The following is a 72,089-nucleotide window of genomic DNA, read 5'->3' as shown; positions in this document are numbered from 1 at the left end:
CCATAACAAATTATAGGAATAGGAATATCTAACATTATTATTATTATTATTATTATTATTATTCTTCTTCTTCTTCTTCTTCTTCTTCTTCTTCTTCTTCTTCTTCTTCTTCTTCTTCTTCTTCTTCTTCTTCTTCTTCTTCTTCTTCTTATTGTTATTATATTATTATTATTATTATTATTATTATTATTATTATTATTATTATTATTATTATTATTATTATTATTATTATTATTATTATTATTATCATTATCATTATTATTATTATTATTATTATTATTGTTATCATTATTATTATTATTATTATTATTATTATTATTATTATTATTATTATTATTATTATTATTATTATCATTATTATTATTATTATTATTATTATTATTATTATTATTATTATTATTGTTATCATTATTATTATTATTATTATTATCATCATCATCATCATCATCATCATCATCATCATCATCATCATCATCATCATCATCATCATCATCATTATTATTATTATTATTATTATTATCAGTAGTAGTAGTAGTAGTAGTAGTAGTAGTAGTAGTAGTAGTAGTAGTAGTAGTAGTAGTAGTAGTGTAGTAGTAGTTAGTAAGTAGTAGTAGTAGTAGTAGTAGTAGTAGTAGTAGTAGTAGTAGTAATAGTAGTAGTAGTAGTAGTAGTAGTAGTAGTAGTAGTAGTAGTAGTAGTAGTAGTAGTAGTAGTAGTATTATTATTATTATCCTTATCATCATTATCATCATTATCATCATCATCACTAATTATCATTATCATTAATTCAAACTACTCACACTGACACAGCATACTGAAAACCCATAGTAACACTGATCCATAAGACAACTAAGTGGCCAGTTTCTCTCTTTGTTGTTTATATAAATATTGTTATAGATTAGACAGATAACCATCTGTTATCATTTACTTCTATGACAACCATCTGTTATCAATAACTTCTATCCTCTTAATACCTCTTGTAATGTAATGGAAATTACTCCCTCTGACGAACCAAAACAAAACCAGGGCAAAATTATGTTTATTGTAACGCAGTGGCCTACATAACGTTTTGGTTTCATGTGCGGCTATATGCTTTTGTGGTATAGCAGTCGACTTCGGATCAAAAGTTACTAGGTTCGAGTCCCGATCTGAGCGGCGCTTAGTAGAATCCTAGGCAAAGGATCCTTTCTGGCATACTCTTAAGGTACTCAGGTGAAAAATGAGTATCTGGTCGTTAACATCGTTGTCTCTATCGGAGAAACAAATTGTAATATCGCCTAATAGGCGTGAGTCGTGTTGTTGTTGGCCACGGACCGTTTATAAAACGGTTTAAACTATACGCTATATAAAGGTTTAAGTTTCTCTCGTACAAAAAGATATTTTCATATTAATAGACATCAGCTGTTTCCAACTGTAATACCCTTTCAGAGTATAAATATATTAAATACAAAAATCACATGTTACGATTCGTTTACAAATGCATGATCTGGTTGAAGTGATACTAGGCAGCTAGAAGCTGAGGACTGTAAAGAGTAATAAACAAGAATGAATATAACAGCTTCAAAAGAGAACAAAATACCAAACACGGAACGTTTCGGGCTCAAAACTAGCGCCGCGCTGAAGACCGGTCTGGACCGCGGTCCGACGGTCTTTTAGCTGTGAACCGAAGACCGGTCCCAGAGGGGAAGACCGGCGCCGGTCCTCACTTCTTATCACCTTTCAACTAGTGCGGGGCGGTCCTTGCAAGGACCACGGTCCTACGGTCTCGCGCCATAGCCTACTACTTCCCCAGCGATTCGTTGCTTCGGTTGCCTATCTTCCACCAATCACCACCCATCCCACTTAATTAATCGCACCCACCCCCCTTTGCCATACACTAAACGACACAGACGACCATACAGGCAGACGACCACCAACCTCCACTCCGCAAACCGCCCTTTCGTGTGTGAGATGGGGGGAACAGGAGGCGCACGCCTTGGACGATTCCATTATACGGGGTAAATTTCAAAATTTACTACACCATAATGATCGCAATGACAATGATCTATGGTGAAGGCATGACCCCTCTTCTCTAATGGGTTATTGTTTGAAATGTATGTGACTACAAAAGATGTGTGTGTTTGTGTGTGTGTGTGTGTGTGTGTGTGTGTGTCGAACCTAGCAAGTAGCAAATCCGATTTTTTGTTTTCTTTTGTCCATCTCTTGTCACCACTCCTTTCTATCGCAGTGTTGTCATTTAAAATAATACAATAATATTAAAATTTCGTTTGGTGTTTTTACTAATCAAATAATATGAGTTTCATTAGTTTCTTCCTTCCAAAAAACCCAGTTATAACGTCTGAATTTTAAAAAAGTCCAATAGAATATTTGGGGACCCCGATAGCTCAGTTGATAGAGCACTCTCTTTATACGCAAAGGGCCAGAGATCGATCCCGGGTGCAGTCGATTTTTTTCTGAATCCCTGTCTACTCAGCAATGAATGGGTAGCTGAGTTTGTTAGATCTGGTGAAAAGTCACCATCGACCCCTCTTATCACCTCATCCACCCCCTCTTATTATAACTTCACGTCTCTCTCTTACTCTTCAATGCTCGCTGCCCTCTAATGTGTGTGTGTGTGCGGGGGGGGGGGAGGGGGGGGGGTAGGAGTTGCGTGTGTGTATCAACGCCACGAACAACCCGATCAACGCCTTGGGCGATGCCATTATCTCCGTTAATGGGGATAAATTTCAAATTTTATTAAATTATCGAAGTAACAATGAAGTACGGTGAGCAAATAAAGAAGGCATCACCCCTCTTCTCTAATTAGGTTACAATTTGAAATGAGTGTGACTACTCCGTGTGTTTTACTCCTGTAGGCCACGGTTTTCATCGTGTAGCGGTCTTTAACGGTTCAAGAATGAACGATCCCACGCTCTCAAAGGTCAAACCGGTTCGAATTTCCAACAGTCTCTCAGGAATGTTCAAAGTCGAAAAGGACCGGTCCTAGGACCGGTCCTTGCGGTCTTCATTTCCCAAGGACCGTAGGACCGTGGTCCTTAAGCTTGCCAAGGACCGCCCCGCACTACTCAAAACCCTTCATCAGCCAAAAACAAAAAAGCAATAAAGACATAACTACACCACTAAATTCCAGATTGACGACAGACATATTTTGGCTTTCCAAGATTTTTCTACAGAGAAGACCAAAATTATCTCCGTCGTCTATCTGGAATTTTGTGATGTATTTATGTCTTTATTGTTTTTTTGTTGTTTTTTTTTTGTTGTTGGCTGAATAAGGGTTTTGATCCCAAAACGTTCCGTGTTTGGTACTTTGTTCTTTTCTGAAGTTGTTATATGATCTGATTTATTGTATATACTGAAAATATGAAGGTGAGTTCAAAAGTAATCGGACAAATGTCCCACTGACTTCATTTCTTTTTCATGTGATGTCATATTTGGTTCAATTTCACTTATACTGTTCTCTTTAAACCAAAAGTTTAACATTTTAATTCTGTCAAATTTTGACCAAGTTGTGGCAGTTCAAAATGGCTGTCCGGGCGAATGTTCGTCAGCGACAGGAAGCTGTCATGGAATTTCTTGTTTTCGAAGAAGATACCTCGAGTAATATTTTTAAACACCTTGAGAAAGTTTATAAAACTCATAAATTTGGTAGAGGGAGTTTTTAGGTGGTTTAAACGTGTATCTCGTCATTTAGAAGAACAAAAAAGTAGGAAAGATTCAATGAAGTATGACCTTGGTTTACCAGTCGTGGCCTTTGTAAACTAAAGGCCTGAAACTGACCCAACATTACGTCACAAACGAAGACGGCGATCACAATACGAAAGTAAAAAATATAACAATTACCGTGATCTTCGTCTTTTTTATTACATGTTTTTGGTTAGTATCAGGCTTTTAGGTTAACGAAGACTACGATCCAGCCCTTTTCAGTATAAGGAAACACTTGATCGAGGAAAGGGGGGATAGGTGGGGGTGGGGGGGGGGGGTGGGCTATCTGCTTTAGCTCTACAATGGGGGTCCCGATTGCTCAGTTGGTAGAGCACTCGCTTCACAAGCAAAGGGACCAAGATCGATCCCGGGTACAGCCCAAATTTTTTTCTAACCCCCCCCCCCCACCTCCCGTCCACCCAGCAGTGAATGGGTAGATGGATTGTTAGATCTGGCAGTAGTACTTTACGAAAGACTAGCGTCCTATTCAAAGGGTAGCTAGCAATTGCCATTGTCCGTTCTCGCTATAGTAACCGGGATAAACTCCGATGCGATAGGCCTTGTGGCTCGGATTCACTACTCTTTGGATCTAACTTATATCTTTTACTTAATTTCATAGATTCATACACCCAAGACCGTACTACTCAATGCATATTAATTATGATCCGTTTGCTGACTGTGTTTGTTGTAAAAATATGAGGTTTAAAAACCAGAAGAGAAAAAGATCTGAAGTCATCACCGTTGTCCCTTGATGTGCTTGTATAATCATTTTTAAAAGAAAAATAAATCAGGCTCCAATCTGTAATAAGTAACACTATACAAATCTGAAAGTTTATGAATTGTAATGACATTTTTATTGTTACTCCATTATTTGATACATTTTAAAATATAAATCTTTGTGCCCTCTTTGTTCCGACAGGGAGGAGGGAGGGAGGAGGGAGGAGGGAGGGAGGGAGGTGAGGCTCGTCTTAGGCATATCACAGTACAAAGAAGAAGATGTAAATGGTTCAAAGCCCCAAAAAATAGCTAGCACAAAATCGTGTGACCACATTTTGTACTCAGTAATCACCTTATTCAGCAGACACAACAACATCCAAAAAAAAACATTGACATTAACTTTAAATAACATATTAAAATACCAGACGAGTCAGGAAAAATCATTATATATTTTGAACGCTTCAGTAGCAACATGCCGGCTCAAATATTATTAAACAACAGATTTATAGATCCAGACACTGCACTATGGAGTCGGCGTAGAGAATTACTCTACCAGAAATAAGGCCAGTTTTTTTAGCAAATGCTAAAATCAATATTTAAATCTATATATAATAACAATAAAAAAATATTATAATTAAATACATATATATATAACCAACACGAAAATCTATATTACGTATACTCCTATTATATATTACTGTTATATATACTTAATTATACTGAAACATTTTTGTTTATATATATATATATATTTTTGTTTGTTATGGGCCAACTCCATATAGGATACATTGTTGCAACAAAATGCAATGTTATCTGTCTCAACCGGAAGTTCATCACCTCTTATTTATGAATTATATTCGTAATCGCTTTTGTTACTGTCATCTGAGCGTGGAATATTGGTTCCCCGTGAATCACGCATTGGAAACATTTTTCTCTCTAATCTGAGGATGTTACGATGAAATGAATCGGGATTTTTGAATAACGTTTTCTGATTTTTAGAATGTCAGAACCAACGAGTATCAATATTAAAACTGGTTTTGTTATCTACCTAAGAATTAAAATGAGTTTTAGAAGAACGCATACCTCATTAATTTGAGGATCAGAATGAAGTCAAACCTCAGATGTTAGATGGAGCTCAAGCTCTTTAAACAATCAAAGATCTAAGCGCATTACGTAAAGATTCACAAGAGATTTGCTTTTCCATACAGTTTAGAACAACAATTTAAAGAGAGAAATATGTAAAATCGCCTTTTTCACTGGCATTATGATAATGAGATACGAAACTCTAAAATTTCTTTTATTTTTGTGTGTGGATATTTGGTATTTTGTAATTCTATCATATATATTTATATATATATATATATATATAATTATATTATCATATATTATTATTATTATTATTATTATTATTATTCTTCTATTATTATTATTATTATTATTATTATTATTATTATTATTATTATTATTATTATTATTATTATTATTATTATTATTATTATTATTATTATTATTATTATGCCTTTTGCGCCACGACATCATAAGATATCGTCGCCTTGGCATTCCACGAAGGAATATAGATAATTCTTCAAACAAGATGTCTGATGTCAACAGGATTCCCCTATGTTGTCCAAGTGAACAAATTAGGGGTAAATAATCTTGCTCAAGGAAAAAAACGAAAGTGCCTGAAGCGGGGCTCGAACCCGGATCATCCGGATCACAGTGCAATGCCTTTACCACTCGGCCACTTCCCGTATATGTGTGTGTGTGTGTGTGTGTGTGCGTGCGTGTGTTTTTTTTTTAGATCTAATTTTTAATGCCTGTCATTAATAATGCTTTTATTTCCATTTCGCATAGCTATAATATACCTAAGATAGAATCTCATCTTTGGTCGCTAAGTCCGCCTCGAAGACTTCTTTAATCTTTTTCCCCTTTGTCTCGGGGAGTTTGATTACCAAAAGACAACACATCAAACTTAACGCGCCCATTGTTCCGTAGCTTATGTACAGGCTATGCGAGTCTTTTGGTATCAATATCGGAGCCATGGCAGCACCGAGCCATCCCATTAAACTCCCATAACCCAGGGCATTGCCTCGCACAACTGTGGGATATATCTCAGTAGTCAAAACTAAATGACAGCCAATAGTTCCGGAGATGGCTGCTTTGCCCAGAATGTCAAGACACAACGTTCCAGTGTTTCTTATATCTGCTGGGGCCCAAATCTCAAGTCCGGTTGCTACAAAGAGAGACAATGCAGATACTGACAGATAAAGCATAATCGCTTTTCTTCTACCGATAACGTTTGGAAGAAACATACTGAATAATGAAAACGGTGTGTCCGCAATAAACAACAGAATCAGATTAAGATATAAACTACCATACATAGCTTTTACACTGTAAACAAAACTATATATCAATAACAATAAAGAAAACCAGATAAATCCCACAATACACGAATTCACCCGATAACCTCCCCTGAACAAGTCGAGAATTGTGTAGACTTTGTGACCTTTCACCTCGTTTTGTGAATGATCATTGTTAGACATCCAACTTTGACCAAAATCGTCTAATAATAATATCGTAACTTTATTAATCCTTGTTATCTTCTCTATCGTCCTATCAAATGCTTTTACTTTATTTTTCACTTCTAACCATCTTAAACTTTCCGGCACCCATAAAGCAAATATACAAGCCACCAAGAAGATTAAACCATTTATTAAGTTTAATGTTTTCCACTCCTTGCTAAGCATTGCTGAGAGACCTAAAAGTACTCCTCCAGTGGTCCAAACAGGAATGGCCATAACACGAGCCCGCCATGTTGTACTCAGAAATTCTGAAGAATACGTATTCATGTAATTATATGTACACGCCATCATTAACCCTAAAAAGAACCTTATAATACAGTAAACCTGCCAATAAGAAGAATATATTGCAATGATATTCAATACACCCCCAAGCGCAGTAGGAATATACAGAATATTTTTTCTTCCAAAAGTATCGCCCAGCTGTCCTGCCACTAAAGAACCTACGATAACCCCAGCCATTTGTAAGGAAATAATAAGGGTTAAGACCCAGTTCTTATCACATAGTAATCCCCACTCTGTTACAGTTGTCGATGCTTTGGTGTCAAATTCTATAATTTTACAATTATCAATTAATTTACACGAGCCTTCACTGTAAGAGTTTGATGTTTCATAGTAATTAGAACTATTCATTTTGTAAATGTCTTGTGTTGTATTTCCTTCCATCAGGCTCTTTGTGCCATTATTATCCAAACATCTCCATCCAGGGTTGTAGTTTCCAAAGGCCATGAACACCTTTGTATAAGCTGTACCGATTTCTGGTAGTATTTTAACAAAGATGACCACAAGTGCCTGGAATAGACCACAACCTGCTTCTTGAATCACGTGATCTGCCTTGCCTATAGGATAATAAATATAAATAAAATAAATGCGAATGAGATAAATCCCTTTCCACATTAGGCTTATTAATTATAAAATATTAGCCAAATGCCATGAGCTGGCGGTACATAAGAAAACCCCATTACAATATTTAAAAAAAGAAAATGGCAAACACAGATGATAACGGTAACACGTTTATATATAAAATTCCTCCTCGCCATTGTCAGAGAATCAATGTGTTTAATTATCAATTGATTAGAGATCCTATTGCAAACAAACTTGCTACGCTGCAACCAACATGGTGAATATCTATCTTCCTCTTCTTCAAATGAACAGAGAAACAGTCAGACTGAGCATTACTGCCAATGTAAAAATCCACTGGAGAATATTGTATTTTTAATTCTTTATATCATATTTTCCCTAATTCATTCCGTTGTGTCTTACAAATAATCAGAAGCTCAATTTACTGAGCCACATTTGTCAGGATTTGCATTGTCTGTCGTTCTCTAGAAGAACACGTATTTAACATTTTGGCCGCAAAGCTCATCCTTTAAATATTGATGTATTAAAATGACCACCATCTTACCAGAAACTCTCTAACCTTGAACTTGATGACCCCCATCTTGACAAAAACTCTGAAACCAAAGACTTCGCAAGTCCCAGATTTGAAAGTTTTTGATAAGATGATATCCCTTGACCTTTTATTATAAGGTCCCCATATTTACCAAGCCTTGAAACAAGCATATATTTTCGGGAAAATAAATATAGACATTGGATAGATACATATTGAACAATTTGATGGCCGAAGAGCCCAGTATCGCAATGCTTGCAATAATAGTATACTGTTAGGTAACCCTGCTCTTATCGATATACTCACCCGCCATTTTTTCCTGGAGATCTGAAAAAGGGTAAAAACCGTCTCGAATTTAAAAAAACCTATCCAGACAATCCTAGTTTACAGTAACAGAAAAATATTTTGAGGTGGAATAGACAATGGCATGATGACACGAATTATACAAGCGTCAAGCGCTATTCCATGAGTTGATGAATCCTGTAATGATGTACTCTTCAACTTGTGCATGTCCTCAACTTAAACGATCAATGATATAACTTTATGTTATGTAATTGTTATGCTGGATGTAATTTCATTTAACATGGTGTCTTTATTGATGAAGTTTCAATGTAAAATGAATGAGAATCTGCAATATCCCATTTCACATCTGTGTTGTTCTTAAATACTCAATCATTAATAGTTGGGTGATTAGAAAACCAAAACCATTTACGACCACAAAACTAAACTATGATTAATCAACCATTATCTTTTTAAAGCTTTTAACTTGAATTGCATACATGAATATAATCCTAAGCCATGCACATAAACATGACAGAAAATGGGGGATATCTTGCCTTTTTGATCCCTTCAACATTTTAATGTAGAAATTTGTTATAGGAGTTCCTAACAATCAACGATATTTCTAATACACTAGCACCAGTATTACTTTATTCCATTTTAGTGGATTGTGAATGCTAACTTTACTGGCTTTGTACATTCAAAAGATACTGTCTATCATATTATGTATATGACTACCTTGACTATATAATGGGTAGATCGCTCTATATTAATCTATTACTCATTTATCTCTCTGGCTGCACCTATGTCATTACTTGGAAAAATATTAACGATTATTTCGCTTTACCCAAACCCTTTTTCATATTCTAGTTTCATAATGTACACCATTTCTAAGTAAACATTTTCAAACATTTCAGTTATACTACTACTACTTCTACTACTACTACTACTACTACTACTACTTCTACTACTACTACTACTACTACTACTACTACTACTACTACTACTACTACTACTACTACTACTACTACTACTACTACTACTACTACTACTACTACTACTACTACTACTACTTCTACTCTACTACTACTACTACTACTACTACTACTACTACTACTACTACTACTACTACTACTACTACTACTACTACTAACTACGACTACTACTACTACTACTAATACTACTACACACTACTACTACTACTACTACTACTACTACTACTACTACTACTACTACTACTACTACTACTACTACTACTACATCTACTGCTGCTGCTACTACTACTACTACTAGTACTACTACTACTACTAGTACTACTACTACTACTACTAGTACTACTACTACTACTACTACTACTACTACTACTACTAATACTACTACTACTACTACTACTACTACTACTACTACTACTACTACTACTACTACTACTACTACTACTACTACTACTGCTGCTGCTACTACTACTACTACTACTACTACTACTACTACTACTACTACTACTACTACTACTACTACTACTACTACTATTACTAATACTGCTCTGCTGCTGCTGCTACTACTACTACTACTACTACTACTACTACTACTACTACTACTACTACTACTACTACTCCTACCACTACTACTACTACTACTACTACTACTACTACTACTACTACTACTACTACTACTGTGCGGCTATGTGGTCTTGTGGTATGACACTCTCTTTCAAATCGGAAGGTCCTGGACTCCAGCCTCGCGCTCGGCGCATAGGTGAGTCCTTGGAAAAGGCTCTTTACTCACATTCTCTCACCGTATGTGTGTAAAATGAGAACCTGGCCGTTAGCAGCGTTGTCTGAGTCCAAAAATTGTAATATCGCCTAACAGGAGGCATGTTCCGTCCTACATGTTAAATGTTGCTGTTGACCAGGGACCCCTTGTAAAGCGCTTTGAGTACATTTAGTGGATATTGCTCTATATAAAGCTCAATTATTATATATTATTATATTACTACTATTATTACTATTATTATATACTACTACTACTACGACTACTACTACTACTACTACTACTACTACTACTACTACTACTACTACTACTACTACTACTACTACTACTACTACTACTACTACTACTACTACCACTTATACTACTACTACTACTACTACTACTACTGCTATTACTTCTGATATGAGAAGCAAGTTTTCTAATGTGTGTTTATGTGTGTATGTGTGTGTGTGTTGTTGTTGTGTGTATGTGAATAATTATATCTCAGCCAAGGCAATTTATAATTTAATCACTTAGAGTCCAGTGTCTCGGAGTTTAAGCGCCATATAGTTTTCAGAAAAGACGCGACATCAAACCCTCTACTCTTTTGTTCCCCCAATCCTTGGAATTATGTATGTAACTAATCCTTCGGAGTACTTATAATAAATACGAAACGGGGGCGCCGTCCATAATGTCCAAGGGCAAATGGAGAGAAAGGAGTTTATGTCAAAGTGTTGCTGTAAATCTCCCCCCCCCCCCCCCGAGCAGCCCACTTCCTCACAATTGTCACTGTCTTCTAAACTTCGATCATGCCTTTAAAATAATAATAATACATTGTATTCGTAGTTGAGCGCTCTACCATATCAGGAGAAAGTGCTCGGAACGCTTTACGGGGACATCAAGTATTCAATTTGGAAAATAACTAAGTCTTAAGATGCTTTTAAAAATTTCTTCCCGTGAACAATGACGTAATTCTGTTGGAAGTTTGTTCCTGAAGGTTGAGATGTTCCGATCCTAGAAAAAGATCGTCCGCCGCATGACACGTAAGTGTTCTATCTTTGAGTAACCAGCAATTTTGAGGGGCTTAGTTGCACGGTAGATTATCTTTTCACAAAAGTCAAGCAATGTTAAGCATGGTCAGTAGCTAGATGGGTCAACGTGATCTTGAAGTATTCTGGTCCCGAAGTTGTGTACTTGGAAAAGGCACTTTACACAAAGCATCCCAATCGACTCTGGTATGAATGAGTACTTGTCTATAGATAGTGACAAGTAATGTAAGAGTGTTGATGTATTTCATCACGCAAGGGAGGCTATTCGTCTTCAGGGTCTTAATCAAGGTAAGAGTGGAATATTCCAGAAGTCAGACGCAGTGCAGCGCCGCAAATTGAGTTGGGGTCAGGTGACTTGCTCAAGGCCACATAACGCAGCGGGTTTTTGAACTTGATATCTTTCGGATTCGAAGCAAAGACTATACCGCTGAGTCACGCTCCTCCTAACAGACGAACGGTATTATAAAATAAAATGTAAATGGCACGATACCTTACTGCGTGCTAGGAGAAGAAATGAAACACTAAAAAGCGCATTGGGTATGGAGAATCCGAAAAATGTACTACAGTCCACTCCGGAAAATTGCAACTCGGTTAATCGCAACATTTCCCAAAAACGGAATTAATTCTATATAAAAGTCCCTAGTTAATTGCAACAAACTTCGGTTAATCGCAACATATTTTCGCCCTCAAAAAGTGACAAATTCATGAAATCAAGAAAACAACATATTATTAAAATTATCATGGATGAAAACGTGACAGGTTGAAGAATCGAGAGTGAGCGGGATTTAATGTTACAATAGTGTGTCACCACTCTATTACAGACAAAATAGGGCGACCCTTTGCAGTATGGGTTTGTAATGTCATCTGTGGCCATTAAATAGGAGGCGGTGGGGCTGGCAGTCTAGACAACCGGTAAATAATGCCAGTTATAAAGAGAGACGTGTGCGATATCCTTTGTTTTGGGATTGACACAACTGTAACTTGTGACTAACTAGTTTGGTGAGAGCTTACTATCTCTCATCACGGCTAATCTCTTTGACTACTATAAATGTTGAGAACAAAAGGGCTAAAGTTAATCAAATCTGAGTAAGATGTGGACTTGCATCAAAGCTGATTTTGCTTTGCAAAATCTATACAGGGTTGCCATATAGTTTTTATTTCAATCAAATTGATTTGTGGTGGACTGAGATCAACGATTACAGCAAGTGGTTGGAGTATACCATATAATTTGTGTAAAATGTTGCAATAGTAGACAGGAAACTCGACTTCGGTTAATTGTAATATTTTTGCTGATTCCAGGGTGTTGCGATTATCCGGAGAGGACTGTATATAAATGTCTACACGTTCTTGTTTTGTTTGAGTTACTGATTAACCCTCTCCTTACCACCTACAGCAAAATCGTCACATTTGTTACGACAAAATATACCTTTTATTATTATTCAGATTTGAATGCTCTTTGTTTAATTACTAAGAACATACGTTGTTATGTAGAGAGATTATTTGAGTTTAAAAAATCAATTTTTCTGCTGGGTAAACCTGCCATTTAGGGAAAATACTAAAAATGGTCGGTAAGGAAAGAGTTAAACGTGCATTTCATTACTTTTTTATGTCTGATGTTATTTCGATACGCGTGCATCGACTTGTAGTTTGAGAATTTGATATGCTGTATATTTGAAATCCCGTTTTTTTTGTCACATGAAATAATTTTATTTTGAATGCAACGAACAGATGCAAAACCAGCTGCATGAAGTAAGTTATTATTCATTTGATCTCAAAAATTAATATTTGAATAATTTGATATAACATGATAATAGGGGAGACCTTCCGCACGTTCTTCGAGGTAGCTTCATTCTACATTGTAATTTTCACCGTGGATATTTTGTCAGACGTTTCTTTATTGAATTTGTAAATTTTTAGTAGCATTTTAAAGCTATTGTCGTGGAAGTATTGGGAGGCGGTGCAGAACAGTCTTAGGGGTTTATTTCTTTATTCGGGTTATTGAAAGGTAATAGGCTTTTTTCTTCATTAAGGGTTAGTTAAAGGAATACTAGGGTTATTTCCTTTACCTCGAGGAACATGCGGAAGGTCTCCTGGTAATAGAATATTGAAGTGATTCGATGTATTAAGTGATAATAAAAAAACAGCCGAGGTCTGTAACAAAAGATATTTAGTTAAAGTCATTATATAACTGTGGTCATTAAATTATGGAATAAACCAGACAACTACTCCAATAGTGAAAATGTCGTAATTAAAATTTGGCCAGAAAACTCGTCCTTCAAATATCGATCGATTTAAATGACCCTCATACCGGCATAAACTCTCAAACCTTGGGACCGAGGATAATATCTGCCGTCGATGTGTTTTTATTTTAGTAATGTATTTATGTTTTTCATTGCTTTAGTTGTTTGCTGAAGAGGCGATTTGAACCCGAAACGTTCCTTTATTTTTTTTTTCTTTTTTAATCCTGTTATATATACTCATTTTTGTTTAGAAATTTGATTTCGCGAAGTCCCAGGTTTGAGAGTTTTTGTAAAGATGAGTGTCATTTAAATCGATCGATATTTGAAGGACGAGTGAGTTTTCTGGCCAAATTTTTTAAAATGGGTTTTTCCAGATTACGACAGGAATGTGGTTAGATATCAGGATATCATTAGGCCTTAATCATCTGTATTTAGTAACACAAGATGCGTGAGGAGAACAATAATTCTTGAACCGCTACGTTTTTTGGTTTTAATTCTTTATTATTATTTTTTACAAATTATAAAATAACGACTTGTGATAATATTATTGTTGCTTTTACGTTATAGTATAATCGTTTTGTTTTTTTTAATAATAGGGTAGACAAGTCGTGACGTCACACCTTCCTCTCTTCCGGTTTAAAACTCACTGGAAGAGTGTTTCCACTCCTCCGTATGACTACCGATGAATAGGTTACATTAAATTGTATCATACAGGGACATAACGATTTTATTAAATGAATACATAGGAAAATTCACAGGATTGTCGGTTGTAAAAGAGCGAATATGGATTATCTTTATTAACTGCCGGTATTTATGTAGACTAAAATTAACTCTTTCCTTACCCATCATTTTCAGCATTTTCCTAAAATAGCCGGATAATACAGCAGAAAAATGGATATTTTAAACTCAATCAAGCTCTCTACAAAACAACTTTATGTTCTTATTGATTAGACAAAGATCATTATTCAAAGTTTTTGATATACAAATTCAATCTTAAAAAGAAAAAAAACGTAAATTATGTCGTAACAAAAGTGACGATTTTGCCTTAGGTGGTAAGGAGAGGGTTAAGACGGTATCACTTTGAAACTAAAAGATCAGTTGCACTTTCCAGTCCGCTGGAAGATTGCTTACATACTTCCAATGAGATTAGAACCAGTAATTTGACATCACCCTACTTTTCCCTATTCCATTCATCTAATATTTTTCAATTGAAGGCTGGTTTTCCAAAACTCGTTAAGTCGATTTTTCTACTTTTTAAAAATATTTGCCATCCTTGAGATACATTGAAATGTAAACTTTATTTTAAGCATCGAATGACACAAGAATTTCCTTAAATTTGTGTGAATTTGAAGTTTAAATATTATGATAAAATAATAGACCGAGTGAGAAATTTTAGGGGAAATAATCCTCAATATCTCAAAATGAGAAAAAAACGGAGTTAGCGAGTTTTGAAAAACTACTCTTCAATTATACCTCATCCCCCACCCCCTCTTTTCCCACCATTTCCATTCCTTTCCAGCGATTCGAATTGTTGAGGTATCTGACAAGCCCTAACGTGTGCGGCAAATCAAAATGATGGGATATTCAGGTAAATCATAATCCTTATCAATATAAAGAGAAAATTAAATAAATAATTAACATAAATAAAATTACCTTTATCCATCCCATAGGGGAAACTTGTCTCTAGGGTCTATTCCAACGGATGTCCCAGGCGTCAGCAAGAGTGCAGCGCCACAAATTGAGTTAGGGCGAGGTGACTTGCTCAAGGTCTCACAACGCAGAAGCGGGTGATCGAACTCGATACCTTTCCGGTACGAAGCAAAGACTGTATCGCAAAGCCGCACCGCCCCTTTACACTTGGCAACAAAGAATAAACGCATGTTTTGTGCTCTTATAACGTTGTGACCAAATGGAATACTAAAACAAATAAATAACAATGTGACATTGAATGTAACCTTCAATTGATAAACGAAAAAAGATAATGTGGACGTTTCGGGTTTCCCCTTTATCTATAATGATGAATGAAACACTCCAGACAAATGAGATAATGTATGATACTGGCGTTGTTAAGGTGAGTTTCACATTGTTATTTATTATTTTAGCTTCTAGCAGCAACGATAATGATATACTGAAACAAAGTGAATAATAATAATAATAATAATAATAATAATAATAATAATAATAATAATAATAAATAATATAATAATAATAATGATAATAATAATAATGATAATAATAATAATAATAATAATAATAATAATAATATATGTTATTATCATTATTATTATTGTAATAATAATATAATAATAATAATAATAATAATAATAATAAGAAGAAGAAGAAGAAGAAGAAGAAGAAGAAGAAGAAGAAGAAGAAGAAGAAGAAGAAGAAGAAGAAGAAGAAGAAGAAGAAGAAGAAGAAGAAGAATAACGTGTTACTGACCTAAGAATATGTGTTATAATCAAATTAATGTAATATCGATGCTTAATTAAATATTGGCGAAGATAAATTGGGAACTTAGAAGACCAAAAGACAACTTCTAAATTAGGCTTGGCTGAACAAAAACAAAACAGATCATTGCAACTAATTCTAGTCTTCTACATCATCATTTCATTCATACCATGACTGTCTAAGTTCCTGTTGTGGTGATGCTCATCATATTTCCTCGCAAAACAACGAGGTCGAGTTTAACTCTCTCCCTAACAGCCATCCATTTTCAAGATTTTTCCCAAAACTTTTAAATCCAACTAACACAAAAATAGATTTTTTATCACTCAGACATAATAGTAGATCTAGTAAAATTCTTGCGACACACAATTTCTTTAGCAAAACATGCTCTACAACATACTGTTCATTTTCTTAAAATTTTATAATGTACAAAAGAAATGTGAATATGAAAAATGTTGTTTGTATCGTAACGAATGCGACGATTTTCCTATAGTTGGTAAGGAGGGGGTTAATGCTCTTACTGATGCCACCTGGAGCATCCATTCAACTCTTACTAGGAGTTGAACTTCAACGACGGCCTCATCATGAAAGCGTGATTTGACGGTCTGGTGCAATCTGTTGCAACATTTCTTAGAAGAACAACATTTCAAAGACCTCAATTTGTAATCTAAAGCTACCATTCTTTCGCTAACTAAAAGCACATGGACCTTGGTCGGTCGTCGAGTTCATCATCATATCTTAAACTAATTGCAATTTTTCAAATTACTCTATCTAACACAGGCAAAGCCGATTACGTGATCCAAGAGGGTGGATGCGGCCTATTCCAAATACTGGTGGTTATTTTTGTGAAAGTAATACCGGAAATGGGCACGTCTTTCTCCAATTCCTTTATGGCCTTTGGAAACTACAACCCTGGATGGAGATGCCTTGATCACAATGACACACATAACTTGATGGAAGGAAATACTACACAAGACATTTACATGATAAATTCTTCTGAATCCAGCAGTGAAGGCTCGTGTGAACTTTTCGAAACTTGCCAAAATATCGAATTTGACCCAGAATCGTCGACGATTGTAACCGAGTGGGGTTTGCTCTGTGATAAAAGTTGGGTCCCATCCCTTATCATTTCTGTACAAATGGCTGGGACACTCGCTGGATCTTTAGTAGCAGGGCAGCTGGGCGATACTTTTGGAAGAAAAAAGACGTTTTACATTCCTCTTGCTCTAGCCGGCATCTTAAATATCGTTGCAATATTCTCTACTTATTGGTTTGCTTATATTGTAATACGATTCATAATAGGAGTAATGTTAGCTTGCCTCGCCAATCTGCTTAGCACATATTCATCAGAGTTCATGCCGTCAAAATGGCGGGCAACCGCTGTCGGGATTCCTTCCTGGCAAACAGGTGGGCTTGTATTAGGTGTGTCCGCCATGCTTAGTAAAGACTGGAAAACAATTCAAGTAACAAACGGCTTATATTTCATCATAGCTTGTATTTCTGCCTTGTGGGTGCCGGAAAGTTTGAGATGGTTAGAAGTGAAAAACAAACATAGAAAATTTAATTTGGCGGCGGAGAAGATAATAGGGGTAAATAAAGCGACGGTATCGTTAGAAAGTGTCAGCCTAAGTTGTGTGTCAAAAAATGACCAGTCTCGAGGGGGATTGAAAGATCGTCGTGTCTACACGGTTCTGGATTTGTTCAGGAAAGACTATCGAGTAAATACTTGTATTATAGGATTTCTTTGGTGGTCTGTAGTCTTTATAATGAATGGTATTGTCTTTAGCACAAAAGCTATGGTTGGAAATTTCTATCTTAATTTGATCGTGCTCTTTGTTGGAGACATCCCCTTTTCAGTTCTTCCAATGACTCTCCCAAATATCATCGGAAGAACGAAATCAGTGACGGTTTTTATGTCAGTCGCTGCCGTTTGTCTTTTTGCAGCCACAGCATGTGGGCTCTGGGTTCCAGGCGATTTTGGAAATACCGGATCGGTGATTTTTGTTGCTTTGGCCAAATTATTTATTGCTGCCACTATTCGTTGCACTATAATGTTAACTACTGAAGTCTATCCTACAGTTGTCAGAAGTATTGCGATGGGTTTTGGGGGCCTCTCGTGTCAAATAGGTGCGGTTATGGCTCCAATATTAATCCCAAATGACTCACGTGATCTGTATGTCCGCTACGGATTGATTGGGACATTGAGTTTGTTTTGCAGTCTTCTTGTAATCAAACTGCCTGAGACAAAGGGGATGAAGATAAAAGAAGTCTTTGAGGAAGATGAAGCTGTCGCCGATGGAGGCAAGGATCAGGTTCTTTCTTAAACCTGTTGTAACGTTCAAAGTTTTGTTGACGCCTAGATAAACACGGCAATGAAGAAATATTAAGCCATACCCTGATGGAAAATTAGTAATCACATTCATGCAACATAGTGGACACGTTAATATCACCAGGGGAAATTTCAAGGGTATTTTTCTGTAAACAAGAGAAATAATTGCCTCCGTAAGTCTCAAAATAAATTTTGAAAAAAAAACAACTTGCAATTTCTACATCTAAATTGTGAAAATGCAACTTTAAAATTTAACTAATGAATTGATTGTCACAATACAAAAGCTTAATTTGACTATCGCATTTAGTAAGAGATTGATCCAATTCAACGTTCCGGTCAAGCAATTCCTTGCATAACATTTTAACTTGGATCGAACGATCTAACGTAATGTGTGACATGTAATAAAGAATAGATCAATAATATAACAGCTTCAAAAAAAAAAAGAACAAAATACCTAAGACAAAACCCTTTTTCAGCTATCAATATAATTAGGCAAAATCTGGAATTTATTAATGTATTTATGATTTTTATGCGGGTTTTTTTTGTTGGCCGAAGAAGGGTTTTGAGCCCGAAAAGTCCATACCGTGTTTGGCATTTTGTTCTATTTGAAGCTGTAATAATATTCATTTATGTTTATTACATTTTGAAGTCCACAGCCTGTAGCAGCTTTGTATTACTATTATATGTGACCAGTGCCTCGAGAGGGTATTATGTCAGGATAAAGAACCCGATAAGTTAATATAAAAATAAAATAATAAGAAATACGACCATAGACTGGTTTGCAATAAAAGAAATATAATTTATTCTCTGGGATCACGAAGAAAAACTAATCCCAAGTTTCATGTTTGTGGCTATGAATTGAATTCCAAACACGTTGTTCATAGTAACTGTAATTTCATTTGTAGCTTGTCGTAATTTGTGGTAAATTTACACATCTAATCCACACCTTAATTTCCAATGCTTATTCCTTTTTTTTTCATATTTTTCTAGAAACAGAAAACACCTGTTTATTTGTTTATTTCCATAATCGTAGATGTACATGAATAAGGGAGGAAAAGTTATGACGTCACACCCTCCTCTCTTCTGGCTCAAAACTCTTTGGAAAATGAATAGGTTACATATTGAATCAAAAGTTGGCATAGCCACATTTGTAGAAGGGGAATGTATATATATATATATATATATATATATATATATATATATATATATATATATATATATATATATATATATATATATCCTTTCTTTATAAAATATAGCATTGTGGAGAACATTGTGCTTATTTGAGTCAATAAAAAAATGATACGGCGCACAACTCTACTGAAAGATTTGAAAATTAGAAATGTCTTTTTTACAGATAGATAAACAGATAACTTGATTTCCTTTTATAATTTAAAGTCAGTTTGGAAATTCGTTGAGTCAAACAGATATCATAAAATACGTACCGACGACACTGACACTCTCAAAAACAGCCAATCTGGACACTGTAAAAAGTTGTCAATTTGGCGTTTTTACGCAAATCGTTGCATTCGAAATAATGTATTCACTTAATTACTTTACGGAATTCAGATCTACACTAAGTTTTCAACAGCTTTCATCTATTTATGGCATTAAGTATTATTATTGCCCCTACGATGCTTTCAGTGTGATGGTTTCGGGTGGATAATACCCAGGTTTAATTTCGTTGGTAATAAATTAAAAAATAATAATAATAATCTAATATATATATATATATATATATATATATATATATATATATATATATATATATATATAATATATATATATATAATGATAGAAAGAAAGAAATACATATATAATTAGATATATAAATACATAAGTAAATAAATAAATAAATAAATAAATGTGAACATTTCTGAAGCGCTCTTCCAATGATTTACCCTGCTCATTACGACTTATAATGTTTCATTTATTTCCCGGGTGTGTCCATCTCATCCAGTACTTGTCAACTGTTAGGCCTCCTTTTTCGTTTTAAAGCTCTTATATATTCGCTCACTAACTGCCTATAGACAGGTACTCATTCACACCTGAGCCGAGTTTAAATATGGCCACTTATTCGGCTATTTGGTCTTGTAGTATGACACTCGACTTCGGATTGGAATCTCCAGGGTTCGAGACCCGCTCTGAGCGACGCATTGCTCAATCCTTGGAAAAGGCCCTTTAGCCCCATTCTCTCACCGTAGTCAGGTATTAAATCAGTACCTGGCCGTTAACAGCGTTGTCTTTGTCCGCAAAAATGTGACTCGCCGCCTCAAAACGGTATTTTGTAGGGTTGTATAGGACGTTTAAAATTGATTTTAGGATCATGAGGATGAAAAATCGGAACCTTGAGTTGGTTCTAAGGTAACTACGTATATCAAATTAGGAAAGGCAGGAGCAGGCACTGGTGTAAGATAAAGAACTGAACAAGTGTGTATGAAAGGTGCCAGACATAGCAAGAAAGAAAAATACAAAAAATAAAAGCCATCCCAAAAAAACAGTCGACCTCGACTGGGGATCGAACCTCAGACCTTCTGATTACCGGTCAGACAATAAGGGAAAAGAACTTGTCAAGTATCATATTGGTATCGATAAATTACATTTCCAGTACCTAACTCACTTCTTCCTCTTCTTCTTCTTCTTCTTCTTCCTCTTCTTCTTCTTCTTCTTCTTCTTCTTCTTCTTCTTCTTCTTCTTCTTCTTCTTCTTCTTCTTCTTCTTCTTCTTCTTCTTCTTCTTCTTCTACAAGCTGAAACTTCCTCGTGGAAGACTCATCAGCTCAGTATTCACAATTATTTTACAGGGAACTGTCCAAGTTGTTCCACAGTCTTATAGTTAAAGGCAGGAACGAAAGGAGATGGCAGTCCACTCTAGATTGTGACAACATAAATTTGCTAGTTTTCCTCTTGTTCGGTTGGAGGCCCTGTACTGTATTGGCAACTGGACCTGCTTTTTCTGGCCTCTCTAAAATAATATAATTAGTTTATTCTTCTCTCTCCTTTCCTTCAATTGTTCCAATGGGGTGTCATATATATAGTGTGCGCTTGGCTAAGAATCTCACAACATTGCCATCCGGAGTAAAACGGACCAACACACAAAACTAAGTGTAACCTTAAACGTTTATAGTCTGGTTAATACAGTTAAGTAAAAATTACTCATACACGCGGACGACAAAAAACAATAACAAAGACCCGAGTGGCGTCAACTTCATTCTATCTATATGCCTTTGATTTGTTTCCGACGCCTGGGTCACCTGACATTTCTCCGTATGTTACTTTTTCCATGGGGCTACGTCCGACATTGTTTATTCAGATCCCATACAAGATGTTGGCACGCTTACCGATACATGAAATAAGCTGTAATGGAATCTATCACATCACAATCGCTACAAAACATACAGGAAGAACAAGAACTCGAAAATAAGTTGAATTTGCTTGTAATTGAAAATTGAAATTGAGCTTGTATATAGCGCAATATCCACTAAACGTGCTCAAAGCGGTTTACAAGGGTTCCCTGGCCAACAGCATCATTTAACATTTAGGACGGGATATGACGCCTGTTAGGCGTTATTACAATTTTTTTTCGGACAAAGACGATGCTGTTAACGGCCAGGTATTCATTTTACACCTGATTACGGTGAGAGTATAGAGCCTTTTCCAAAGACTCAACTATGCGCTGAGCGAGGCTCGAAACCAGGACCTTCCGATCCGAAAGTGAGTGTCATACCACTAGACCACAGAGCCGCAGGTTGGCTTTGCTTGTAGGTAGCCATGGTAACCATACTGAGGCATAATGAGTAAAAGAGAATGGTAAACAAAACTGCGAAGCATTTATATATTCACAAGTCTATGTTTAAAGTATATTAGCAGTTACGTGTTTTCTGTTAAAGATGGTATTAAACAGGGAAAGGCTACATTGACATTATGTATTACGTACGTGTATTCGAATATCATTTTTAAATTTGATACGCTCAATAGAAATATATGATATGAGTTGATGGTCTATGGAATGGAATAGGTTTGTTTTAAATGCAATGGAAGATAAAACAATGTGCAGTCAGTTTTTCATTACAGTGTTATAAACTGGCGGGTGAATGTGATAAAGGTGACAACCAAGTAATATCGAAATGTAGCAGATGGTATGTAGAAAACAGTCGTTAATTCAAATCCCTTGATTGGCTATTAAGCAAAAAAAAATTAATGATTGAAGAGCCTAGTGCTAAAAGTACTTCAGTCCCAGAAATCTAGTTTTCACATAATGAAGATTTTCGATTAAGTTGTATAGAATATAATATAACCAAAATATATGTAGTGTTGAGATAGGGGACTTGGACTGTGAACAAAATTGGTTAGTGATCTGTGTTGTAATTGGGATTTAAAATTATCAATGATTTTTGTTTGGAATTTAATGAGAAATGACGTAAGGAATTCTCATGGTGATCAGGACTCAGTTACCGTCAAAATCTATTTTTAGTCAAACCGGATGCTTGCCGAAGGTAGAATGACCTTTATGGTATTATGTAAAAACGGGTTTTTCCCAAAACATAAGGGGAGATAATAAACACCGTTGTTTGATCAACCCGTTTGAATACATTTCTTGAGAAATTTTGACAAGACGAGGGTAATTAGAATCGATCAATATTTGAAGGACGAGTTATCTGGCCAAAATTTATTTTTAAATGATTTGTTTTGTTTTTGAAGAGTACTGTAGTCTGCCCACTATTGGTTGGAACAAGAAGTTTTACAAATGACTAATTATTTCTGTGGCTGGATGTCAAATATTTGATTGTTTAATTTATGTCACCCCTCCCAACACCACCACCAGCCCCACTACAACCACTAAAAACTCTACACCACCACCACCATCAACATCACCTCTCCTAAAACCACCACCCGTCCCCCCACAACAATCACCACCCGTCCCCCCGACAACCACCACCACACCCCCAACTCCCTTACCAGCACCCTCCCCCACCATCACCACCCCTCCAACTACCACCACCACCAGTTCCCCTACCAATACAACCACCTTCCCCCATCTCCACCACGCACCCTCCCCCCACCACCACCACCATCAGCCCCTTCCTTGTACCTTCTTTACTAATTTTTCAGAAGTATGGACTGTTGAAATGAGTGGCACCTACCAGTCAGAGCTAAGGCTAAATCAGAACGATGGAAATTTCAGGTAATTTTTATACTAACCACCAATATGTGACCCCCAGTCTTATAACGGTGTGATTTAGATACTGGTATTGGCTTTTAGTGAGATCGCCTGCTTAGGGTTGTGTGTTTTAAATAAATAAAATAAAATAAAATAAAATTCCCTTTCTTCATCCCATAGGGGAATTTGTCTCTAGGATCCAAGCCAAGGGAGGACTGGAATAACACAGGCGTCAGACGCAGTTCAGCGCCGTAAATTGACCTAGGTCGAGGTGACTTGATCAAAGCCACACAGGGCAGCGGCGGGTGATCGAATTCGGTACCTTTTGGGTACGAAGCAAAGACCGTACCACTGAGCCACTTTAACCCATTGAGGAGAATAGATATTGTGTCTTAAAGGAATACAAAGTAAAATCTCACCATTTCTGGTCATCTAATCATTAAAGTCACGGCTTGTAACCATCGGGTCCATCCCGATAACATACCGTTTGGAGATGACGGGTTCTATATGTGACACCACCCGTGAATCCGGTTTTATGTCGGAGATGACTTACTGATGAAATGTCACTTTAACTCTCTCGAGTTCACCATGATTGAAAATCTAACAAATTTGTTCTAAATTCCATTCAAAACGACTCGAGAGAGTTAACGTTTAAATTATTAGAAGTTGATCAAATATTGTTTGATTTTTAACATTAATTAACAAAGTGACATAACTCCAAATTATGGAGAAAGACATTTAAGTCATGTTTTCTTAGATTGTCTTAAAATAACATTTTTGATAAAAAGGAATATGTATGATCATCATTTATCATCATGTCTTTTTTTGTCTCCATCATTATGAGTCAAGAAAAACAAGAAATGAACTGAGGAATTTGTTTTTGTTTCATCTTTAGAGCTTTACGGCGTTGGACTGCCAGATGACTAGAGTTCCTCGTTGTCAATTTCAACTTCAAAAGTTACCGAATAGAACCCCACGAATAGAACCCCATTGAAATACTCTTCGGTTTTGATAAACAAAAAAAATCTACAAAACTAGGGAATTTTTAAGAAATGGAAATAAAAGCGATTCCCTCTTTGGTCAATTTTGGCCATGCACATGGCCATCTATAACAGCTCTAGTAAAATGTGAGCATGTTATATTTCGATATCGATATAGCATGTTGAAATCGATTTGATTAAACATTGGCATTCATATCGATATATCGATCTTACGATACCATATGCCAAACACAACTGCGCATCCTGTAGATTTTTGTTTCATAAGCATGACATTGTCCTCCAAAGTTCCAATGAGATTATGCTCAGCATTGGAGTTACCTTGTATAAGGTCTGTCTTACTGTACACTTTGATTCAATCCTAGACCGTAACCCCATGTCCTTCGAAGGCTTCAAATTCAACAATACCCTCGATATGATAGCGGATACTGTCGTGGCCTTCGTAAACTAAAGGTCCGATGCGGACGAATCAATTGCGTCACAAAAGAAGACGACGAACATCAAGCTAAAGTAAAAGGTGATTTGTTGTTAGCAGTGCTCAAAGAAACAATAAATGATTCCACTGGTTGAATTATTGATCACAACCCACAATTGGATTCAGTAGTCTGATGTCACGCCGCCCGGCAACGGCGGCCATCTTGGTTCTAAACAAAGAAAATCATTACTTTTTATTCTTCATGCTGGCTAGAACTTTTCATATACTTTGTGATCAGAATGTGTAAAAGTCAAAACATGATCAAATTAATGGGGGTTTTTTCCTCTGGATACGCTTTTATGCTCGCCGGAGAAATATTTCATACGGCGTCCGCCATTGTTCCCATATTTTAGAGCAAGTGTTGCTAAGTTACCATGCGTCATTAGGAAGGAAGTGACGTTTCGACTGTTGAAGAGTATTATCAATTAAACGTGATCTGCGTTTTGTTTTAAAACGATGTTTTGGTTAGAACCATGCTTTTAGTTAGCAAAGACTACTATACGACTGTTGTGTTTGTGTTGAAAATATTGACTATTAAGCTTAAATGCTGGCCAGCTAACTTTGTGGCGTTTGTGTGTGCTGAACCCGTGACCTCAAGAAGTCCGGGATAGCGGCTGAAGATAGACATAGAGTATGAAACCACTTTTATAAAGTGCAAAACAGCACAGCACATACGGTAGAGTCACGCTCTCTCTCCGGCCCAGTAAAATATTTTGAGGAACACTTTTGTCATGCAAGTCAATCGACAAAGCATAATATGTGACCATTCGCCTTAAAACGGTATTAAGTCGGGTTGGTTAAAATGTTGAAAATTGAATTTATAGCCAGAAATATCAGTCTTGTGTTGGGTTTGTATGTTTTATTGACGAGAATGGATACCATATGTTAGGGTGCTAATGCTAACAATTTATAATTTTGACCAGTTTAACAATAAATTCGGCTTTTAAGCATCTGGTTCGTTCCGACATAATACCGTTTTGAGACGGTGGATCACATATGTGTAATCTAGGGTTGGGACGAGCATTTCGAACACCGAGCCGTAACGTCACGAGCGAGCGAGTAGTTCATGTCCAGTCAGCTACCACGGTGAAGAGAAGACGTTAACTATCTCCTCATTAGCTTTTTTCAGAATTTTACCCGAAACTTCACACTCACCCAACACAAAAATAGAGTTTTCATACAAAATAGTAACGATTATATTCCCGATTTTGTCCAGCAAAATTAGCCCTGCATCACAATGTCGAGTTTTTATGAATCAGAATAAGAAAATCGGTGGCTGCATCGTAACGAATCTGACGATTTTCTTATGGGTGGTAAGGAGAGGGTGAATCAATATCACTCGTCGCCTGTCCGTGGAAGAGGAAGTCTCTGTTTACAGTTTGGTCTCTGTCCCCTTATCCGCCTGAATCGTCATCCCGATACGTTAAATCAAATAAGGGGGAGATTGAGAGGAGAGAGAGATATAGAGGGGAGGAGAGAAGAGAGAGAGAGAGAGAGAGAGAGAGAGGGAGTATAATGTTTGATTTTAACGAACCCAAGACTTCAATGACTTGTATAAGGAGCTATGTTTTGACGGAAGTCTTGATGAGCTCAATGCTCGATTATTTGGAACCGTTTAGACCAAACCGTTCGACCAATTCGAGCAGTAGACGTTCCATGCTTGCCCAAACACTAATATTATTATTACAGAACTGGTTTGCTCGCCGAGTTCGTCAAATAAAGCTAAAAATGATCAGATGTTGTTAATTTTTGTTGTTGTTTTTTCTATTTACTCTATTCAACACAGGCAAAGCAGATCACGTGATTCAAGAAGGAGGGTGTGGCCTATTTCAAGTATTGATTATCCTATTAGTGAAAGTGATACCGGATATTCTGACGTCATATACCATGATGTTCATGGCATTTGGAAACTACAACCCTGGATGGAAATGTTTGGACAACAATGGCACAACGAACCTGATGGAAGGCAATACAACACAAGACATTTACAAGATACATTCTTCTCAACACTATCAAACATCAAACGCTTATAGTAAAGGCTCGTGTGAACTATTCAAAGTTTGCCAAAATATCGAATTTGATCGTGAAGCATCCACAATTGTAACCGAGTGGGGTTTACTGTGTGACAAAAGTTGGGTTCCATCCCTTATTATTTCTGTACAATGATTGGGGAAATCGTTGGATCTTAATGGCAGGACAACTGGGCGATACTTTTGGAAGAAAAAAGACAACTCTATATTCCTCTTGCTCTAGCCGGCGTCTTAAATATCATTGCGATATTCTCTACGTATTGGTTAATTTATCTTGTTATAAGATTAGTTTTAGGGATACTGATGGCATGCCTTTTCATCCAACTTAATACGTATTCCTCTGAGTTCATGACGTCAAAATGGCGGGCAACTGTTGTCTGAATTCCTTCCTGGCAAACAGGTGGACTAGTTTTAGCTGTGTCTGCCATGCTTAGTAAAAACTGGAAAACAATACACTTAACAAACGGCTTATGTTACATCACAGCTTGTATTCCTGCCTTGTGGGTGGCGGAAAGTTTGAGATGGTTAGAAGTAAAAAACAAAGCAAGGAATTTTTTTAAGGCGGTGCAAAAGGTTACACGAGTTAATAAAGCGAATATATCGTTAGATGATTTCAGCCAAAATATGGTTTCTAAAATTGACCAGTCGAAAAATAGGCTGAATGGTCAACGTGTCCACACAGTTCTAGATTTGTTCAGGAAGGGTTATCGAGTAAAAACCTGTATCATTGGATTTATTTGGTGTTCTGTGATGTTGGTCGTCAATGGTATTGTCTTCAGCATAAAGTCCATGCACGGAAATTTGTATTTAAATTTGATCATGTTCTTTGCTGCGGATATTCCTTTTTCTATATTCCCAATGATGCTCCAAAATCTAATTGGTAGGAAAAAATCATTTATGTTTTTTTTTTGTCAGTCTGTGGAATGTCTCTTCTTACAGCCACAGGACTTGGACTCTGGGCTCCAGCCGATGTTAGAGATACTGGATCGGCGATTTTAGTTATTTTAGCCAAAGTAAATCTTGGTGCCACTAGTCGTTGTATTGTAGTTTTAATTACTAAAATCTATCCTACCGTTGTCCGAAGTAATGCGATGGGTTTTGGGACCTGTTTTGGTCAAACAGGTGCTGTTATTGCTCCAATATTAATCCCAAATGACTCACGTGATCTGTATGTCCGCTACGGATTGATGGGGTCATTGAGTTTGTTTTGCAGTCTTCTTGTAATCAAACTGCCCGAGACAAAGGGGGTGAAGATTAAAGAAGTCTTTGAGGAAGATGAAGCTGTCGATGATAGAGGCAAGGATCAGATTCTTTCTTAAACCTGATGTAATGTGCAAAGTATTGTTGACGCCTAGAAAATCAACACAATGAAGAAATATGAAGTCATACCCTGGTGGAAAATGAGTTAATCACATCCATGTAATCTGTTAGACACCAATTGGGGGTGAAGCGTATTTTTAAAATAAAGTAAACAATATCTCAAAATGAAAAAAAAACGGAGTAAGGGAGTTTTGGAAAACCAATCTTAAAATGAAGCATGAACATTATAAATACACAAAGTCTTAGATACAAATGGTCAAATTAGTGAATTATAAATATATTTCACCACAGACCTGTTGATCATAAGCATATTTCTGAACAATAAATCTCATTCATAGTATATGTACTTCAAGGCATGGAAATTTCTAACTGCATTTTTGAAACCACTTATTGTTTCAGCCTTTTTAAAATTAAAATCAAGTGCATTCCATGTCCTGGCAGGACGTTGGATAAATGAATTCTGTCAAATATTCGTAGAACATCTGGTGATCTTTAATTTATTTCCTTTGTTGGTCTCCAGGACGTTCGTGTTGTTTGGAAAATAAGACAAAAGAGAATTAACTTGTGAGTGACTCTATGGCGCGTTGTTCGTAAATTCTGCAGTAACATCATTCCTCATTACTCTCAACATATATACTTTTGTTAAGAGTTTCTTTAAAAGTGAGCAAAATATTTCTAAAGACGCTCCAACGTCTTCTAATTAACTAGGAAGTATTTGAATTAAACGGTGGAAGATCATCATCATCTTCATCATTGCCTTTTCCACCCTGGGTGGGAGTATAGGCCACAGACAAACAATTTCCATCCTTCTCTATCCTGACCGAACTTTTTTATCTCGTTCCATGTCTTATCACTTCTCTTTATATCAGCTTCTTTAATCCTTTCGGCTTTGTTTATTGTCCTTCATGAATTCTGTCATCGCAGAAACTCTTCAGTCGCCTAAGCTATAAAAAGCATTTTATTTGTCCGTCTGCATTTTTGTAACAATTTGAGTTTTACGGAAGGGGTGTTAACCATTCGACAACCCCCAACCTGGAGGACCAGGTGACTCAATAAGGGGGCGGTAGAAGATATTTAAAGAAAATTATGTCCTAAGAAGATCGTTCCAAGTAAGAAGCTTTTCAAAGTAAGCGATGTTCTTACTTAATATAGATGCCGATTAGTGCTGTATAAATTCAATTACGAATTACACACAGAATTTTATTCATATGTCTACATTTGATTTCTCAGTGTTTATGTAGAACAATGTTTATGTGTGGCTTTGTATGACACTCGCTTTCGGATCGGAAGGTTCTGGGTTCGAGCCTCGCTTGGCGCATAGTTGAGTCCTTGGAAAAATCTCTTAACTCACATTCTCTCATCATACTCAGGTGTAGAATGAGTACCTGGCTGTTACCAGCGTTGTCTCCGTCCAAAAAAAATTGTAATATCACCTAAAAGTCAGGCATCATGTCCCGTCTTAAATGTTAAGTGTTGTTGTTGGCCAAGGACCCATTTAAGCGCTTTAAGCACGTTTAGTGGATATTGCACTAAATAAAAGCTCATCTTTTCATTATTATATTTTACTATGAGTAAAATCCATTGAATTGAATTGAAACAAAAGTGTGATGTCAAATAAACTGGTTCTTATCTCACTGAAAGTCTGATTACAAACCTACTTTAATTGATTATCTAGTGACTTTCAGAGTTGATCTATCATATTTTCTAGTCTAACTGTATGCTGGTCATCAGTATTTAAAAAATGAGCTTTTATATAGCGCAATATCCACTAAACGAGCTCAAAGCGCTTTACAACCAACAGCAACATTTAACAATTAGGACGTGACATGACGCCTGTTAGGCGATATAACAAACTTTTTTTTCGGGCAGAAATAACTCTGTTAATTACCAGGTACTTATTTTACACCTGAGTACGGTAGGGAATGTGAGTAAAGAGCCTTTTCCAAGAACTCAACTATGCGCCGAGCGAGGCTCGAACCCAGGACCTTCCGATCTGTAAGCGATTGTCATGCGTTCAAGTTAACAGGACGTAAATTCTAACCTGTCAAAAACTTTCATGAAAGACTCGGGTTTTGATGTTTTGAAATGTTGGCTCAATGTTGGTTGGAACGTATCAACACACAAAACTACACATATCTAACCCTAAACGTTTATATAGTCTGATTGATACGATGTAGTGAGAACTAATAACTAAAATGGCTGTTTATAAACAATAACACCGGGCTGAGTGACGTCAATTTCGTATCATCTATTGGTTTGCATTTACAATACAGTTGGGAATGTTTAGTTGATAGTGCGCTATATGTACCAAAATATTGAGTAGAATACGGAATTATGTCATGGCATTTTTTATATGCCCTTCCGCCATAAATCGTAAGATATCGTGGCCTAGGCATTCCACAATGGGATATAGATAATTCATCAGACAAGATGTTTGATGTCAACAGGAATCACCCATGTTGTCCAAAGTGAGCAAATTGAGGGTTAAAAGTCTTACCCAAGAAAAAGAACGAAAATACCCGAAGCGGGGCTCGAACCGGGACCTTCCGGGTCACAATGCAATGCCTTAACCACTCGGCCACTTCGTTGTTCCCCCCCCCCCCCATGTCATGGCATTGGTTTTAATAAATAACGTATTTTAGCATACTACTGGACACGACATTCTTGCCGGGAATAGGGTACGAATGTGTGATGTCAAAAGACTGTGCACATGTCATGGCATTGGTTTTAATAAATAACGTATTTTAGCATACTACTGGACACGACATTCTTGCCGGGAATAGGGTACGAATGTGTGATGTCAAAAGACTGCTCACAAGTATGTATCCAGTCCTCCGGAAGACTGGTATTACACTTCCAATGTGATTGGAACCAGTATTTTGACATCACACTTTTGTTCCTTATTGGGGTAGTTGGTAGTCCCCAGGACTTTTTAAAAGCGTGAGGAAAGGGCATCAGTAAAAGATAATTCAGTTACGCCCCTTGCCAAGTAATTGATAGTATTTGATTCCTTTGACTCACCAAATTTCAGCTACCCCCCCCCCCCCCTTCCCCAAAAAAAAAAAACGAACACATATTGAAAATATAAAATGATTTAATTATTTATTTAATTGGTTTATTTGTAAAATTTTAATCTCTGCGTATTACTATACTCAAAATATTAAGATCTTATAAGGCCATTGTAATCTGAATATTCTATATACATCATATGGTATTCAAAGGTCTCTGGACCTAAAACAACTGCAACAATAACTACTACACCAACAACAAGAACAACAATAACAATAGAAACTCGAGCTTTTATATAGGGCAATGTCCACTTAAAGTGCTTTGCCCTAGCCAACAACAACACTTAACATGTAGGACGAGACATGACGCCAGTTAGGCGATAAATTACGTCTCCTTACCCTTTCGGTTACAAACTTCTTTGAAGTGTGTATGTAACCAGTCCTTTGGACAACTAAAACGACTGTTATGAGGCGATTAGATTATTCTTTTTGTCCGACAGAAACAATGCTGTTAACTGCCAGGTATTCACTTAACACCTGAGTACGGTGAGAGAATGTGAATAAAAAGTCTTTTTCAAGGACTCAACCATGCGTCGCCCAAAATGGTACGTGAACCAAAGACCTTCCAATCCAAACGCCAGTATCTACGACAAGACAACATGGCCGTACCAAGAGCATCTTGATATGTATTTGATTGTTCTGCTTGTTCAGATAGTCTTACCAATAGGATTCAACAGTCTGATGCCATGTCCGCCCAGCACCAGCAGCTTGGTTCTAAACAAAGAAAATCGGTACTCTTTATTCTTCAAGCTGGCTAGAACTTTTTCACATGTCATGTGATCAGAATGTATAAAGGTCAAAGCTTGATCAGATTTATAATGCAATTCTTCTCTGGATACACTTTTATACTCGTTGGAGAAGTATTTCATAAGGGCGTCCGCCATTGTTCTGATAGTTTTAAACCAGTTACTGCGTTATTATGCTTCATTACGACTATTGAAGGGTATTGTATGTCAGGATTTGACTGAACCCTCTCCGTACCACCTGCTGCAAAATTGTCACATTTGTTACGATACAATATACGTTTTACTTATTCAGATTTAAAATGAAAATCACAAACTTTGAAGAATGATCTTTGTTTAATCAATAAGAACATAAAGTTGTTTTGTAGAGAGCTTGTTATTCTGCTAAGTAAGTCTGCCATTTTGGGAAAATACTGAAAATGATCGGTAAGGAAAGAGTTAAATATAACTGATTTTTATTGTCCAGAAAAGGCAATTCGTGTTTGGTTCCACTGCATTGTTAAATCGGTGACAATGCCAAATATTTATACGACGACCCCCACCTCTCTCTCTCTCTCTCTCTCTCTCTCTCTCTCTCTCTCTCTCTCTCTCTCTCTCTCTCTCTCTCTCTCTCTCTCTGTGTGTGTGTGTGTGTGTCACTCACTTCCACACCACGAAAAGTCACAACAAATAGAAAATGAGATATCACATTCAACTAATCTACCAAACGACATACAACCACCACGAAAAAATTTAAATTTCAAAACACACAGAATATTGTTCTAATACACAATAAACACTTGTATTGTTCGCTTTCAGGCTCTAAATAAATGACCCACAAAATGTTTAAAGTAAATTTTGCTGCTAGAAAATCGAAGCAATAAATAACAATGTGAAATTGAATGTAAGCTTCAATTTAATTATAAAAACAGATCAAATGAGCGTTTCGGGTTTCACTTTTATCAACAAAACAGCATGAATGAAACACTACATCTGAAACCCGAAACGGTCATTTGATCTGTTTCTTTTTAATATTAAATTGAAGCTTACATTCAAGATCACATTGTTATTTATCACAAAATGTTTATGAATAATAAAAATGCGATTTAACAGTTACCCGCGTCCTAATGTTGGAATTACAGTGTAAAATGCCATGGAATATTCAATATGGATATAGGCGTGGCTTATAATAGGGCAGGGATCCGTGACGTCACACCTTCTACTCTTCTTGGTTCTAATCCCATGGATAGTGTGTATGTAATCAGTCCTTCAGGGGACGAGAAGTGAAGAAGTTTCATATTGAATCATAAGGTGGCAAATCTCTTTTAAGATCAGAGATTTCTAGTCAGAGTTTTAAGATTACAGAAGGTAAAATGAGCTAGGATGGATGCTTTCACTCCATGTTAAATCGCATTTTCATCATTCATAAATATATTGTGAATCATTTACTTTGTTCGGCTATGTGGTCTTGTGGTATGACACTCGCTTTTAGATCGCAAGGTCCTGTGTTTGAGCCTCGCTCGCCGCATAGTTGAGTCCTTTGAAAAGGCTCTTTAGTCACATTCTCTCACCTTACTCAGGTGTATAATGAGTACCTGGCCATTAACAGCGTTGTCTCTGCGAGAAAAAAATGTTATATCGCCTAACAGGCGTCATGTCCCGTCCTAACTGTTAAATGTGGCTGTTGGTCAGGGACAAGTTGTAATGCGCCTTGAGCACGATTAGTTGGTATTGCACTATATAAAAGCTCGGATCCGAAAGCGAGTGTCATACCACAAGACCACATAGCCTCACATAAACATAGTACTACATAAACATTGAGAAATCAAATGTATGCATATGAATACAATTGTTAGTGTAAGTGAATTTAAACAACACTAATCGGTATCTATATTAAGTAGGAACATCGCTTAATTTGAAAAGCTGCTTAATTGGAACGATCTTCTTAGGACATATTTTCTCTATATTATATCTTCTACCGCCCCCGTCTGGTGTCCGGGGTCCTTCAACTGAGAGCGTGCACGACACGACCAACTAAATCTATGAACACCCTTTATAAAATGTTAACGTCGTTTGACGTAACAATAGAGGAAGTTACAAATATTTTGTCAGATAAGCCTAATAAATCATGCCCGCTAGATATAACACCAACTTGGCTCATAAAACCATGTTCAAATTATCTTGCTCCAGCAATTGCATCTATCGTAAATGAAAGTCTAGCGTTGCCCGGTTTTCCTAACATGCTGAAACATGCCTTCGTTAGACCCCTGAAGAAAAAAGCAAATCTTGACTGCAATGAGTTAAATAATTTCGACCTGTGTCAAATTTTAATTTCATTTCAAAATTAATCGAAAAAGTCGTTGCTGCTCGTATTATTAACCATCAAGAGACAAATGCCTTAAATGTTAAATTTAAATCTGCCTACAAAGCCTCACATAGCACGGAAACGGCATTACTTAAAGTTTTTAATGATATTGTAAATGATGTAGATAATAAAAGTGCTGCGATGCTTGTTTTACTAGATTTAAGTGCGGCAGTTCTATCGATCACAATTTACTTTTGACTAGACCACGGGATCAATTTCATATTAGTGGCACAGCTTTGGACTTGTTAAAGGAATATTTGTTTGAAAGAACTCAGTCGGTAATTAGAGAAAACCATTTATTAACTCCATCCATATTAACGTGTGGAGTGCCTCAGGGATCTATTCTCGGCCCCCTCCTTTTTACAATGTATACTGCTCCCCTTTCTCATATGTTATCCACTTTTCCCATTGATTTTCATTTTTTGGCTGATGACACTCAGCTGTATACAAAACTCAATAATGATTCAGAGCTGTCATCATTATCTGTTATGGATAATTGCATTGCTAACATAAAGGATTGGATGAAACTAAACAAACTTAAATTTAATGATGACAAGACGGAAATGATAATTTTTGGAAATAGGTATTAACTCTCAAAAATATCTACAAATGAGATACTAGTGGGTGATAATGCTATTAAACCTAGTTCTTGTGTGAGAAATCTTGGAGTGTATTTAGATCCAGGGTTATCCGTGGAAGATCAAATTAAAAAATATGCCAATGTTGTTACTATCACAATAGAAACATTGGAAGAATCAGACATTATATTGATGAAGATATTACAAAGATGCTTGTTAATTCGTTTATTAATAGCAGATTAGATTATTGCAATGCCCTTCTCATTGGTTGCCAAAGTAGATTAATTCATCAACTACAAAAAAAATTCAAAATAAAGCGGCTAGACTTATAAAATCAACAAAAAAAAAAGATATCATATAACACCAGTTCTCCAGGAATTGCACTGGCTTCCTGTTAAGTGTAGGATAGAATTTAAGATGTTGTGCTATGTTTTTAGATGTCTGGATGGATTAACACCTGAATATTTGCAGGAACCGATTAAAAAGTATGAACCCACTCGAAATTTAAGATCATCTCAGTCCCAACTTCTAAAAGTTACCATTCAATATCCACTTTCGGTGAAAAAGCCTTTTCATTCATAGCTCCACGCCTATGGAACGCACTTAGTCATCGGACAAAGTCCTGTGAAAATTTATCATCTTTCAGGAAATGTCTGAAGACTGAGTTGTTTCGTGAGGCTTATTTTTCATGGAATGGATGTTGCTTAGATTTTGTTTTTGTATGCATGCTTATTATGTATCATGTAGTGTCGTGATTTTCAATTTTGTTGTTTTTAAAATTTTTTATTTTTATTATGTAAAGCGCCACAGAGCACGATTAACGTGGATGTTTAGGCGCTCCTTAAATTCATTATTTACTTACTTACTACTTAATAGCCCAACGCCAAGCCAGCGGGTCGTAAAAGGCGATTAATGGTGTGTGACCCCCCCTTTTTGAGTCACCTGGTGCTCCAGGTTGGGGGTTGCGAAGCGTTAACACCCCTTGCGTAAAAGTCAAATTGTTACAGAAACGCAGACAGACAAAGCAAATCCCTTTTTTTAGATTGGGTGACCGAAAAGTTTCTGTAATTCTAGAATTTATGAAGGACAACAGACAAAGCCAAAAGGGTTAAAGAAACTGATATACAAAGAAGTGATAAGACATGGAACGAGAGTTTTAAAAAAGGTAGCTCAAGATAGAGAAGCATGGAAATTGTTTGTCTATCGCCTATACCCTGACCCAGGGTGAAAAAGGCAATGAAGATGATGATGATGATGATGATGATGATGATGATGATGATGATGATGATGATGATGATGATATTCTACCGGTTAATTCAAACACTTCCAAGTTAATTAGAGGACTTTGGTGCTTCTTTAGAAATAGTTTGCTCACTTTTAAAGAAACTCTTAACAAAAGTATATATGTTGAGAGTAATGAGGAATGATGTTACTGCAGAATTTACAATCAACGCGCCATTGAGTCACACACAAGTTAATTCTCTTTTGTCTTATTTGCCAGACAACGCGAATGACCTGGAGACCAACAAAGGAGATAAATTAAAGATCACCAGATGTTCTACGAATATTTGACAGAACTCATTTATCCAACGTCCTGCCAGGACATGGAATGCACTTGATTTTAATTTTAAAAAGGCTGAAACAATAAGTGGTTTCAAAAATGCAGTTAGAAATTTCCATGCCTTGAAGTACGTATACTATGAATGAGATTTATTGTTCAGAAATATGCTTATGATCAACAGGTCTGTGGTGAAATATATTTATAATTCACTAATTTGACCATTTGTATCTAAGACTTTGTGTATTTATAATGTTCATGCTTCATATGAAGAGTGGTTTTCCGTTTGTTTTTTTTCATTTTGAGATATTTTTTACCTTATCTAAAAAAATACCCTCAAATAATTGTTGTCTAATAGATTACATGGATGTGATTAACTCATTTTCCACCAGGGTATGACTTCATATTTCTTCATTGTGTTGATTTTCTAGGCGTCAACAATACTTTGCACATTACATCAGGTTTAAGAAAGAATCTGATCCTTGCCTCTATCATCGACAGCTTCATCTTCCTCAAATACTTCTTTAATCTTCACCCCCTTTGTCTCGGGTAGTTTGATTACAAGAAGACTGCAAAACAAACTCAATGTCCCCATCAATCCGTAGCGGACATACAGATCACGTGAGTCATTTGGGATTAATATTGGAGCAATAACAGCACCTGTTTGACCAAAACAGGCCCCGAAACCCATCGCATTACTTCGGACAACGGTAGGATAGATTTCAGTAATTAAAACTACAATACAACGAATTGTGGCACCAAGATTTACTTTGGCCAAAATAACCAAAATCACCGACCCAGTATTTCTAATATCGGCTGGAGCCCAGAGTCCAAGTCCTGTGGCTGCAAGAAGAGACATTCCTGAGACTGCCATAAAAATCATCACCGATTTGTTCCTACCAATCAAATTTTGGAGCACCATTGGGAAAATAGAAAAAGGGATATCCGCAACAAAGGCCATGATCAAATTTAAATACAAATTTCCGTGCATGGACTTTATACTGAAGACAATACCATTGACGACCAACATCACAGAAAACCAAATAAACCCTATGATACAGGTTTTTACTCGATAACCCTTCCTGAACAAATCTAGAACTGTGTGGACACGTTGACCATTCAGCCTATTTTTCGACTGGTCAATTTTAGAAACCATATTTTGGCTAAAATCATCTAACGATAGATTCACTTTATTCACTCGTGTTACCTTTTCCACGGCCTTAAAAAAATTCTTTGGTTTGTATTTTACTTCTAACCATCTCAAACTTTCAGGCACCCACAAGGCAGGAATACAAGCTATGATGTAACATACGCCGTTTGTTAAATGTATTGTTTTCCAGTCTTTACAAAGCATGGCAGATACACCTAAAACCAGTCCACCTGTTTGCCAGGAAGGAATTCCGACAACAGTTGCCCGCCATTTTGACGTCATAAACTCAGAAGAATACGTATTAAGTAGGTTATAAATGCATGCTATCAGTATCCCTAAAACAAATCTTATAACAAGATAAATAAGCCAGTACGTTGAAAATATCGCAACTATATAAAAAACGCCGGCCAGAGCAAGAGGGATATAGAGTGTCTTTTTTCTTCCAAAAGTATCGCCCAGCTGCCCTGCCATTAAAGATCCAACGATTACCCCAACCATTTGTACAGAAATAATAAGGGATGGGACCCAACTTTTGTCACAAAGTAAACCCCACTCGGTTACAATCGTAGAAGCTTGTGGATCAAATTCGATATTTCGACAAGCTTTGAAAAGTTTACACGAGCCTTCACTGTTGGATTCACGAGAATTTGTCTTGTAAATGTCTTGTGTTGTATTTCCTTCCATCAGGTTCTTTGTGCCATTGCTATCCAAGCATTTCCATCCAGGGTTGTAGTTTCCAAATGCCATGAACATCATGGAATATGACGTCACAACATCCGGTATCACTTTCACTAATAGGACAATCAATACTTGAAATAGGCCACACCCTCCTTCTTGAATCACGTGATCTGCTCTGCCTGTGTTGAATAGATTAAATTGAAGGAAAAAAAATTCTGATCATTTTTCAGTTTTGACGGACTCTGACGAAGTTCTGTAATAATGATATTAGTGTTTGATCAAGCAGGGAGCTTGTACTACTCGGTATGGTCTCTCTCTCTCTCTCCCTCTCTCTCTCTCTCTCTCTCTCTCGTTTGATTGAATGTATCATAATGACGATTCAGTGGGTTGATGGGACACAGACAAAACTGTAAACAGAGGAGACTTACTCTTCCACCGACAGGCGATGAGTGATAGCAATCAACGAATTCTCTCCTATATTTATTGTAGCTTACTTGGCATGAACTAGCGCTCGTTTGTGACGTTACCGCTCGGTGTTCGGAATGCTCGTCCCAACGCTAGATAACACATATTATTCTTTGCCGATTGACTTGCATGACAAAAGTGTTCCTCGAAATGTTTTACTGGGCCTCAGTCGTATCGTAGCAATTAATGAAGTGAGTAGGAAAGTGCCAGAAGAAAATAGAGCGTGACTCTACCGTATGAGCTATCTTCCACTTTAAAAAGTGGTTTCAATCTCTATGTCTATCTTGAGCCGCTATCCCCGACTTTTTGAGGCCACGAGTTCAAAACACACAAACGCTGCGAAGTTAGTTGGCCAGCATTTCAGCTTGATAGCCAATATTTTCAACATAACACAGACAGTCGTATGTAGTCTTTCTTAACCAAAAGCCCGTTTCTTACCCAAATAATCGTCTTAAAATCAAGCGAAGATCACTGAAAAAAGTTAATTGTGAGTTGTAATCAATAAATCAACCAATAGAATCATTTATTGGTTTGCTGATTGAGCATTTCTAACAACAACTCACATTTTATTTTCGTTTGGTGGTCGTCGTCTTCTTTGTGATGCAATATTTTATGAGTATCTAAACTATAATTTACGAAGGCCACGACAGTATCCGCTATCATATCGAGGGTATTGTTGAATTTGAAGCCTTCAGAGGAGATGGGGTTAGGGTGAAAGGTTGAATCAAAGTGTACAGAAGACAGACCTTATTGCCATACAAGGTAACTCCAATGCTGAGCGTGATCTCATTGGAACTTTGGAGGAATATGTCGTGCATATGAAAAAAAATCTACAGGATAAGCATCAGTCTTTGCCATATCGTATCGCAATATCGATATATCGATATGGATATCAATATTTAATCAAATCGATTTCAAAATGCCATATCGATATCGATATATAATAATATGCTCGAGTTTACCAGAACTGTCATAGATGGCCACGTACACGGCCAAAATTGACCAAAGAGGGAATCTTTAAAAAATATGAGTTGAAATGTCTTTCTCCATAATTTGGAGTTCTGTCACTTTGTTACTAAATGTTAAAAATTTAACAATATTTTATCAACTTTCAATAATTTAAACGTTAACTCTCTCGAGTCGTTTTGAATGGAATATACACATTTGTTTGATTTTAAATCATGGTGAACTCGAGAGAGCTAAAGTGACATTTCATCATTAAGTCATCTCCGACATAAAACCAGATTCACGGGTGGTGTCACATATAGAACCCGTCATCTCCAAACGGTATGTTATCGGGATGGACCCGATGGTTACAAGCCGTGACTTTAATGATAAGATGACCAGAAATGGTGAGATTTTAGTTTGTATTCCTTTAAGACACAATATCTATTCTCCTCAATGGGTTAAAGTGGCTCAGTGGTACGGTCTTTGCTTCGTACCCAAAAGGTACCGAATTCGATTATCCGCCGCTGCTCTGTATGGCCTTGATCAAGTCACCTCGCCCTAGATCAATTTGCGGCACTGCACTGCGTCTGACGCCTGGGTTATTCTAGTCCTTCCTTGGCATAGACCCTAGAAACAAATTCCCCTATGGGATGAAGAAAGGGAATTTTATTTTATTTTATTTTATTTTATTTTATTAAAACACACAACACTAACCGGATGATCGCACTAATAGCCACAGATTCCATTACCAGTCTCTAAATCACACCGTTAAAAAGCTGGGAGTCAAACATTGATTGTTAGAATAAAATTTACCTGACATTTCCATCGTTATAATTTGTCCTTATCTCTCACTGGTGCCAATTATTTCAACATTCCGTATTTCTGAAAAAATTAGAAAAGAAGGAACACGGATTGGGGTTGCGTGGTGGTGGGGGAAGTGTGGTGGTAGTGGTTGTGGGAGGAAGGGTGGTGGTGACGGTTGGAGGCGTGGTGATGGCGGGAATAGGGTGGTGGTAGTGGTGATTGTGGGGGGAGGGGTGGTGGTGGTTTATCTGGAAGGGTGGTGGTGGTTGTGGGAGGAAGGGTTGGTGGTGGTTGTGTGTGTGTGGGGGGGGGGGGTGGGTGATGGTTGTCGGGGGACGGTGGTGGTCGGAGGCGCGGTGATGGTTGTGGGGGTGGTGGGACGGGTGGTAGTGGTGGAAGGGGTGATGTTGATGGTGGAAGGGGGGGGGGGGGGGGGGGAGGAGGAGAGATGGTGGTGTTGGTGTTAGAGTTTGTAGTGGTTGTGGTGGGGCGGGTGGTGGTGTTGGGAGGGGTGACGTGAATTCAGCAATCAAATATTTGACAATCCAGCCACAATAATAAATAAAGTCATTTGTACAAACTGCTTGTTTCAACTACAGGGTGGACTACAGTAATCTGAACAAACAGATCAAAATCATTTAAAAATAAATTTTGGCCAGATAACTCGTCCTTCAAATATTGATCGATTCTAATTACCCTCGTCTAGTCAAAATTTCTCAAGAAATGTATTCAAACGGGTTGATCAAACAACGGTGTTTATTATCTCCCCTTATGTTTTGGGGAAACCCCGTTTTTACATAATATCAAAATTATAAGGTGACGTCACTACTTCTCTTGGTCACAGACGTCATTGTATCTCCGGCAAGCATCCGGTTTGACTAAAAATAGATTTTGACGCTAACTGAGTCCTGATAACCATGAGAATTCCTTACGTCAATTCTCATTAAATTCCAAATAAAAATCATTGATAAACTTAAATCCCAATTACATCACAGATCACTAACCATTTTTGTTCACAGTCCAAGTCCCCTATCTCAACACTACACATAATTTTGTTATATTATCTATACAACCTAATCCAAAATCTACATATTGGAAAACTAACCTCATGCGACTTGTAGTACTGTAGTACTAGGCTCTTCAATCTATTTTGCTTCATACCCAATCAAGGGATTTGAATTAATAACAATTTTCTACATACCATCTGCTACATTTATTACTTGGTTGTCAACTTTTTTTTATCACAATCATCCTCCAGTTTTTTTAAACTGTAATGAAAAACCGACTGCACATTGTTTATCTTCCATTGCATTTAAAACAAACCTATTCAATTCTATAGATCAACAATGCATATCATTTTTTACTATTGAGCGTATCGAATTTAAAAATGATATTCGAATACACGTACGTAATACAGGATGTCAATGAAGCCTTTCCCTGTTTAATACCATCTTTAACAGAAAACCCGTTACTGCAAATATACTTTAAACATAGACTTATGAATATATAAATGCTTCGCAGTTTTGTTTACCACCCTCTCTTTTACTCAATGCGCCCCCATTTTGGTTGCCATGGCTACGTACAAGCAAATTCAACCTGCGGCTATGTGACCTAGTGGTATGACACTCGCTTTCGGATCGGAAAGTCCTGGGTTCGAGCCTTGCTCGGCGAACAGTTGAGAAGTAGAAGGCTCTTTACTCATATTCTCTCACCAAACTCAGGTGTAAAATGAGTACCTGGCCGTTAACAGTGCTGTCTCTATCCGAAAAAAATTGTAATATCGCATAACAGGCGTCATATCCCGTCCTAAATATTAAATGCTGCTGTTGGCCAGGGAACCCCTGTAAACCGCTTTCAGCACGTTTATTGGATTTTGATCTATTTAAAAGCTCAATTTCAAATTTCAATTACAAGCAAATTCAAACTATTTTCGAGTTCTTCCTGTATGTTTTGTAGCTATTGGGATGTGATGGATTCCATAACAGCTCATTTTATTTCTCCGTAAGCGCGTTGTGAGCTTTTTAACTAAACAGATAGCGTCAATCAAGAAAGGACATACAACATTTTGCAAATATAATTCGGATGTGGAATTATTGGATTGGATCCGGTTGGATTATACGGAATTAGATTGGAATGGATTGGATTGGATTGGGCTGGAATAGATTGGATTGGATTGGACTGGAATGGAATAGATTGGATTGGATTGGACTGGATTGGAATAGATTGGATTGGATTGGAATGGATTGGAATAGATTGGATTGGATTGGACTGGATTGGACTGGAATGGAATAGATTGGATTGGATTGGATTGGACTGGATTGGATTGGAATGGAATAGATTGGATTGGATTGGACTGGATTGGAATAGATTGGATTGGACTGGATTGGAATAGATTGGATTGGATCGGAATAGATTGGATTGGATTGGATTGGAATAGATTGGATTGGATTGGACTGGATTGGAATAGATTGGATTGGATCGGAATAGATTGGACTGGATTGGATTAGAATGGAATAGATTGGATTGGATTGGACTGGATTGGAATAGATTGGATTGGATTAGACTGGGTTGGATTGGAATGGAATAGATTGGATTGGATTGGATTGGATTGGAATGGAATAGTTGGATTGGATTGGACTGGATTGGATTGGAATGGAATAGATTGGATTGGATTGGATTGGATCAGAATAGATTGGATTGGATCGGAATAGATTGGATTGGATTGGAATAGATTGGATTGGATTGGACTGGATTGGAATGGATTGGATTGGATTGGACTGGATTGGAATGGATTGGATTGGATTGGACTGGATTGGATTGGAATGAAATAGATTGGATTGGATTGGACTGGATTGGATTGGATTGGACTGCTTTAGAATGGAATGGAATAGATTGGATTGGATTGGACTGGAATAGATTGGATTGGATTGGGCTGGAATGGAATAGATTGGATTGGATTGGGCTGGAATGGAATAGATTGGATTGGATTGGACTGGAATGGAATAAATTGGATTGGATTGGGCTGGAATGGAATAGATTGGATTGGATCGGATTGGATTGGAATAGATTGGATTGGATTAGGCTGGAATGGAATAGATTGGATTGGATTGGACTGGAATGGAATAGATTGGATTGGATTGGGCTGGAATGGAATAGATTGGATTGGATTGGACTGGATTGGAATAGATTGGATTGGATTGGGCTGGAATGGAATAGATTGGATTGGATTGGACTGGATTGGACTGCTTTAGAATAGAATAGAATAGATTGGATTGGATTGGGCTGGAATGGAATAGATTGGATTGGATTGGACTCGATTGGAATAGATTGGATTGGATTGGACTGGATTGGACTGCTTTAGAATAGAATGGAATAGATTGGATTGGATTGGACTGGATTGGAATAGATTGGATTGGATTGGACTGGATTGGATTGGACTGGATTGGAATAGATTGGATTGGATTGGACTGGATTGGAATAGGCTGGATTGGATTGGACTGTATTGGCCTGGAATGGAATAGATTGGATTGGATTGGACTGGGCTGGACTGCTTTAGAATGGAATGGAATAGATTGGATTGGATTGGACTGGATTGGACCGGGTTGGATTGAATTGGAATGGAATAGATTGGATTGGATTGGATTGGACCGGGTTGGATTGAATTGGAATGGAATAGATTGGATTGGATTGGATTGGGCCGGGTTGGATTGAATTGGAATGGAATAGATTGGATTTGCTTGGACTGGATTGGAATAGATTGGATTGGATTGGACTGAATTGGATTGGAATGGAATAGATTGGATTGGATTGGATTGGAATGGAAAAGATTGGATTGGATCGGAATAGATTGGATTGGATTGGATTGGATTGGAATAGATTGGATTGGATTGGACTGGATTGGAATAGATTGGATTGGATTGGACTGGACTGGAATAGATTGGATTGGATTGGACTGGATTGGAATAGATTGGATTGGATTGGACTGGATTGGAATAGATTGGATTGGATTGGACTGGATTGGATTGGAATGGAATAGATTGGATTGGATTGGACTGGATTGGAATAGATTGGATTGGATTGGACTGGATTGGATTGGATTGGAATAGATTGGATTGGATTGGACTGGATTGGAATGGATTGGATTGGATTGGACTGCATTGGATTGGAATGGAATAGATTGGATTGGATTGGACTGGATTGGATTGGATTGGACTGCTTTAGAATGGAATGGAATAGATTGGATTGGATTGGACTGGAATAGATTGGATTGGATTGGGCTGGAATGGAATAGATTGGATTGGATTGGACTGGAATGGAATAGATTGGATTGGATTGGGCTGGAATGGAATAGATTGGATTGGATTGGATTGGATTGGAATAGATTGGATTGGATTGGGCTGGAATGGAATAGATTGGATTGGATTGGACTGGAATGGAATAGATTGGATTGGATTGGGCTGGAATGGAATAGATTGGATTGGATTGGACTGGATTGGACTGGAATGGAATAGATTGGATTGGATTGGACTGGATTGGAATAGATTGGATTAGATTGGGCTGGAATGGAATAGATTGGATTGGATTGGATTGGATTGGATTGGAATAGATTGGATTGGATTGGGCTGGAATGGAATAGATTGGATTGGATTGGATTGGAATAGATTGAATTGGATTGGGCTGGAATGGAATAGATTGGATTGGATTGGATTGGATTGGAATGGAATAGATTGGATTGGATTGGACTGGATTGGAATAGATTGGATTGGATTGGACTGGATTGGACTGCTTTAGAATAGAGTAGATTGGATTGGATTGGACTGGATTGGAATAGATTGGATTGGATTGGGCTGGAATGGAATAGATTGGATTGGATTGGGTTGGAATGGAATAGATTGGATTGGATTGGACTGGATTGGACTGCTTTAGAATAGAATAGAATAGATTGGATTGGATTGGACTGGATTGGAATAGATTGGATTGGAATTTGGCTGGAATGGAATAGATTGGATTGGATTGGATCGATTGGAATAGATTGGATTGGATTGGACTGGATTGGACTGCTTTAGAATAGAATGGAATAGATTGGATTGGATTGGACTGGATTGGAATAGATTGGATTGGATTGGACTGGATTGGACTGGATTGGAATAGACTAGATTAGATTGGATTGGATTGGATTGGATTGGACTGGATTGGAATAGATTGGATTGGATTGGACTGGATTGGAATAGGCTGGATTGGATTGGACTGGATTGGCCTGGAATGGAATAGATTGGATTGGATTGGACTGGGCTGGACTGCTTTAGAATGGAATGGAATAGATTGGATTGGATTGGACTGGATTGGACCGGGTTGGATTGAATTGGAATGGAATAGATTGGATTTGATTGGATTGGACCGGGTTGGATTGAATTGGAATGGAATAGATTGGATTGGATTGGATTGGGCCGGGTTGGATTGAATTGGATGGAATAGATTGGATTGGCTTGGACTGGATTGGAATAGATTGGATTGGATTGGACTGGATTGGATTGGAATGGAATAGATAGGATTGGATTGGATTGGAATGGAATAGATTAGATTGGATCGGAATAGGTTGGATTGGATTGGATTGGAATGGAATAGATTGGATTGGATTGGACTGGATTGGAATAGATTGGATTGGACTGGACTGGAATAGATTGGATTGGATTGGACTGGATTGGAATAGATTGGATTGTATTGGACTGGATTGGAATAGATTGGATTGGATTGGACTGGATTGGATTGGTATGGAATAGATTGGATTGGATTGGACTGGATTGGAATAGATTGGATTGGATTGGACTGGATTGGATTGGATTGGAATAGATTTGATTAGATTGGACTGGATTGGAATGGATTGGATTGGATTGGACTGGATTGGATTGGAATGGAATAGATTGGATTGGATTGGACTGGATTGGATTGGATTGGACTGCTCTAGAATGGAATGGAATAGATTGGATTGGATTGGACTGGAATAGATTGGATTGGATTGGGCTGGAATGGAATAGATTGGATTGGATTGGACTGGAATGGAATAGATTGGATTGGATTGGGCTGGAATGGAATAGATTGGATTGGATTGGATTGGATTGGAATAGATTGGATTGGATTGGGCTGGAATGGAATAGATTGGATTGGATTGGACTGGAATGGAATATATTGGATTGGATTGGACTGGAATGGAATAGATTGGATTGGATTGGACTGGATTGGACTGGAATGGAATAGATTGGATTGGATTGGACTGGATTGGAATAGATTGGATTGGATTGGGCTGGAATGGAATAGATTGGATTGGATTGGATTGGATTGGAATAGATTGGATTGGATTGGGCTGGAATGGAATAGATTGGATTGGATTGGATTGGAATAGATTGAATTGGATTGGGCTGGAATGGAATAGATTGGATTGGATTGGATTGAATTGGATTGGAATTGAATAGATTGGATTGGATTGGACTGGATTGGAATAGATTGGATTGGATTGGACTGGATTGGACTGCTTTAGAATAGAATAGACTAGATTGGATTGGATTGGACTGGATTGGAATAGATTGGATTGGATTGGGCTGGAATGGAATAGATTGGATTGGATTGGGTTGGAATGGAATAGATTGGATTGGATTGGACTGGATTGGACTGCTTTAGAATAGAATAGAATAGATTGGATTGGATTGGACTGGATTGGAATAGATTGGATTGGATTTGGCTGGAATGGAATAGATTGGATTGGATTGGAATCGATTGGAATAGATTGGATTGGATTGGACTGGATTGGACTGCTTTAGAAAAGAATGGAATAGATTGGATTGGGTTGGACTGGATTGGAATAGATTGGATTGGATTGGACTGGATTGGACTGGATTAGAATAGATTGGATTAGATTGGATTGGATTGGACTGGATTGGACTGGATTGGAATAGATTGGATTGGATTGGACTGGATTGGAATAGGCTGGATTGGATTGGACTGGATTGGACTGGAATGGAATAGATTGGATTGGATTGGACTGGACTGGACTGCTTTAGAATGGAATGGAATAGATTGGATTGGATTGGACTGGATTGGACCGGGTTGGATTGAATTGGAATGGAATAGATTGGATTGGATTGAATTGGACCAGGTTGGATTGAATTGGAATGGAATACATTGGATTGGATTGGACTGGATTGGAAAGGACTAGAATAGACATGAGTGGATTGGATTGGTATAGAATGGATAGGAATGGAATGGATTGGATTTGATTGGAATGGAATGAATTAGTTTTGGGTTGGACTGGATTGGATTCATCATATCTTGTCGCGCCAGTGAGTCAGCCAGTCCCGGGCAGTCTGGTTGCATTCCCTCAGGTCAGCATTGGTGCAGTGAGGTCCCAGCGAGCATTCGGACAGGATGTGGTCCATGGTCTGTCTGGGGTGACCGCATGGGCATTCAGTGCCCGGTGAGATTTTCCATTTAAAGAGGTTGGTGGCGGTGTTTCCCACCTTTGCTCTAGCTCTGTTCAACGCCACCCATTCTTTTCTCTTGAGGTCTGTGCCTGCTGGGAGCTTTTCTGTTGGGGGCTGGAGGGCATCGTTTGCTGTCTTGTCCCATTCTACCCATTTGTCCAGGCGGAAGAATGCTGAGTGGTCTGGGTGAAGGCTCTCTACTGTGAGGAAGCTTTTTCTTGATTTGAGCCTGCTTTTGTGGCAATTGTGGTGATGAAGGGGGTGTCTCTGGTCCATTTCCTGTTTGTATTTTTGTATTTGGGCATGAGTTTCCCTCCGGATGTGTGGTGGGGCTATTCCTGCTGCACGGTAGACCAGTGGTAATGGTGTTGCTCTCAGCTGGCCCGTTATGATCCGGCAGGCATTGTTGAGCTCGGGGTCTAGCTTGGAGGCATGGCATGATCGGGCCCATACAGCTGAGCAGTACTCCGCAGTTGAGTAGCTGAGGGCCAATGCTGTGGTCCTTAGAGTTTGAGGGTCAGTTCCCCAGTTCATGTTTGCCAGCTTTCCAAGGAGGGCATTACGCGTGGACACTTTTGCCTTGGTCTTTCTCACGTGTTCTCTGAAGGACAGAGTTCGATCAAGCGTCACTCCGAGGTACACTGGGTGGTAGTTGTACTCTAATGTCTGGCCATTCCACTTGATGTTAAGTTTTTTGTGGGCTTGGTGGTTGTTGAGGTGAAATGCACACACTTTTGTTTTCCCTTGGTTGGCGTTCAGCGAGTTTTTAGTGTAGTACTTTGTAAGGGTGTCTAGGGCATTTGTCAGTCTGCTCTCGATTGGTTGGAAGGACACATCCTGTGTTGCGAGGCATAGGTCATCAGCATATATGAATCGGCGGATATTTGGAAACTCAGGCTGATCATTTGTATATATGTTGAAAAGTGTTGGAGCCAGCACTGATCCTTGGGGAAGACCATTCTTCTGGGTGCGCCACCTGCTCTTCCGGCCATCCATTTCAACAAAGAAGCGCCTGTTTTCGAGAAGTGACTGGATAATATTTACAATTTTCTTATTCTTTATCATTTTAGCCACTTTGAGGAGTAGGATCTTGTGATTCACTGTGTCATAGGCTGCAGTGAGGTCGACGAAGACTGTGCCAGTGACCTGTTTTGTCTCAAACCCATCTTCTATGAATTGTGTAAGGTTAAGAAGTTGACCACATGTTGACCGTCCTGGTCGGAATCCAGCCTGGTCTGGAGACAGTTGTTCGTCTAGACTGGGTGACATTCGGGACATAACCATTCGCTCAAATAGCTTGTATGCGATGCACAGGAGGGAGATCGGGCGATAGCTTTTCTTGGATTTTGGATCTTTCCCGGTTTCAGTAGGGCGACTACTCTTGCTTTCCTCCATGCACTTGGCAGCCTGTTTGTCCTTGCGCATACATTGAAGAGGTCCAATAGCCAGGATAGGGTTCTCGGGCCAAAGTGTTGAATCATCTCAGTTGTGATTCCATCCAGTCCAGATGCTTTTCCTGCCTTCAGATGGGACAAGGCCTCTAGTAGCTCCTCCAGGGTAAAAGAGTCAAGATGATCTTCGCTATCCTTGAGGGCTTTGTCCATTTCACGTTTCAGGGCTTTTAGTTGGCTTTAGTTGGATTGGATTGAAATGGATTTGATTGGAATACAATGGATTTGAATGGATTGGATTGGAATCGATTAGATTAGATTGTATTGGAATGGATTAGTGTTTGATTGGATTAGATTAGATTGAAATGGATTGGATTGGAATGGAATGGAATGGAGTAGTGTTGGAATGGATTGGATTGAAATGGATTGGATTGGAATGGATTGGATTGGAGTGGATTCGAATTGATTTTGTTGAAATGGAATGGATTGGATTAGAGTGGATTGGAATGGATTGGATAGACTGAAATGGAATGGATTGGATTGAAATGGATTGGATTGGAATGGAAAGGTTTGAATTGGTTTAGATTGGAATGTATTGGATTGGATTGAGAAGTCATAATAAGCCATGGGTGCATATGAATCAATCAAAACATTGAACATCGATATAGAGCAATATCAATTAGAGGTGCTCATTTCTTTACACCGGCTCACTAGTCAACAGCAACACTTAACATGCAGGAGGAGACTTGATTCTTGCTAGGCAAGATTACAATTCAATTTTTTTTTCGGACATTGACATCGTTGGTAAAGACCAGGTGCTCATTTTATACACGAGTATGATGAAAGAATGAAATAAATGGCCTTTTCCCAAGGACTCAACTGTGTTCTGCTAAGAGGTGGATTCGAACATAGGATATTTTTGTTCCAATGGCGTGTGACATACTACTAGATCACATAGCCGATGTATGACATAAAAGCTTACTATTATTAAATGCGATGCAAAAGTATTGTATCGAAACATGTCAGGAATATCATTTGTAAATTTGATATGCTCGATTTAAAAATATTACGTAGGCAGTATCGGGCTATAGCGTGGAATAGATTTTTAATGAGCTTTTATATAGCGCAATATCCACTAAACGTGCTCAAAGCGCTTTACATGGGGTCCCTGGTCAACAGCAACATTTAACATGTAGGACATGACATGACACGTGTTACGCGATATTACAAATTTTTATTTTTTTTTCGGACAGAGACAACGCTGTTAACGGCCAGGAATTCGTTTTACACCTGAGTACGGTAAGAGAATGTGAGTAAAGAGTCTTTTCCAAGGACTCAACTATGCGCCGAGCGAGGCTCGAACCCACGACCCTCCGATTCGAAAGCTAGTGTCATACCACAAGACCACATTGGCGCATATAAATGCAATGGAAGAATAAAGAAAGAGCAGTTAGTTATTCATTAACTTTTTAAAAACAGATGGATACATGTGGTGTATTTTGACAACCAAGTAATAAATGTAGCAGATGGTATGAGGGAGCCACGGTTGTTAATTAAGTCCATTTGATTGTTTATGGAGCAACATAAATATTTTATGTTTGTTACCCGTCGCGTGGAACTATTGCTTTGCTAAGGATGCCAACATATATATAACAACTAGATATTTAATAAAATTGAGAATACCCGTTGGTGTAAGTATTTCGTTTGCGTTTGCGTTTGATTTTGGGTTTTTCTTTTTGTTTTGTTTTGTTTGTTTTTGGTTTGTCTGTTGCCTTCTGTCTATTTATGGAACAATATGTGGCCCATCATCTCTAAACTACATTTTGTCGTAAAGGTCTAGATTTTTAAAGTAGTCCTTCAGAGTCATTCGGCCACTGGAGCCGGAGTTTATCCCGGTTTCTTTAGCGTGAACTGGACAATAACAATTGTTTGCTATCCTTTGGATAGGACGCTAGTTTATCGCAAAGTACTTTCCACCAGATCTAACATACCCAGCTTCCCGATCACTGCTGGGCGAACAGGTGGGGTTAGAAAAAATATCTCAACGGCACCCGGAAATCGATCTCGGTCCCTATTCGTGTGAAGCGAGTGCTCTACCAACTGAACAATCCGGACTCCCTAAAAGTGGCTTGTATATGTTATTGTTTCATGTATGGATTTTGAACCTTCCACCAATTATATAGATAATACTGTATCCTCGATGGTTTGTTTATGTTAGTCTTGTTTTTTTGTTATTTTTATTTCTTGCTTGGAAAGTTATATTACTTTATTTAATCCATTAGCTGCCGTATACTGGAAAGAACGTATATAACGTATACAAGACCTGTAACCTAACAATAATTGGCTATTAGGACAATAAAGATTATTATTATTATTATTATTATTATTATTATTATTATTATTATTATTATTATTATTATTATTATTATTATTATTATTATTATTATTATTATTATTATTATAATAAGTCCAGAGATGCTGTCGATAAGAAGCGATACATCGCGGCTAGAAATGATGCAAAAGCCGTCAATTTCAGGGCCAAAAAGAAATTCTATGAAGAAAGCCTCAAAAACGTGGGACGTTCGAGACAATTCTTTGCCTTGACCAAGGAACTGCTGGGACAACAGACGCAACCAGCTCTCCCATCTTTAATCGATCGTGCAGATCTACCAACTCGCTTTGGTCAATATTTTAAAGAAAAAACGGATACCATCAGGAAGGAACTCTCGTCTGAATCGATCCCTACAACATTTGACAAGTTTCATGGTGATTCGTTAACACATTTTTCAAAGATTACTGAAGCTGACTTACGTGATTGCATTATGTCGTCTCCAACTAAAAGTTGTGATTTAGACCCCTTAAATACTGCCATTTTAAAAAAATGCATTGATGTAATTTTAACACCATTTACATGTATTGTTAATAATTCGTTGCAGTCAGGTGCTGTACCAGACATTTACAAAGTTGCTCATGTCAAACCCCTTTTGAAAAAACCTGATCTCGATAAAGAGAACTTAAAAAACTATCGCCCTGTCTCTAATCTTCCTTTTCTCTCTAAGATCTTAGAAAAGCTTGTTTTGAAACAATTACTGTCTCATCTTAAAAATAATTGTCTTGAAGAAAAATTTCAGTCTGCTTATAGGCAACATCATTCGACGGAAACCGCACTTGTTAGGGTTGTTAATGATCTCCTCTCTGTTATAGACAATGGTTCATGTTCTTTGCTGAATTTGCTTGACCTATCGTCTGCTTTTGATACTATTGATCACAATCTTCTTCTCAAACGTCTTGAAATTACTTATGGCGTGTCTGGTGCAGCGCTTGATTGGTTTAGGTCATATTTGTTTAATCGTAAACAGATTATTACGGTGGATGAATATAGATCGGAGGAAATCTTTCTTGATTGTGGGGTTCCCCAGGGTTCAGTCCTTGGACCCGTTCTTTTTGTTTTGTACGTTGGCCCTCTGTCTAAAATCATCAGAAGTTTTGGTCTGTCTTACCATCAATACGCTGATGATACGCAATTGTACTGCGTTTCCAATATGAGAAATTTACAAGAAGTATCAGCCAATAGTAAAAATTGTATCCAAAGTGTTAAGAAATGGATGAATGAGAACAGACTGAAACTGAATGATGATAAGACGGAGGTGCTGTATGTGGGGAACAGGAAGTGGAAAAGTGAAACAGATTTGAAGTTGGGGGATGCCTCTATTCAAATTGTTGACAAAGTGAAAAACCTTGGCACATTCTTAGACTCTGGACTGTCGATGGAGCATCAGGTTAATAATTTGGTTAGATCTCTCTTTTTCCAACTAAAAAAGATTGCTTCCATTAGACGGTTCATATCTGAGGATGTGACCAAGCACCTGGTTGTGTCCCTCGTACTATCGAAATTGGATTATTGTAATGCTCTGTTGTTTGGCGTTTCGCAATACAATCTGAAACGTCTTCAGATTGTCCAAAACAGCGCTGCCAGACTAGTATTTATGAAGCGTAGGTGCGACTCTGCCGGACCTCTACTTCATGACCTGCATTGGCTGCCTGTTGAGAAAAGAATTAAATTCAAAGCTTGTGTTTTAGTGTATCGTTGTCTTGAAGGTACTGCCCCTTCCTACCTTTCAGAACTAATTGAAAGATATTCAAAACCCCGCCCCTTACGTTCGGCCAGTGATTCCACAAAACTAGTTGTCCCTCGAATTCGGAAAAATGCTGGAATGAGATCCTTTTCTCATTTCGGACCCTCTATTTGGAACGCCTTACCGCAGAGCATTCGTGAAAAAGAATCTTTGTCTATTTTTAAACGTTCGCTTAAAACATATTTGTTTCGATTTTAGTAGATGGTATGAGAAGCAAGATAGGTTTGGTTTGTGTTGTGTGTTGTGTTGTGTGTGTGTATGTGTGTGTGTGTGTGTGTGTGTGTGTGTGCTTGTGTGTGTGAATGAGTATGTTTCAGCCAAAGTAATTTGTAATTTAAGCGCTTAGAGTCTGGTGTCTCGGAGTTATAGCGCTATATAAGTTTTCAGCATTATTATTATTATTATTATTATTATTATTATTATTATTATTATTATCATTATTATTATATCAACAATTTGGTCAGAAAAAGCCTTCTCTTCAATTATTAATCAATTTTAAGAGGATTCAATAGTCTGATGTCACGTCCGCCCAGCAACGAGCAGTTTGGTTCTAAACAAAGAAAATTGGTACTTTTGATACTTCATGCTGGCTATAACTTTTCATATGTCATGTGATCAGAATGTATAAAAGTCAAAACATGATCAGTTTTATAATGTTTTTCTCCTCTGGATACACTTTTATGCTCGTCGTAGAAGTATTTTATAAGGTTGTCCGCCATTGTTCCGATAGTTAAGTGTGGTGTAGCAAATACATATGTAAAGGCTTGTGATCTTATATAGCGATTTTTATTGCGTTGTTTAACATGTTTAACAATCCAACTTACATTTTCACAAATTGCAACCAAACAAATTCTATGTCCAAAAATATTCAAATAAAAGATGGTGAGTACATAAGGTTTAAAGTGTGCAGCTCATGGTCAAGTAGAATCAGAATCCTCCCGTTTTCCTCGAAACATCCTCTTTTATCCCTATCAAAATTTTACCCACAGTTCCATTGTTTCCACGCCCCCTTGCAGTTATTGACAGTTCCCTGTCAGTCTATAATCCAACCCCTAAGAGTAAGACCAAATCATAATCAAACCTGAAACGTCAATTCCTACATATTGATGTTAAACCCCGCCTTTTATGATATAACATTATTTTGACAAATGCCCCTTTCACCTGTTTCAACACCCCTAAACCAATTTAAGAATGATTGATTAAATAGTACTCAACATGATAACCTGTCCAGTAACTTTGACATAAAAACTGCCCAAACCTATCATGCATGGACCAAGTTTAACTGATATGCCTGCATTATGTACTCACTAAACCCATTTGCTGATATATAATTGACAGTTTGCACCAAATGTCTTAGATAACCTTTTGCATAGTGCAAATGTCTTAGATAACCTTTTGCATAGGCTTACTCTCTTACATACGCCCCTTTCTTAGAATTTAAATTGACTTAAAACAATTTCAATTAAAAAAAACAGTAAGAGATTAAATATATATGTAATGTCGAATTAAAATGTAATAAACAAATGTAAGAAATAGTCTATTTTAAAAATAATGATAAATACTTATACCAGTTTAATATTTAAAAAAAACTTTAAACTTTAAATTCTAAAACACCAAAGTTGATTACAACATTCATATATATCGATTATAGGTTTTATAGTATTACAACATTGATAAATTCACAAACATCAAATTTGATTACAACATCTAAATAGATATATATCGATTATAGATTCTTTTTTTCTCTCAAATTACAACATCAACAGTAAGGTATCTATCATTTAAAAGTGATTAAAATTTAAATTTACCAATACGAAAGTTGATTAAACATTTATATATTTATCGATTATACTTTTTAAGGCATTACAACATCGACAGCAAGATATCAAGTAATTAAAAGTTCAAAGAAAAATTATCTTTTCATCTTAAATTCCATCTTCATAGCAATACAAGTGTTAATTCCCGTCATATTTAATCATATATCCATATTCTTGCTTGAAAAAGAATGGTTCAATTTCCATTTGTGATATACTCACGTTGTCTTACTCAATCTCAAATTCAACTCTATACGACATGGGTGATAATCTCAGCTTCCATGTATGTTTACTCATTTACTGTCATCTCAAAACCAATACCTTTGACATTCCCTTATATTGTATGATTCCATTTAAACAACATTATTACATTAATTCCAACTTATAATATGTGGTACAAATAATGTTTTATAGACATCTAGATTCAAATACGAAGAATTATATTTCAATTAGTAATAAAAAATATTTAAAAATAAATCATAATAATAGCATTATCATCATTTTAAAATTCAAGTTGAAGTTATTATCATTCATTGTTCATTGTTGATGTTTCAATTTTTTAGCTTTTTAAATCATCAGGGTGTAGTTTGAAGTCAAAATGTACTTTATGGTCATCCATCAGAGGTAACATTTCTCAGTAATCCGTTCGTTTTGAGAATGGTCATCCTGTAAAAATTGTCAGTAATTGTTAATTAAGTCATTGTCTCCATTTTAGAATGAGTTTTCATGTAATGAAAAAAATAGATCAACTATAAGAGTTGAGGTGATTGTATCTAGTCTACGTGTTGCATTGTTGTGTGTGTTGTGGTCACTGCATAGCCCAAGTGTCATAAATTCAATTTAATTATTGTTAATTAATTAAAAACTTTTTCCTCTGTAAATGTCTTCGAATTATCACCATAATGTCTTCACATTCAAATATTTAGTGTTTAATAAATAATCAGACATTAGTCTGTCCGACTTGTTCATATTTAGTACAGTGTAAATAACTAAATAAGTAAAATCTAAAATAGTATGTGATTGTGGGCTGTTACTAAAGTGACCAACTTTTGCAAGTAGTGTGTTGTATTTGTTCGAGTCTTTTGAATTGGGACGAAAAAAGACTCTACAGGTAGCAAACGTATGCTTAACCTGTTGGGTTGTTTCTTGGTTTTGTGACGTCGCTGTAATCCATTCATCTCCGGCATCTGGGTCGATTCTCCTCGTAGATATTTGTGGTTGTCTTGTGTAAACGTTGAATCTCATTGTAGATGAAATTGTAAAAATTCAAGATTAACTGTGTGCGAGATCTTGAATTTAAATGAAGTTTGACTTATCCAGCAAGTCAAAAGAAAGTTGTGAACTCAGCCATGTGTTGACAAAGAGTTCGTGTGTAGTAGTCGACAGAGGTCGTGTGTTGTAATTGTCTGTGTTTGTTGATCGAGTTTTGATGAGGTGGCATGTGAGTCCACACCAGGTAGATGATGTAATCTGTAGAGTACCGGTGGGTGACGCGAGTCCAAACACCAGGTAGATGATGTAATCTTGCAGAGTTCCGGTGGGTGATGTGAGTCCACACACCAGGTAGAGGATGTAACAATAACGTAGTCTAGTAGTGTATGTAGTAGGGTCGAATAAGGTCAACAATATTTTCGTTATTTGAACGCAGGTTGTTGAATATCATACGATAATGAATCCAAGGAAATCGCTCATGTGGCGTTTTGCGATACTTTTTCCTGCATTGTCTTATATACAAATATAGAATTTATCCTTTACAATGATACTAAGACAGGCGTTATTATAATATTCAATGTTTATAAGTTGTAGATATGGGTGCTGCACACTTGTATATTGACATAAGTTTAAATTTGAATACGCTCACCACTGCATATGAAGGAAGTAGTATTGTTCACAATTGGACATCATTTTTGTAAAAACAATCGTATCTTGAACGTTTATGTAATTATTGACATCGTACATCGTTGGGTATTGTTGTTGTAGAAGTAAATACAAGTAATCCAATTGTTCAATAAAGAATGTAAATATAAATGGTTCATGGAAGAAATATGTGTTGATACAGATATTATTTTATGAATTCTGTCAAATTTGTATAAGTTGGAAGGTACGATGTAATTGAGGTTGCTGTGTAGTTTGTAGTCTGTAGATTGTGTTGATTCTGGACGTATCAATGACGTAGTGGTTGTCGAGATTGTTACTCCATTTCAAGGTATCCGTGGATAGACCAAAGGGATTAAGACATTTCCAGACCTCTGTTGTGGCTGTGTTTGAGTTGCCTCTGTCGTTGTCGCCGTCATTAGCGTTTCAGTCACTTCCGATTCACCAGGTGTGTCTTGTTTTGACATCGCCATTACTTCAGTTGGGTTCAAACTTGAATTTTCCCGCTTACTCAATCCCTTTCCTAACCATGATAAGACTTTAGGCACAATTATATCCCGTTTTAACAAGCCTATTCCAACCATTATTATGACAGCTAATATACTTCCTACTAATAATGCAACTAATTTCCACAAAGTTAACCCTTCACTAATGGTGGTCTCATTCATTGCATTTATATCATTTATCAAACTAGACATGTCAATGTCAGCAACGTTATCCAAGTTCTTTATATCCCATGTTTGATTATATTTATTTATCACCCTGTTCAGAGGCTCCCACAAAGTATAGGATGAACCAGAAATTTTCATTTTGAGTGCTGAGAAATTTGCTCGTACATTAATGGTGGAGTTCATTGTGTAATATGAGGGAAGTGTAACATAATCACTATTAGCAGTACATCCTAAAGGCAATTTTACGACATCAAGTGGAGGTTTTGTACGTAACGTAAATGAACTAATCGTTTTGTCTTCGCAAAGTATTGTAAATCGCAATGGAAATACTGACGTTACAATCCACAGACCCTGAGAGATATATTTAGCTTGTGGAAGGTTTTCATTAGAACTTACAGTTACCTTACAAAGCTTTTTAATATTTTCTTTGTTTTCCAAAAACAACGCTATAATACAAAATTTACTAACATTAATGGGGTAAATCGGACTTTTGAATTCGCAATACGGCAATTCAGGTTTTGCACACGTGTCTGCTTCAATTCGAGATAACAAAACGTATTTAGTTTTCTCTTTATTGATCGCAATAGCATTAGCTTCTAGTTCATATTTTGCAACCATAAACTTAGAATTATATTGATAAGTGTTCGTGTCTTGTGACAACATATTAAGATTTGGGATTGGTAAATTATGGACCGCAAAGATTTCCATTTTTCTTCCATTATTTACTAGTGGTACAGAAATCATAATCAAAAGGTTATTGTCTTCAAAGCTTGTTGAACATGACAATATTTTGTAATAATTCCATAATTGTGTCAATGGATCTATTGGCAACGTTAATGATAATGGCAAATTAGATTTTATTTCCACTAACATATTTATCAGTAACTTTGGTGGAAGCACTGATGGAGATAATTTTCCCATCGACACTACAGCAATCTGTAATTGCAAATTTTCCAAACGTGCTATTGTTTCTAACATCATTTCACGAATGTCGTTAGCAATTTTGTCTAATTGTATATAGACACTCACAAAGGTTTTAAAACCTCCCAAATCGGTTTTTAATTCACTGTAGCCTTGATTCACTTGTTTATATAGTCGAGCAAGTCCAACATTTATTTTATTAATTCTCACTCTATTTTTAACTATTTCTGCATGCGACATGTTAATGAAAGACAAACTTTCTTTAACAATATGTTGGATTTTATTTTGACTTTGTTTCAACTTTTTCATCGCCTTCCAAATATTTCTTAAATCACTTTCACTCGTAGTACCAAATAAAAAACTCATTGCCTTGCCTACGAAGGGAAGCAATGATCTCTTGTTCCTTTGATTTAAAGATTTGTAACTTTGAAAACTATTTGTTATTTCGTATTTCATGTTTGTTATATGCTCCAGTTCATGTTTGATAAATTCAAAATGAACCCGATATGGTGGTTGCATCCTTCCTATGTCACTTTTTATTGCCCCAAAAACTAATTTTTCTAGCTGTGACGCCTTCTCAGAGAAATCGTTAATTAAATCTTCATACGGTTGTAAACTTAGGACCAGCGTTATGATCCATGAACTTCGTGAGGAACTGATTTCCTTTACTTTGTCAAACACAACATTTTCTTTGACCACAATAGCTTTGGTTAGAAACAGGGAAAGGTAAAGGGTAATGAACACCGACTGATGGTTCGTGCCCCACCTGTGGACAAGTACAAACATCAACTTAAATCACACCATTCATAACTCAAGGTTATTGGTAGTACATAATATTAACTTCATAAATATTACATTTATAGAGGTATCCTTAATACTGTACAGTTATAAATCATAACATAAAAGATAAAAATTTTGATTCTTTTGTATGCTTCGTCAACGTTCTTTCGTCCGATCGGTACTTTCTTTAAGAAAATAATATTCTTCTCATTTTCCTTTTTTTTTTTTAAATTTTTCTTTAAAACTGATACTTTACAAGCTAACCGCTTGTGTCACAATCATTATCAGCTGTCTGACTTTTCAGTCTTATTTTATAAACCGGTATTATTTTCTTTACATTCACTTTGAAACCTTTTAAAATAAAATATTCAGTCTCTTATATATTTGACAATACAGTCTGATTATAATTCGTAGTTTCTTATATATTTGACAATACAGTCTTGATAACTTTGCAAATATCATCGACTTTGCGAGTCGAATTAGTAATTGGTCTATTTTTACACTGGATTTCATGAACATTTTTTCTGCTCCTTGTGTTTTTATAAGCTTTTGTTCTAAGTCGTTTTTGTAATTCGAACATAGGAATGCCATCTTCAGATTGATCTGAATCGTCCAAGACTTTACGTTTATTAAACGTTTTCATAATACTATCTTCTTGTGCTGGTGTACCTATCATAGTGGTAGGTTGGTTGGATTCATAATCCATTATCTCTTCCTCATCAGCTAGATTTTCCTCTTCATTATCAATCAAATTTTCGCTATCATTATTCACAAAATTTGGATTTGGTTCGTTTAATTTTGGGATATCAGTTCTCTCATTATAATCATAAATGATAGTGTTTTGACTACTGTCTGAATCATTACTTTCGTTATCACTATCCTCCGGTGGTGATTCTGCAAGTGCTGCTTTACGTAATATTCGTCCTTGTTGTGGCTTTATTTGCCATTCAAGATTTGCTAATCTAAGATCATTTGCATGTGCTTTTATTATCCTGTTAGTTAATTGATTTTTTATCAAAAAGGATACTGGTGTTGTTTGTTTAACTATAATGTGATGGGTCAGCCAATTATTTTCTAGTTTGCTGGATTTAGCATGATTACGATAATATACAGGATCTCCTACTTTAAGTGTTACGTCCTTTCTGTTTTTATTTATGACTGTATTTTGTTTACGCCTCGCTTCTTTCGTGTTCTTTACAAGTGTCATAAACGTACGATGTTGATTTTCTAACGCGATTTTATGGAATTCCTCACCTTCGTATTTTCTTCTGGGTTTTAACACATTGTCTAGAGGGAGTACTGGGTCTCTATGGTATAACAAAAAAAATGGAGACATTTTTGTGGTTTTCGAAACATTAGTGCGTATTGCTAGCAATATATTATTCAAGTGTATATCCCATGTGTCAATATTTTCCTGCATTTTTTTTGCTAATAGGTCATGCATAGTCCTATGACTTCTTTCAACTTTACTATTTGCTTCGGGGTGATAGAAACTTGTTTTAATATGAACAATATTTAAACATTCAAGAGTTTCTTTAAAATATTTATTATCAAACTCTCGTCCGTTGTCTGTAGTAATTGATAATAAGCATGAATGTCTAGGTATTATTTCTTCTAGCAAAAGGTTTATGATACTGTCAGCCGTCTTATCTGGCACTGGAAATGCCTCCGGCCAACCTGAATATTTGTCTATAAAAGTTACAATATATTTATTTCCTGACAACGTTTGTTTGTAAGGTCCCGATAAATCTAAAGAGACGCTTGCCATAGGATAAGGTGGGATATCTGTATCTTGTATCGGTGCTTTTTGTTGTTTCATATTTCTTACTTTACATGTCACACATTCTCCTAGAATCTCATGTAACTCCTTATATAAATTTGGCCAATAATATTTTAATTTTATAGCATCGAACATTTTTCCTACTGACATATGCCCATTTGAATGATGGTACTGTTTAATCACATGTTGCTTTAAATGCTTTGGCACATACAGTCTTAATATTGGATCCTCATCTACTTGTGAAATATAATATAGAATGTCATCAACTACGATGAATTTATTATATAAAGAAGTATCAGCTGTTCCATCTGTTAATTTTGTTTTTATTTCTACTATATCTGAATCCTTCTGTTGTTCATCTTTTATATCAAAGTCGGGTAACGTAGGGCGTTCGTCATTATTTTCATCATGGACTTCGACATTTATAAATTCCTCGGGATTAAATTTATTTGAATTTAAAGTTGCGATTTCAACAGTGGTATCTTCATTTTCTGGCGGCGATCGAGATAACAAATCGGCACATACATTTTCTGATCCTTTTAAATATTCTATTTCACAGTCATAAGAGTTTATAGTTAACGCCCAGGCTTGAATTCTTCTATTTTTCTGTTCCGCACTAAACAAATATTTTAAAGGCTGGTGGTCTGTTTTTATTACAAATTTCGCATTATATAAATAATAATGTAATTTATTCAGGGCATAATGAATTGCAAAAGCTTCTTTCTCTGAAGTTGAATATGACTTTATTTGTGACTGCGACATTTTATGACTTAAAAAGTATATTGGTTTTTCACTGGAAATGCCTCGTATACACTCTTTTTCATCTTCACAACTTTGTACTAGAACTGCACCTACACATGTGTCTGAACTATCAGTATACAAAATGTAAGGCTTGTTTGGATCAGGGTACGCGAGCAATGGAACCACAGTTAAACTATCCTTCATATAATCAAATGCTCTTTGACAGTTTTCATCCCAATTAAAACGTGCATATTTCTTTGTCAACGAGATGATCGGCTCGGCTATTTTAGCAAAATTTGGAATGAAACGCCTGTACCAACTTGTCAAACCTAAAAAACTGCGTGCTTGTTTTACACTCGCTGGAGGTTTCAACGATTTAATCGCGTTCACCTTTTCAGTATCAGGTTTAACTCCTTTGGTGTTTATTATAAAGCCTAAATACTTAGTCTCTGATTGTGCAAAACTACATTTGGATAATTTTAGTCTCAAATTATGTTGTAAAAGCCGATCAAACACTAATTGGATATGGTATAAATGATCTTCCAGTGTTGATTTTGTATGAATCAATATGTCATCTATATAAGCTGTTGTAAAATGTTCATACCCTATCAACAACTTATTTATCATACGTTGAAATATGGAAGGTGCGTTCTTTAAGCCGAATGGTAAAACGTTAAACTCATATTTACCTTTAAAACATGAAAATGAGGTTTTCGGAATGGAACTTTCACACATTGAAATTTGATGAAATCCAGACTTTAAATCAAATAATGAAAAATACTGACTACCTTTTAAATTACCAATTATATCATCAATCAGTGGAATAGGATAACTTTTTATTCTCACTATTTTATTCAATGCCCTAAAATCAATGCACATGCGTGGTTTCGGTTTATTACCCAAACCATCTACTTTCTTTTCTACTAGAACTACCGGAAAATTCCATGGGCTAAAACTTGGCCTGATAATTCCAGCACTCAACATTTCATCTATCGTGTCACTAACATTATCTCTCTGTGATAACGGTATTCTATACGGGCGCAGGTTAATGGGGTCATGGTTACCTGTATCTATGTCGGCTTCTAATAGATCAGTACATTGTAAATCTGAATCATCAAACGCAAATACATTTTTATTTCTGAGAATCATTTCTGTCACTGGCTTCTTACATTCATCATTTACTATAATTTGTTTAATGAATTCCTCATCCGACTTAACTTCGGTTTTTGGGTTTAATCGAGGACAATCAATAGCGTTAACCACGCTCACCTCTTGTATTTTTCCAATGATACAACCTCTTTTCAACCGAACATATTTATTTGATAGATTTATTAGCTGTAGAGGAAATGTTCGTTTTTTATTCAATCTAATTATTGATGAGCTTATTTTAATTTCTGGCTGTTCGCTTATAAATCCCCTGTCTAACTCTATAATTTCATAACTTTTCTCCTCATCAAAATATGGATTTTTCTTTATCCTAGCCTCTACTAGATACACAGTTTTCGGTTTTATCTCTATGGTTTTTGTTAAACGAGATACTGCTGACACGTGAATATCATTTTCTAACGGAACATAGGCATTCTGTATTCTCATTTTCCCTAGATCAAAATATAATCTAACACCATGTTTAACTAAAAAATCCCTACCAAGGATTATACTTCTATTCAAATCTGAAACTACGATAAAGCTGTGTTTTAACCTAATGCCAGCTATTTTAAAATCTAATTCTACTTCACCTAAAACATTTAGATTAGAACCATTTGCAGAACACAATGTTATGCGTTTTCTTTTTAATGGTGTTTTATACTTAAGGCTGTTATAAACTCGCTGATTAATTATACTAAGTTCTGATCCCGTATCTACAAGCGCTCTTATTTGTGCTTGTTGTATTTTAACGAGACAAGAATTTGGGTTATTTGAAACATTTAAACTGTAGACTGAATATTGAGAATTATTTTTTCTCCCCAAAGCGGTTTCGCTCTTTGAAGAGTTTTCTAGTTTTTTGTGTTTGGTTTATTAAACGTCCTAAAAGTTCTGTTGAATTCATGAAAACTTTGTCGATTCGGCTTATCCCATTCCTTGTTCCGATCAAAATTACCACCTGAATTTCCACGTCGATTATAATTACTGTAGCCACTTTGTGAATTTGAATTCATCGAATTGCCCCTTTGAGCACTTTTCAAACTTCGGCAATCCCTTTGGATATGTCCTAGCTTGTTACAAAAGTAACATCGGATAGGCTGATTTCTATGTCTTGTGTCATTAGTCACAACATTAATCTCCCTTCTTCTGCAGTTAACAGCAATATGTCCCTGTCTGCCGCATATTGTGCATACTTTATTTTTTGTTTTCATATATTGGACTTCCATGTCCTCTTCTTTACGTACATTAGAAGAAAATCGAGAAACGAATCTTCTTCTTAAATTTTGCTCCCCTATAGCTATTTTCAAAGCTGCATCTAACGTTTGTGGACTTTCTCTCAATATCCTAAATTTCATTCCATCATCTAACAGTCCGTCTACAAAATAGCTTACTAACTGTCTCTCCACGAGAGTTTTAGTTTCTGCTAAATCCATTCTAACATCTGCAAATGCCTCTGATGCGAGATTAAGCAATCTTTGATTAAATGCAGTAATTGTCTCACCGGGCTTTTGTTTAATCTGCCTTAACAGATTTGTTGCTTGCTCTGGACTCGTAATATTTGAAAAATGAACAGCTAACTCAGCTTTCAAAGCATTCCAAGTCTGTATATTATTTGAATTATCCTTTAGCCAGTGAACAATAAAATCACTGACAGGCCCCTTTGCTGTCATTAACGCAATTTTTATCTGGTTTACATCATTGTAACTATTGAGCAAGCTATATTTTTCAACACTCTTAATCCATTCCGCAAATTTGTGAGAAGCCCCGTCAAAGGGTTCTATCAAGTGACCTACTCCTTGATTTGAGATAGAACTCGACAATTGATCTAGTGTTAATTGTAAATTTTGTACTATTGTTGCTGCATCAATTACCGGATTTTCGGCCATTTTTGTTTGTTTTGTTTCTTAATTAATATCCCCTTAACTAATTCCTTGTATTTATTTATTTATTTACCTTCGGACACCGTGTTTCGAAATAACTTTAGATAACTTGGAGGAAACAGATATATTACGCTCATATATGGTGTAAACGTTTCTACGACAATAACCAATTATTTTTAAACATTTGATACAATGTACTAATTCTCTGTCTTCAGTAGTATCCCTTACTGCTATTATTTTATCAACACTATCAAATTTATTACGCCAATATAAAGGTTCCTTAACATCCAAAATTTCTCTACAATACTCACACACTATTATAGTTTTCATTTCTGACTTTATTCTTTTCTTTTGTTGTTAATAATTATTTATTTATTTATTCATTATCTCTTACCAATATTCTTTCAATACATTCGCTGTATATTAAATATTTTCCTTCAAATGCCTCTATTTCTTCCAATGTTAAAGCTATATAATAATAACCTATTTCAGCATCACATAAATCTTTATCGCAATGAATGGACACCGTCTTACTCGTTTCATCTATAACATATTGCCCTAGTTTAATATCACTTATCTCATCGATAATTACGGTTCCTTGAGTATCACTAAAATGAAAAAAATTATCTTTTGATAAATATTCTGCTTCCCCAAAAACTTTATTGCAACCCGGGCATCTAATTGTAAAAAAAATTCTAAAAATTGTGCCATTTCTTGTTACCAAATAACATAATCACTAAACCCTCCTACAGCAAATCATGTTGATTTCTATTTCCTCGAGAACAGAAACATCCACATCTAATTCTATTTTTAATTTACCCCTTTGTTCACTAGGCCCAACTTCATCGTGATATATATGGTCAATTTTAATATCCCTCAAAGTAATTCCTTCACTTTCTGTTGAACTTAATTCAGTGACTTCTATCCCTCTAATTATTTCTTTTACAGTACCCACTTCTATTATGTTTTCCCCGGGAATAAAAACTTTGTCTCCTACTCCTATAACTCCTGATTTAGCTTCAAATGATAACTCCCAAATTCCCTCAAATACAAAAATATAATCCTCGTCTAAATTTTCAGCATAACCTATACTTTTATAATTTTTTGATCTTAATTTATTTTGCTTTATTATTTTTAATTGTGGTAGTTGTTCTGGTTTCATTATATTAAGATAAAGTAATTCAAAATTTTAGCCAACTTCGTTAATTTAAAAACATCTTCACAAGAACACATCCTAGTGTCACGGCACCAAATTAGATACATATGTGGTGTAGCAAATACATATGTAAAGGCTTGTGATCTTATATAGCGATTTTTATTGCGTTGTTTAACGTGTTTAACAATCCAACTTACATTTTCACAAATTGCAACCAAACAAATTCTATGTCCAAAAATATTCAAATAAAAGATGGTGAGTACATAAGGTTTAAAGTGTGCAGCTCATGGTCAAGTAGAATCAGAATCCTCCCGTTTTCCTCGAAACATCCTCTTTTATCCCTATCAAAATTTTACCCACAGTTCCATTGTTTCCACGCCCCCTTGCAGTTATTGACAGTTCCCTGTCAGTCTATAATCCAACCCCTAAGAGTAAGACCAAATCATAATCAAACCTGAAACGTCAATTCCTACATATTGATGTTAAACCCCGCCTTTTATGATATATAACATTATTTTGACAAATGCCCCTTTCACCTGTTTCAACACCCCTAAACCAATTTAAGAATGATTGATTAAATAGTACTCAACATGATAACCTGTCCAGTAACTTTGACATAAAAACTGCCCAAACCTATCATGCATGGACCAAGTTTAACTGATATGCCTGCATTATGTACTCACTAAACCCATTTGCTGATATATAATTGACAGTTTGCACCAAATGTCTTAGATAACCTTTTGCATAGTGCAAATGTCTTAGATAACCTTTTGCATAGGCTTACTCTCTTACATTAAGAACCAGTTACGTCACGAATATTGAACCCTATTATGAATCCTCATCTTGACAAAATCTCTCAAACCTGTGACCTCTCGGCATATTTGGTTTCTTGTAGTCTCAGGTTTGAGAGTTGTTTTTTGTTGTTGTTTTTTGTTGTTGTTGCCAAAATGAGGGTCAGTAATCTCTCCTTATCGTAATTTTCAGTATTTTCCCATAAATGGCAAGGTTACCCAGCAGAAAATGGATCTTTTAAACTCAAAGAATCTCTCTACAAAATAACTTTATGTTCTTATTAATTAAACAAAGATCATTTTGATAGACGAAATAAATCTGAATAAGAAAAAAATTATATTGTGTCGTAACGAATGTGACGATTTTGCTCTAGGTGGTAAGGAGAGGGTTAAAATCGATCGAAATTCGAAGGACGAATTTTCTGGCCAAATTTTTAATTACGTGTCTCTCCAAAGTGTGACAGTTAAATGATTAATATTAATGATCCTTGGTGTATTTGACTCAATCCTCTTTGTTACTTGAGACTAATTACATTCCTCCAACTTTGTGAATCGTCCTTTACTTTGCATTTCCTCTTTGCTGCTTCCCTTGCAGGTAAGGTTTAGCTACTTGTGAAATTTTCTCAACGACTAAACGCCCCAATATATATATATATATATATATATATATATATATATATATATATATATATATATATATATACTAGTAAAAAGCCCGCAATTTCGCGGGGAAAGAACTATTATCATTCGATACTGTACTCACCATCATTTAATGAGGGGAGATTGGTAAACAACGTTGTCTGTGTAATTTGGTATATCTTCGGTTGATTTTTCTGTGTGGCCCAATAATATATTTAATAATATATTCCCTCAACTAACCCCAAGAAAAAATTAAACCTATTACCTTTAATTAACCCCAATAGGAAAAACAAACACCCTAGCACTTTAATAATACTTATGACTAACCCTAATAGGAAAAATATCATCCGATCTCGAGCTAACCCTAATAGAAAAAATCATGACAAATTGAATAAATAAACGCCTGACAAAAGATCAAAGGTGAAAATACAAATTTAAAGAATACTGGGGATGTAGGAGCTTTCGAAATGTCTCCCCTTTACTTACTTATGAAAAAACAAACTTCCTAGCACCTTTACTACGACTTATGACTAACCTTAATAGAAAAAGAAATATCCTCGATCTATAGCTAACCCTAATAGTAAAAAAAAGAATCAAAATGGCGACTGAAAAACCTTCATGTGATCAAGTGAATAATATCACTATGAATGCCACGATTTGCTGAAAAATGCCAACACCCACACATACATGTATACACCACACACAACACACACACACACAAACACAAACACACACACGCACACACACACACACACACACACACACACACACAAACATACACGTAATTAGAACATACATAACACTGATCACAGCTAAATCAACAACACAACGGAAGTAATAATAATACTTGATGTCATAAATAGATGACGCAAATTGACAACTTTTTACAGTGTCAAAATTCGTTGATTTTGGGAGTCAAGTGTCGTCGTTGGTACATATTTTATGATATCTGTTTGACTCAACGAACTTTCAAACTGACTTTAAATTATAAAAGGAAATCAAGTTATCTGTTTATCTATCTGTAAAAAATACATTTCTAATTTTCAAATCTTTCAGTAGAGTTGTGCGCCGTATCAATTTTTTTATTGACTCAAATAAGCACAATGTTCTCCACAATGCTATATTTTTGTAAGAAAGGATATATATATATTGGATTTCAAACTTGAATCCATCCATTGTCACTGTAGTGAGCACCGCTGAATCATAATGCTATGTGTTTAGGTAGAATATTCACAGCATCCGCCAGCCGGATATAACGCACCAATACACGAAACTGCTACGTGTAACATATAATAACAATATTAATGATAATAATGATGATGATAATAATAATTATAATAATAATAATAATTTATTTATTATTATTATTATTATTATTATTATTATTATTATTATTATTATTATTATTATTTATTAATTTATTATTATTATTATTATTATTATTATTTATTATTATTATTATTATTATTATTATTATTATTATTATATTATTATTATTATTATTAATTATTATTATTATTATTATTATTATTATTATTATTATTATTATTATTATTATTATTATTATTATTATATTATTATTTATTATTATTATTATTATTATTATTATTATTATTATTTATTATTATTATTTATTATTATTATTATTTATTATTATTATTATTATTATTATTATTATTATTATTATATTATTATTATTATTATTATTATTATTATTATTATTATATTATTATTATTATTATTATTATTATTATATTATTATTATTATATTATTATTATTATATTATTATTTATTATTATTATTATTATTATTATTATTATTATTATTATTATTATTATTATTTATTATTATTATTATATTATTATTATTATATTATTATTATTAATTATTATTATTATTATTATTATTATTATTATTATTATTTTTATTATTCTTCTTGCTCTTGTAAAACCGGTACTTCTGTATAACTGCGGCACTTGGGCGTTGACAAAATCCGAAGAAGAACATCTGGATGCCTTCCATCGCACACAGCTAAGAAGGGTACTGGACATCAAATACCCCAAAAAGATCTCAAATGAATCACTCTATAAGATCACAAAAGAAAGACCAATCTCCCTTGACATTTTACAACAACGATGGCAACTTTTCGGTCACATACTACGCAGGGACAAAAACATACCAGCAAACCAAGCCATGTCGGGATACTTCCAAAAACACGGGAACCTTTTCAGAGGAAGACCGATCACAACACTCCCCGTGATCCTAAACAAAAAACCTCACAACACTTGGACAAAGCATTAGTCTCATAACGGCAGGGGACCTTGAAAATCTGAGAACCCTAGCAGAGGACCGGCAATATTGGAGACACCTCACACAGGAAATACTGGAAACAGCCAAGGCGACCCGATCTTTCGGTCGAGACGCGAAAGGCATCTAAATTAAAAAAATTAAAAATTCTTCTTCTTCTTCTTCTTCTTTGTCTTGTGGAAACCTCCAATATTGTCGAGGATCACTCCACAGTTTGTAGTGTTTTACATTTTAAACTTGCTAAAACTCTGCACATAATACTAAAACCACATAGATTAAAAAGTCACGTTGTGAACTCCAGCAATCGCGTGAAGGCATGTTGGCAACCGTTTTCAGCCACTTCAGCTGGGAGGCTATTCCATAGTCGGGCAGTGGAAGGGAAAAACGAATACATGTGGGCGTCTGTTTTTGATGTTGGGATGGTTACTCTTGCTGTGTGTCCCCTCGTATTTCTTGTGCCGATATCTTTGATGTCGTTTGGAAGTTTAAGGCAGGAAATTTTTGTAGTAGATCTTGTGGAACAATTTAAGTTTATCTATCTTTCTTCTCTTTTCCAGAGGTTCAAGGCCAATCCGTTGTGATATTTCAGACGCACTTGAGAAAGGATCGAATGCGTTTGTGATGCGTCTTGCTGTTTTTCTTTGGATGTTTTCTAAGGTGTCGATGTTTTTCTTTGTATATGGGTCCCAAATTGAGCTGCCATACTCCAAAATTGGTCTAACAATAGTTTTAAAAGCAAGGGTTTGAGTTGTGATTGGGCATCTTTTTAAATTGCGGGTGATGTAAGCGCGTGTTTGATTTGCCTTTGAAGCCAGCTGACATATGTGGTCATTCCATTTGAGGTTTTTAGCAAACTCAATGCCAAGGTATTTTGCTGTCTTGACATGTTCCAGGTTTTGACCATGAAGTTGGTATTCAAATGTTATAGGTGCTTTCTTATTTGTGATGGTTAGAACATTGCACTTTGATACGTTAAATTCCATTTGATTTATTGTTTCCCATTCTTGTAATTTAGCTAGATCGTCATTTAGTGTTTTGCAGTCGTCTGTTGTTTTTATCTGATTATATAATGCTGTGTCGTCAGCAAAGAGGCGCACTTTTGACCTTATACCTCGTGGAAGATCGTTTATGTACACTAAAAATAGGACGGGCCCAAGGACTGAGCCCTGAGGTACGCCCGATGTCACCATCCCGATAGTGAAAGTCTCGCCGTCGACAAGAACTTGTTGGGTGCGATTGTTCAGAAAAGTTGCAATCCATTGTAAGGTTTTGTTCCTGATACCAACGTCATACAATGTCTGGATTAACCGATGGTGAGGGACCTTGTCGAAGGCCTTGGCAAAGTCCAGTAGTACTAGATCAATTTGACCACCTTTATCAATAGCAGCTGACAGATCATGTGTTAATGATAGAAGTTGAGTTTGACATGAGTGGTGCTTCCTAAATCCGTGCTGTTCATCACAAAAAATACTGTTAGTTTCGAGATATTCAGTTATTGAGGATCTCACTATATGCTCCAACAGTTTGCAGCAAATGCAGGTTAATGGAATTGGACGGTAGTTTTGAGCCCTGCTTCTATCACCTTTCTTGTAGATGGGTTGGACAAGAGCGTGCTTCCAAACAATTGGTATGTCTCCCGTTTCAAGAGAGAGTTTGAACAAATGTGTGAGGGCAGGTGCAAATTCGTTACTCAATATCTTTAAGAGACGGGATGGTATTTTGTCTGGGCCACATGCTTTCTTTGGATCTAGAGTGGCGAGGAGTTTGGAAACGCCCTCTACTGTCACATT

At 36.3% G+C, this 72,089-nt stretch overlaps 4 protein-coding genes across 9 annotated transcripts in view; 1 reads left to right on the top strand and 3 right to left on the bottom strand.

Annotated features, from left to right (window-relative positions):
* The window catches only part of LOC144975503 (solute carrier family 22 member 10-like), a 12,340-nt gene extending 11,453 nt beyond the window's left edge, over positions 1–887 (bottom strand). The window contains exon 1 of the mRNA XM_078919666.1: positions 801–887. The gene's annotated coding sequence lies outside the window, so the exon portion shown is untranslated. The remainder of the gene's footprint in view (positions 1–800) is intronic.
* A 5,397-nt stretch (positions 888–6,284) lies between these two features.
* On the bottom strand, positions 6,285–8,701 carry LOC144975921 (solute carrier family 22 member 6-like). Its single transcript, XM_078920109.1, has 2 exons — positions 8,695–8,701; positions 6,285–7,837 (listed from the first exon to the last, which is right to left on the bottom strand). The coding sequence occupies exons 1-2, from the start codon at positions 8,699–8,701 to the stop codon at positions 6,285–6,287; spliced, it is 1,560 nt and encodes a 519-aa protein (XP_078776235.1).
* A 4,426-nt stretch (positions 8,702–13,127) lies between these two features.
* Positions 13,128–29,671, top strand: LOC144975502 (solute carrier family 22 member 6-B-like). 4 transcript variants are annotated; one of them, XM_078919665.1, is made up of 5 exons: positions 13,128–13,211; positions 15,222–15,290; positions 16,931–17,557; positions 23,591–23,663; positions 26,899–28,808. In XM_078919665.1, the coding sequence occupies exons 2-5, from the start codon at positions 15,275–15,277 to the stop codon at positions 27,143–27,145; spliced, it is 963 nt and encodes a 320-aa protein (XP_078775791.1). In that variant the 5' UTR covers positions 13,128–13,211; positions 15,222–15,274; the 3' UTR covers positions 27,146–28,808. The 4 variants fall into 4 exon arrangements, 2 of the variants coding, with proteins under 2 accessions (XP_078775791.1, XP_078775790.1); XR_013645928.1 differs by having other exon boundaries at positions 13,137–13,211; positions 16,931–18,652; positions 26,899–29,671; XR_013645929.1 differs by lacking the exon at positions 13,128–13,211 and adding an exon at positions 13,250–13,611 and having other exon boundaries at positions 16,931–18,652; positions 26,899–29,671.
* Positions 29,672–35,405: 5,734 nt separating this feature from the next.
* Positions 35,406–42,117, bottom strand: LOC144975504 (solute carrier family 22 member 6-B-like). 3 transcript variants are annotated; one of them, XM_078919668.1, is made up of 3 exons: positions 41,904–42,117; positions 40,808–41,046; positions 35,406–38,760 (listed from the first exon to the last, which is right to left on the bottom strand). In XM_078919668.1, the coding sequence occupies exons 2-3, from the start codon at positions 40,818–40,820 to the stop codon at positions 37,217–37,219; spliced, it is 1,557 nt and encodes a 518-aa protein (XP_078775794.1). In that variant the 5' UTR covers positions 40,821–41,046; positions 41,904–42,117; the 3' UTR covers positions 35,406–37,216. The 3 variants fall into 3 exon arrangements, with proteins under 3 accessions (XP_078775794.1, XP_078775793.1, XP_078775795.1); XM_078919667.1 differs by having other exon boundaries at positions 40,808–40,876; XM_078919669.1 differs by having other exon boundaries at positions 37,039–38,760; positions 40,808–40,876; positions 42,000–42,096.
* Positions 42,118–72,089: the final 29,972 nt, after the last annotated feature.

The sequence above is a fragment of the Berghia stephanieae genome, chromosome 6 (assembly GCF_034508935.2).
Source record: "Berghia stephanieae isolate SIO BIC M18660-M18661 chromosome 6, UCSD_Bste_1.3, whole genome shotgun sequence".
In the NCBI taxonomy this organism is placed as follows: Eukaryota; Metazoa; Mollusca; class Gastropoda; order Nudibranchia; family Aeolidiidae; genus Berghia; species Berghia stephanieae.
This window is presented reverse-complemented; position numbering and strand designations above follow the sequence as displayed.